The sequence below is a fragment of the Bos taurus genome, chromosome 2 (genome assembly GCF_002263795.3).
Source record: "Bos taurus isolate L1 Dominette 01449 registration number 42190680 breed Hereford chromosome 2, ARS-UCD2.0, whole genome shotgun sequence".
Lineage (NCBI taxonomy): Eukaryota > Metazoa > Chordata > Mammalia > Artiodactyla > Bovidae > Bos > Bos taurus.
In genome coordinates this window covers 25,511,803-25,583,891 of record NC_037329.1, presented here as the reverse complement: position 1 = coordinate 25,583,891, position 72,089 = coordinate 25,511,803, and the positions used below count along the sequence as shown (strand labels likewise).

The 72,089-nt window shown below is 41.5% G+C and overlaps 2 protein-coding genes across 3 annotated transcripts; both read left to right on the top strand.

The window, feature by feature from the left end:
• The first annotated feature begins 27,151 nt into the window (after nucleotides 1-27,151).
• On the top strand, nucleotides 27,152-60,132 carry GORASP2 (golgi reassembly stacking protein 2). Of its 2 annotated transcripts, none has more exon segments than NM_001038535.2 (10): nucleotides 27,152-27,379; nucleotides 41,134-41,214; nucleotides 42,694-42,897; nucleotides 43,584-43,670; nucleotides 44,334-44,464; nucleotides 48,850-48,982; nucleotides 50,655-50,778; nucleotides 54,127-54,213; nucleotides 57,307-57,417; nucleotides 58,982-60,043. In NM_001038535.2, coding segments are annotated over 10 exon segments (1,368 nt in total). In that variant the 5' UTR covers nucleotides 27,152-27,316; the 3' UTR covers nucleotides 59,329-60,043.
• LOC101905343 (small integral membrane protein 10-like protein 1) lies at nucleotides 54,900-56,864 on the top strand. Its single transcript, XM_005202386.5, has one exon. The coding sequence runs from the start codon at nucleotides 55,038-55,040 to the stop codon at nucleotides 55,242-55,244; it is 207 nt and encodes a 68-aa protein (XP_005202443.1). The 5' UTR covers nucleotides 54,900-55,037; the 3' UTR covers nucleotides 55,245-56,864.
• Nucleotides 60,133-72,089: the final 11,957 nt, after the last annotated feature.

Here is a 72,089-nt window from a genome sequence, read left to right as displayed (position 1 = left end):
TCTTTAGGGTCACCCACAGGTAAGGTGGCTTTTCGTCACAAGTAGTTGGTGGCTCAGATGGTAAAGAATCTGCCTGGTTCCATCCCTGGGTTGGGAAGATCCCCTGGAGAAGGAAATGGCAACCCACTCCAGTATTCTCACCTGGAGAATCCCATGGACAGAGGAGCCTGGCAGGCTACAGTTCATGGGGTCCCAAGAGTCGAACATGGCTGAGTGACTAGCACTTTCACTTTCAGCCAGGACATACAGCAGGGCCTAAGCCCGAGGAGGACACGGATGACCTCAAAAAGCGTGGCCGCTTCACGGGCAGACCCCATAGAGTATGCGGATGAATAGATAGCCACAGCTACCCCTCATCCTCTGTCTTTCTCTGCCCCTCACTTTCCCAAGACCACTGGTCTCATGCTCCCTCTGTCTCTCTTTTTCATTCTCAGCCAACTTCCTCTGTTTCCCTAAGTTCTACAAGGCTCAGCCTGTACCTCATTTCTACAGGAGCAAATACCACAGCACCCACAGCTCACTGACATTTCAGCTCTAGTTTTCCAGACAGTTTGTGTGAGAATTCAGATCATATTTTCAAGCCAAGTTATGCCAATCAGGGAGCAGTGGATCATCTCCACACGGAGGCATCTGGGGCCATCAGGGGCTGGGGGCAGGGTCCTCCGCAGGCTGTGGGCAAGTGTTCTTCCAGAAGGGTGAGGGGTGGGCAGGCCTCCTTTAATGTCATTTCTCCACCAAGACCTGCCTCTCAAGAGGGAAAGTGTGATTTGAGGGTCACCCAACAGCCTAAATATCTACCCCATCAATCTTTGGAATTCAGGGAATTTTCTCCAGAAAAAAAATCCTGATACTGGAGGATGTGTTACACAAGCACAGTTTAGTGTCTAGCAAAATGGGACTTTGGAGGCCAGGGATATCTAACCTCACTCATCTCGTCAGCTTGACAGCACTGTATTATGAAGAACTGTGCCCTCATCATTCTGTGAGGTTTAGTTGTGAGGATGTGCTGGCTATCTACCTGGATGTGTTGAGTCACTCAGCATCATTTCTTTGGGGAAACCTACCCTTTTCTAGTCAGTGCAGGACTGGGGTGTCCCTTCTGGTGACCTGTCCCTTCATCCTCAGAGGTGAATATACAGTTGTGACTGAATCTATTCTAGCCTGTCCTCAGTGATTGGTGCAGAGGTGGATAAGCGACCCCCGCAGGACCACTCAGAGTCCTTTCTCTGATAGATATGTCCTGTTAAACTAACAAACCCTGAGGCTGCCATATGCCCTCTTCCCCATGGCATGAGAAAGACTGCAGGGCTGAAGACAAGGGTGGTCCTGTAGAACAGGGGTCCCCAATATCTGGGATCTAATGTCTGATAATCTAAGGTGGAGCTGATGCAATAATAATAATAAAGTGTGCAATGAATGTAATGCACTTGAACCATTCCAAAACCACCCCCCTCCCCATCCATGGAAAAATTGTCTTCCAAGAAACTGATCCCTGGTGCCAAAAAGGTTGGGAACAGCTGCTGTAGAGCACAGAGATGGAAGAAGAAGGAGACAAGGAGGCAGAACCTTAATAATACAGTTTGACCTACTGGATCTAACTATGCCCAAAGAAGCCTTTTTTCCTTTTTTCCCCTCAAACTACCATACCCCCACCCCATTATCCACAGTTTCTCTGTCTGCAGTTTCAGTTACCCATGTTCAACCTCAGTCTGAAAATATTAAATGGAAAAGTCAAGAAATAAACAATTCATAAGGTTTAAGTTGTGTGCCTTTCTGAGTAGTATGATGAAGTCATGCTGTCTTGCTCCATCTGCCTGGGGTGGGAATTCTCCCTTTCTCCAGCGTATCCTGCTCAGTAGCCACTTAGCCATCTCTGTTTTCACTGTGTCTATGTTCAAGTCACTCTTATTTTACTTATAAGTTCCCAAGCACAAGGGTAGTAATACTAGCAGTTTGGATCTGCCAAAGAAAAGCCTGCAAAGTGCTTCAAGTGAAAAGGTGAAAATTATCCACTTCATAAGGAAAGAAGAAAAATTATTATATGCTAAGGCTGCTAAGATCTAGGTAAAAACCAACCTTTTCTCCATGAAATCATGACAAGGGAGAAAAAATGTAGGCGGTTTTGCTGTTATACCTCAGATTGCAAAAGTTATGGCCATCATGCATGATAAATGTTGTTAAAATGGGAAAGGCATTAAATTAGTACAGTAAGATATTTAGAGAGAGACCATATTTGCATAGCTTTTATTACAGTATATCATTGTAATTGCTCTATTTTTATTTAGTTATTAATCTCTCTACCTAATTTATAAATTAAACTTTATCACTGGTGTGTGTACATAGGGAAATACATAGTATTGTATATAGGATTGGGTACTATCTGTGGTTTCAGGCATGCACTGGGGTTCTTGGAATGTGTTAATATCCCTCAGAGATGAGAGACTACTGTAGTTTGAGCTGAATTTCCTGTCACATGCAACTTACAGAATTCAAACTAATAATCGCATTCATTTTACAGAGGAGACTGGGAGCCAAGAGAGTAAATGATTTGCCTACGATCACTTATCTAGTTAGTTATATGGCCAGTCAGAAAGTAGGTTCTAAAAGAATGTGATATGAGCCATCTCTCCTTGCTGGGTCAGAGAAAAAGACCCTGTTTAAAGCTATTTGGCTTCAGTCATTAGCTCTCTCATTTCATATCATTAGAAAATTTGATAAGCATCCTATAAATGTCTAAAAGTGAAGTTGCTCAGTCGTGTCCGACTCTTTGCGACCCCATGGACTGTACCCTACCAGGCTCCTCCATCCATGGGATTTTCCAGACAAGAATACTGGAGTGGGTTGCCATTTCCTTCTTCAGGGGATCTTCCTGACCCAGGGATCAAACCCAGGTCTCCTGCATTGTAGGCAGACGCTTTACCATCTGAGCCAAGTCTAAGCCACTGTTAGTATTCTTAAATAAAACAAGATCCTAACCACAGAAAACTCCCCCCATAATGACAATGACCCATTGGCCAATCTTCTTTTGAGACAGTTATTTAATTGCTTACTAACCCACAAAGTATACTATTTCGCAGTCTGCACCCTTGCTGCTTAAGAAGTAGAGTCAGGACTTGGACACCACAGTGGAGCCCGTGAAAATGCAGATTCTCAGGCCACTCCAGACCTTCAGAATCTGTGTTTTAGCAAGATCCTCAGGGAGTTCACTGCACAACAAAGCTTGAGAAACATGGATCTTCCATACCTGAGGATCCTTACCTTAACACACACACACACACTTTTGCCATATGCCTTTTAAAATTTAATGAACTTATACACACACACCCTTTGTCTGAAAATCAGGCAGCCCTTTTGCAATAAGGAATTAGTTTGGTGCATCATTTTCTTGCTGAACCTGTGTAAGCACATATTGGAGCCTTCCAATAAACCATAATTTTAATAGAAAGAAATATTGTTGAGGCTTAATGCCAAGATGCCAGGACTACAGATTAGAGCATCTTCTTTTTTTGACTTTTTGAAAAATGGAATCATATTTGCTCATCTCAGACCTTTCCAAAACCATCCCTAATATTCCTCCAAAACATTCTTCACAGTTCCTTAAAGATGGTCAGAGGGGTTCAGTGATTTCATTTGTGTTTTCAATACTCGTGCACTCCTCCAGGTCAGGTCATTCAGGCTCATTTAGAGTGTCTAGGTCAGTGGATTTCAACCGTGGCTGCACATAAGAGTCACCCAAGATAGCTTTAAAACTACCCATGCTTGAGCCCCTCCACAGGCCAATTGAATCAGCTCAGCAGGGCATTTCTTTTTTAAGCACCCCCAGGTAATTCTAATGTGTCACCAAGGTTAAAAGCAATTGAATATAGTGGGTTGTTTTTTTAAAAAAATCTAACACCCAGGGCCTGCAGAATCAGAATCTCTGTGGCTGAAGTTCAAGCATCAGTAGTTTTAAGCCCCCCAGATAACAGTCAGGTAGAGCCAGGATAGAGAACCACTGATGAGAAACTGTTCTCAATTTAAGCCAGATATTATGCATATTCTTCTGTATATGCAGCCTAATCTAATCCAAACTAATGCAAGTAGGGTTCACCATGTGGATAAATTCCCCAGGCATCCTTGAGCCCTCTTAGCCCAAGGTCCCTTGGCTAGCAAGGAAAAATGATCAATTCAAGGAAAAAGCACAGAAGACCAGTTCAGGAAAAATATATAGCTGCCAGATCAACTCAGTAGATTTTATTGTTATTGAGCTGAAATATTCCTCTAGCCAGTGCAAAGATGTTAAGATGGCCCTTTGCCTGACCAGAAGAAGATGATTTTAAATCTGACTGGATTCTGGTCCAAGTCCCTGGAAGAAGCTTAAGGGAGGCTGGGAGTAATAGAAAGAGGCTGGGTGGAGGGACAAGGGGAGGCTGCACCACCTAAGAGCTCTGCCACATGTAGGCTAATTACCCCCTATATAGATATAAAGATGTGAAGATGTAGGGATCAATTCAAAGTGTCACCCCGATCCCAAAGTTGAATTAGTGAGGCCTCTCGATGTCACCTCGAGAACTAACCTCCTGGCAAGGGCAACACACCTCATTGAGAATCTCTAATTACTTTTTTTCTTTTATTGATCTTGGCTGATCTATTCATTGGTTCCAACCTGCATTGAATGGAGACTGGTCCATTTAGTCTCCTCGTGGCTGAGGAGCTTGCTTAATTATTCTTGCTGTCTAGTTCATCACCTTTGAGCATTCTCTATGAAAGATGTCACTGACACCTCAGAGAAAGGAGTCCTTTATAGTACAGCATTTTTCTGGAGAGAATTTCATCTGCCGCATGGTGAAATACAGCTTGTCAGGCAGACTGGTGGAGCATTTTTTCATGCTCTGAGAGTTTTCTTTCAGCTGTTCGGTAGGCTGTGGTCTGGGTCATTTTCAAGATCTACTGAGCGCCAGTGAATGGCTGTGCCCACAGACCCGGCTGCATAAGCCACACAGCCCTCCTGTGGCCGTGGGCCCCCTTCAGAGGTCCTGTGTCGCTTTAAAAAGAGCAGTAAGCTGCCGCCCCGGGTTCAAATTCTGACTGACTCTGCCCCTGTGATATTGTGATGTATAGTAAGAAATATTTATGTTGGTCTCTGCCCCTGGTTCCTGACACAGTACTCCTGAAACCGTTATAATTTCCTGGGTAATAGGAGTGTCTTTTGTTCCAGTGAGTCAGCTCTGGATAGGCTCCTGGATGAATGCTGGTTATTAGACAGACCAAGCCATGATTAGAAGCCTGGAATTATCAGCCCCCACTCCCATTCTCTTGAGAAGCAAAAAGGGATGCCTATGTGATGATACTACCGAGTTCATAGAGTTTCCAGGTTGGTGAACATATCTGCATAAAGAGTTGATGCACTGCAGCTCCATGGGGATACAGACTCCTGTGTGTGGGAACCCCCCAGTCCCCACACTTATGTATCTCTTTATCCGGCTATTCTACTGTATCCTTTATCATCTCCTTTAAGAAAATGGTAAACATGTTTCCCTGAGTTCTATGAGGGCCTCTAGCAAATTAACCAAAGCTGAGGAGAGGGTTATGGGAACCACTTATTTGTAGGCAAACTGGACAGAAGTTGTGAATAACCGGGGACCTACTACTTGCAGTTGATAGGTGGGGTGGCAGCAGGCTCGCAGGACCACACCCTTAAAAACCGGTGGGAACTGATGCTGTTTCCAGCGGATAGTTTCAGAATTTGGTTAAGTTGCTGGACTCCTGGCTCACATTGCAGAGAATTGCTTGGTGTGGGGGAAAACTTCCGCAAATTTGGGGACCAGAAGTGAAGTGTTCTGTGTAAGAGTAAGAAAAAAAAGAAAGAAAGTGAAATCGCTCAGTCGTGTCCAACTCTTTGCAACCCCATGGACTGTAGCCTGCCAGGCTCGTCCGTCCATGGGATTTTTCCAGGCAAGAGTACTGGAGTGGGTTATCATTTCCTTCTCCAGGGGATATTCCTGACCCAGGGATTGAACCTGGGTCTACCTGCATTATAGCCAGACGCTTTACCACCTGAGCCACCAGGGAAAATTGGCAGGAGAGTAAAGAAAGACACAAGAGTAGGGGAGAACTGGGTTTTACCTGAGACAGAAAATTGGGTAGGTTTTTCCTTTTCAGCCCCTCACTCTGACTTGCCCCTCACTTTCGAGCAAGTCAGTTAACATCGCAGGGCCTTAGTCCACTTACTTGTAAAATAAGAAAAGAAAATTTAAGAAAGCTTTCAGCTTTAAAATACTGTTATTTACAGGGCAGCAGTGGAGAAACAGACATAGAGAATAGACTATGGACATGGGGAGAGGGGAGGAGAGGGTGAGATGCATGGAAAGAGTAACACGGAAATGTATATTACCATATGTAAAATAGATAGCCAACGGGAATTTTCTGTATGGCTCAGGAAATTCAAACAGGGGCTCTGTATCAACCTAGAGGGGCTTGGGTGGGGAGGGAGATGGGAGCAAGCTTTAAAAGGGAGGGGATATATGTATACTCATGGCTGATTTATGTCAAGGTTTGACAGAAAACAGCAAAATTCTGTAAAGCAATTATCCTTCAATAAAAAATTAATTTAAAAAACTAATTTTATAGTATTTTATAGTAGATTTTATTTTTATTTATGTTCATTTATTTTATAAATGAAAACATCTATTTTTTTTCACTGCACATGACCAATTATTTTTTCTTACTTAAATAGCACTCTTTCTTAATTAAATAGTATTTAAATACTAATTAATGTATATATTTTGCCAGAAAGAACACATACACATTAGCAGAAAGATTAAACTGTAAATCTTCCATATTCTCACCACTCTTAATATTTTGTATATATGCTAATAGACTTTTATCTAAGCATAAATATGTTAGAAATATTTTTGCAAAATCTGATCTGTGGTCTAGATCAGATAGATCACATCTGATCAGTGGTCTACTTTTTCACTGAAGACAATATTTAAAACATCTTTACTTCTCAAATATATACACATATATATTTATATGGTAATGATCACATAGTATTCTAAAAAAGTAGCAAATTTTAACCAAATTCCCATTTTTTGCTACTGTAAATATTGTTGTGTTGAACATCCATGGGTATACACTTTGTCTCATTTCTTTTTCCTTAGGAAATTTCCTAGGAGTGAAACCCCTGAGTTTAAGAGTAAACTTCTTTTTAGGGATTTTTATACATAAAATATATTATACATTTTATACATAAAATTATCCTCTAGTAAATTGTATAAATTTACATACCTCAAACAGTAAGAATTCACTTTCCCTCATTCTGTTTACTTTTTGTCTTTCATGCTGTGCTGTGCTGTGCTTAAGTTGCTTTACTCGTTCCAACTCTTTGCAATCCTATGGACTATAGCCCACCTGGCTCCTCTGTCCATGGGATTCTCCAGGAAAGAATACTGGAGTGGGTTGCCATTCCCTTCTCCAGGGGATCTTCCCCACCCAGGGTTCGAACCCACACCACTTATGTCTCCTGTGTAGGCAGGCGGGTTCTTTACCGCTAACGCCACCTGGGAAGCCCTTGTCTTTCATAGGTACATCCTATTACTGGTAATTTAGCATTCTTTGATAAACAATAGGATCTGTTCTCTTTGTGTATTTTTCTTGGACATTTGTGTGTTTTCCCTAGAAACCTGTCTGTGTCCTTTGTCCATTTTCCCCTTGAGACTGTCTCTGGACTCTCTTATGCGTAGGCATAACTGCTGCCCCCTTAACATGACAGATGGATAAGACATGACAGGTAAAGGGGTGAACAGGAGGGAGTCACCATGGGAGGTTTGGAGCTAATGGATAGGCCCCTGTGCTCCCCAAAACCTCATCCTGTGCTCTTACCCCCTGGGTAGCCCGCACCAGAACACAGAGAGGGCATACACAAATAATGCCCCTAAAAATGTGGGGGAAACTGAAGCAGTTTTCCAGGTGTCTAATGGAACCTGGGCTGTCACAGCAGGGTCAGGGCACTGGAAGACCCAGAGCAGTTCAGGAGCCATCTTTGCGAAAAAGTCATCAGAAGAAACAATGAGTGATGGCGTGGGGTTGGGTGTCTCCAAAGTATCCAGCTGCATCACTGAGATCCACCATACATTTCTGCTTTTGTCATCTGATAAATGTTTGTTGAGCATTTCCTTTGAGCCAGGGACTGCCCTTGCCAAAATAGATAAGTGTCCAGCAGAACTATCATTACTTATGTAACTGTTTGGTCTTTGTTTCTTCAAAAGCATTCCATTTTCAGCATTCAGCAAACTAGGAGTATTTTGTTTGAAATAGGACCCATAATCAGAACAGTAAATGAAATAGGGTCTGAAATGGATGGAGAGGGACCCCTTCTCCAAAGGGTATGTTGTTTGTATAAAACCAGGTGATTAGACAGGACCTGGAGATGCCAGGAGGATTTGCAACAATGCTTTCAATGGTTTCCTTGGAGCCAGAGGAAGTGATATTACCCTTAGTATAGTGTTGGTTGCTCAGTCGTGTCTGACTCTTTGCGACCCCATGGAAGGTAGCTCGCCAGGCTTCTCTGTCCATGGCATCCTCCAGGCAAGAATTACTGGAGTGGGTTGCCATTCCCAGCCAACTTGCCAGAGGGGAATATGTTTTCGCAAAAGGCAAACTTATCAAGAGTTTGTGCTGACTGGTGATAGAAATAGTATTAGCAGTGGTTGTGGAACATCTATTGGTTTTTACAGTGATGTGCATTATAACTTTTTAATGTGAAATCTCCAGACTACTGACATGAGAGAGATGGAAACTTGTGGATACTCCTTGTGGCAGCTGTTCAGTAATTCACTATGGCGGACTCAGATTTCAAAATCAGTACAGTTCAGTCCCTCTTTCTTGCCTGCCCCCAAATACCTGGTGCAAAAAAAAAAAAAAAAAACAATAATTCAGTTACATGGAGTATCTCAAAGGTATGGAGTAGTGGAGAAGGAAGTGGCAACCCACTCCAGTGTTCTTGCCTGGAGAATGCCAGGGACGGGGGAGCCTGGTGGGCTACCGTCTATGGGGTCGCACAGAGTCGGCCACGACTGAAGCGACTTAGCAGCAGCAGCAGTACAATAAATATGTCCCACATTTCATGTGTCCCTGTGTTTATAAGGCAGGTTTCACCTTTCACCCTGGGCTTGTCACTTGCCAGGCCAGTTCTTCCTTTCTGTGTGTTTTATTCTATACAGGGGTGTGTGTGTTGTCGGTTGTTTCTGACTGTTTGTGACTCTGTGGACTGTAACCCACCAGGCTCTTCTACCCATGGAGTTTTTTAAGTTGGTTGCCATTTGCTCCTCCATGGGGATCTTCCAGTCCCAGGGATTGAACCCACATCGCCTGCATTAGCAGGTGGATTTTTTTACCATTGAGCCACCAGGGCCAGTGGCTGAATGCCATAGCAAGCACCTTCCAGGCCAGGAGGTGGGGGTGGGGAACAGATTTTTCAGTATCTCTAGCCATCTTCCAAATAAATAATTGCCTTTCAGGAACATAGACCTTTGTTTCAGCAGTTCAGGAGAATTCATTCTCGGTAGAGAAAACTCATTTGCTGGTGACAGTGATTCAAGCTGCTAACTTCACAGAGAGTATTGCAGGAGCCAAAATCGTTCTCAGTTATGGAGGTCAGAGGTGAGGCAACTGTGCTTACAGGGCAAAGCTCTTTTATGGATTCCCTTGGCTTCCTGCTTTCTACTTTACAGCAGATTAACACCCAATGGCCATTTCTTAAAAAAAGAAAAAGTCAATTCCTCAGTTTAATTAACTTCCCTAACATAGTATTCACCACCGCCTGCCAGAATCCAGATGCCTAACTTGAGATTTCATAATACTTGATTTCAGTTCAAGGTAAATCACGGCTGTAGTTCTCTAAACATTGTCTCAGGGCTGTGGGGTCAGGATCAGGCTTGGACTTAACCCTTGGTGAGCTCATGTAAGCACTCCCTTGTCAGTGAATTTTGGAGAGCCTGAAACTTTTTGTTTTGGTTTGACATTTTGCCTCAATTTCATGGTCAAAGCTTTAGGATCAGTCTTCCTTCCCTCTCCAACACATTTGCTGCCAGCGTGGGTTTTGTTGTTGTTCATTTTAACACACTGTGGGGTACTTCTTCTTGCCTCACTCTTTGAATACCAATAAACAAATGTTTATTGAGAATCCAGGGAGCATGGTTTGCTTTGTACATTTACTGAGTAGCTGTGGATTTAGACAATCATATGCATTTTTATTCTTTTATTATAGCTCTTCTGTGTTATATGGTAGAGGTAATAAACTATAATGGCTTGGTGCATGAATGCTACATCAAATTGCCTGGGTTCAAATATAGCTCTGACATCTCACAGGTGTGTGATCCTGGGAAAGTTAATTGACTGCTCTGTGCCTCAGTTTCCCCATATATAAAATAGGAATAATGACAGGATCTACCTTGAGGTTGTTCGTAACTTAGCTGACAAACGTAAAGCAGTTAGAATAGTGCCCTGGCTTATAGTATACCTTCGTAGTACTCCTCATAGTGAGCATTTATTCAAGACTATCACTACTGAAAGATCAGTATTTCATTGAGAAAGGAGATTGTAAATTGTCTACAACTAATTGTCCTGTCAACTATGATTCATCTATTACTTGTTTTGTGCAAGGTACGATGTGAGTGATGAAGCCACAGAGGTGAATCTTACGTAAACTCTGCCCTCGAGGTGGCTGGGGATTTTGCACGTACATCAGAATTGTGTGATGCGTCGCTGTGTGAAATCCCGCTGCTGCGCCAGCTAGGCTGGGGGCCAGTCAGGACCTGGTGCATCTGTGAAGGGTCACAGGGCTCTGATAGCCAACTTGCTATTTCCTTTAAGACTTTCTAAATTACCTCACCTTTGTTGGTGATATCTGCTCTTGGGGGGAAAAAAAAAGGCCTGGGGCACAAGAAAAGAAACAATTCCTACTGACCTTTAAAAGGTGTTATTGTATGTCACAGATTCTAAGGCGAGCATTATTTTTTTAACCTTTTTGTGCTTCTGAAGTCGATGCAGCTAGAAAGCTTTGCCATTGCCTTTTTGTGAGCAAACGTGGTCAGAAGAGCTCAGCTGTCTCTTTAATTGACTTACGTACATTGTCAGTACCATAAGACATGAAATTTATCGTTGTTCAAATGCCTTCAAATAGATTACAGTATGATTTAGATTAAAAGTTACTGTATAAATGGAAAGGCACAGAAACAGAGTACTGTAATATATGATTTTTAAAATTGCACCTAGGGAGAATAAAAGAGAGCTTTCACTGAATACAAAACAAATTCTAAGTGCTAGGAAAGCAAGGGCCATAGTTTAGTTAGCAACATTCTCTGTTTGGCCTTAGAGTACAAAACGAAGCAGGTCAAAGGCTAACACAGTTTTGCAAAGAGAACACACTGGTCATAGCAAACACCTTCTTCCCACAACACAAGAGAAGACTCTGGTCAATACCAAAATCAGATTGATTATATTCTTTGCAGCCAAAGATGGAGAAACTCTATATAGTCAGCAATACCAAGACCAGGAGCTAACTGTGGCACAGACCATGAATTCCTTATTGCCAAATTCAGACTTAAATTGAAGAAAGTAGGGAAAACCACTAGACCATTCAGTTATTACCTAAATCAAATCCTTTACGATTATACAGTGAAAGTGATAAATAGATTCAAGGGATTAGATCTGATAGAATGCCTGAAGAACTATGGACGGATGTTCATGACATTGTACAGGAGGCAATGATCAAGACCATCCCCAAGAAAAAGAAATGCAAAAAGGCAAATGGTTGTCTGAGAAGGCCTTACAAATAGCTGAGAAAAGAAGAGAAGAGAAAGGCAAAGGAGAAAAGGAAAGATATACTCATTTCAATACAGAGTTCCAAAGAGTAGCAAGGAGAGATAAGAAAGTCTTCCTCAGTGATCAATGCAAAGAAATAGAGGAAAACAACAGAATGGGAAAGACTAGAGATCTCTTCAAGAAAATTAGAGATACCAAGGGAACATTTCCTGCAAAGATGGGCTCAATAAAGGACAGAAATGGTATGGACCTAACAGAAGCAGAAGATATTAAGAAGAGGTGGTAAGGATACACAGAACAACTATACAAAAAAGATCTTCATGACCCAGATAATCATGATGGTGTGATCACTCACCTAGAGCCAGACATCCTGGAATGCGAAGTCAAGCGGGCCTTAGGAAGCATCACTAGGAACAAAGTTAGTGGAGGTGATAGAATCCAGTTGAGCTATTTCAAATCCTGAAAGATGATGCTGTGAAAGTGCTGCACTCAATATGCCAGCAAATTTGGAAAACTCAGCAGTGGCCACAGAACTGGAAAGGGTCAGTTTTCATTCCAATCCCAAAGAAAGGCAATGCCAAAGAATGTTCAAACTACCGCACAATTGCACTCATCTCACACGCTAGCAAAGTAATGCTCAAAATTCTCCAAGCCAGCCTTCAACAGTATGTGAACTGAGAACTTCCAGATATCCAAGCTGGATTTAGAAAAGGCAGAGGAACCAAAGATCAAATTGCCAACATCCGTTGGATCACTGAAAAAGCAAGAGAGTTCCAGAAAAACATCTATTTCTGCTTTATTGACTATGCCAAAGCCTTTGACTGTGTGGATCACAATAAACTGTGGAAAATTCTGAAAGAGATGGGAATACCAGACCACCTGACCTGCCTCTTGAGAAACCTATATGCAGGTCAGGAAGCAACAGTTAGAACTGGACATGGAACAACAGACTGGTTCCAAATAGGAAAAGGAGTACGTCAAGGCTGTGTATTGTCACCCTGCTTATTTACCTTATATGCAGAGTACATCATGAGAAACGCTGGGCTGGAAGAAGCACAAGCTGGAATCAGGATTGCCAGGAGAATTATCAATAACCTCAGATATGCAGATGACACCACCCTTATGGCAGAAAGCGAAGAACTAAAGAGCCTCTTGATGAAATTGAAAGAGGAGAGTGAAAAAGTCGGCTTAAAATTCAACATTCAAAAAACTAAGATCATGGCATCCGGTCTCATCACTTCATGGCAAATAGATGGGGAAACAATTGAAACAGTGACATACTTTATTTTTTGGAGTTTCAAAATGACTGCAGATGGTGACTGCAGCCATGAAATAAAAAGATGCTTGCTCCTTGGAAGAAAAGCTATGACCAACCTAGACAGCATATTTAAAAACAGAGACATTACTTTGCCAACAAAAGTCCATCTAGTCAAGGCTATGGTTTTTCCAGTAGTCATGTATGGATCCTAGAGTTGGACTATAAAGAAAGCTGACTACTGAAGAATTGATGCTTTTGAACTGTGGTGTTGGAGAAGACTCTTGAGAGTCCCTTGGACTGCAAGGAGATCCAACTAGTCCATCCTAAAGGAAATCAGTCCTGAATATTCATTGGAAGGACTGATGCTGAAGCTGAAACTCCAATACTTTTGCCACCTGATGCAAAGAACTGACTCATTTGAAAAGACCCTGATGCTGGGAGGGATTGGGGGCAGGAGGAGAAGGGGACGACAGAGGATGAGATGGCTGGATGGCATCACCGACTCGATGGACGTGAGTCTGAGTGAACTCCGGGAGTTGGTGATGACAGGGAGGCCTGGAGTGCTGAGATTGATGGGGTCGCAAAGAGTCGGACTCGACTGAGAGACTGAACTGAACTGAACTGAAGATAGTTATGTTGAAAATTTCCCCAACGTTCCAAATTTTCAATTTGAGGCAGAACCACATTCCACCTAAATTCCTATTTCATTAATTTTCACACTCGGTCTCATTTTTTTTAAACCTAAAAGCATTATTTTGAAATAAAACATACACTATTGTTATAAATATAAAATGAAGGTTTTGATTGCTAGTCAAATGGTTAAATATGACTTACAATAAATTTATAAACATTAAAATGAAAAAAACACATTTGATTTTTTATCACTTAAATTCATCTTAAAATAGAATGAAGGTCCCTTGAGGGAAATCCCACATTTATATGTGATTTTACCTGCTCAGATTCGTTACTTCCTCACAGCCACTAAGCCATTTCCAGACTTCATTTGTATCTCCTTTAAGAAATCCATGCTGAAAAATCCTGCCCAATCTGAACTCAGAGAGAGTGGCTGCCAATTTAGTGTTTGACTCCCCATAATTCCTTTTTATTATCATTATCAAAGGATGGAAAGTCAGTGCCCTACTTTGGCTGTAATGACTGACTCTCTAAGGTTGCCTGACACTTTGCCATGAATCCTTACCAACGTTTTAACACAATGATTTTGGGACTTTTGAGCAGAGGTCTGATTTTAGCCTAGGGACATCATTTCCAAGATTGGTACTTGTTCTTCAATTTACTTCCATTTTGTAAACCTAGTCATACATCTTCTTTGACTCAATAGAGCATCACTTTCACATATGGGCAGGATTCTTGTGTCAACAAGATGAGGATATTCTGTTTATCAGCAATTGACACTTTCCCACTTTGTGTGTGCTACTAATTATGGCTGGGAGGCTGTGAAGTTTTCAGCATCCTGTCACAGAGAGCAGCTTGTTAACTAATTATTTTTGAAAATCACTGGCTCCAATACACCGAGGCTGGCAGGTGCCAGAGGGTTAGAGTAGCAGAAATTAATTAACAAAGAATGAAAGCTCTTATTAGCTGTAATTTTTTTTGCTATCTTCCTTTTTTCCCCCCATTTAACCAGTTTAGAGTGGGTCTAAGACCTTCAATCCGGACGGAGAGAAAAGTTAGAAACTGAATGTTCAAGACCCAGGAAACCCAAGTGTCAGCCCTCACCTAGGAATGGACTACTTGGCTTGTTTTCCAAGTAGTATATCACTATCAGTCACATTTAGTGGACCCGCAGGTCAGTGGGATCCCAAACCACCTTTAGCTTATGTCAATGTTTAGTTGTTTCCAAATAGAAGTTAACCCTTAAAAGCATCACTGGAATCCCTCTGCACAGCAGCCTGTTAGTGCCGGATTTCAGTGGCCTATGGAAGTTCTCTGCTCTGTGAAGATGTGGCTCTTTGCTGTTATTTTTTAAACAGCAAACTAGTTAGAATCAATTGTAGAAGATTCCTCTATTAAATCTATGCCTGGTCTAATTTCTCTCTTAAAGTAACTTCCCGATGTGGTAAAGTGGCACACTCCAACACTACTAAAGGCCGTATCAGTTGGCACAGACTTTCTTTCTTTTGTACAGTCTTTCTTGAAAGCGAGATAGCCAAAGGCAAAAGATGCCATCAAATGTACATGCAGTATGACCAGTTCAGTTCAGTTCAGTTCAGTCGCTCAGTCGTGTCCGACTCTTTGCGACCCCATGAATTGCAGCACGCCAGGCCTCCCTGTCCATCACCAACTCCCAGAGTTCACTCAAACTCATGTCCATCGAGTCGGTGATGCATCCAGCCATCTCATCCTGGGTCGTCCCGTTCTCCTCCTGCCCCCAATCCCTCCCAGCATCAGAGTCTTTTCCAATGAGTTAACTCTTCACATGAGGTGGCCGAAGTACTGGAGTTTCAGCTTTAGCATCATTCCTTCCAAGGAACACGCAAGACTGATCTCCTTTAGAATGGACTGGTTGGATCTCCTTGCAGTCCAAGGGACTCTCAAGAGTCTTCTCCAACACCACAGTTCAAAAGCATCAATTCTTCAGCGCTCAGCTTTCATCACACTTCAACTCTCGCATCCATACATGACCGCTGGAAAAACCATAGCCTTGACTAGATGGACCTTTGTTGGCAAAGTAATGTCTCTGCTTTTCAATATGCTATCTAGGTTGGTCATAACTTTCAAGATTCCCACAAATATTTTGTCCAAGGAAATAATAAGAAATGTGGGCAAAGACTTCTCAACAAAGAAGTTTATTACAGTGGTAATTTTAGTTGTGAAGTATTAGAAAAACCCAGCCATCCCAGCCACCTGAATATTATACAGCCAGCAGAAGTGATACCATAGAATATATGAGACTGGAAAATGTTTCCCTTGTGTTGTGAAGTTAAAGAACTGTCAGAGACCTATACAGTGTTGTTCTAATTTTTAAGCACTTAGGAGGGAAAGAACTACCATGGTATTTTAATTTTCATCTCTGTATGTTTCTATATTTTTCAAACTTTCTACACTGAACAGCTATCACTCTGTTTCTTCAGAGAAGAAACATTAAAGGGTTTTAAAAAGAAATAAAAGAAAGCAAGTCACCTCCTTGAGACACAGCACAGCTGTTGGAAGTTAAAGTTTATCACAGAGTCAAGTCCTTATTCTTCCTGAAGTTTCAGGAGGAAGGAAACTATGGCCATGTTCTTGGCACTATGCTGGGACATTTTGCATATTATGCCACTTAATCATCACAATAGTCTTGAAAGGTAAACACTATTATCTTTATTCTTTATTCTAGGGGTGAGGATGCCAAGTCTGAGAGCACTTAAGAAGCTTAACTTAGTTCAGATAACTGACAGAATTCAGAGTCAGGTCTCATTCGTTTTCATTCATTCATTTGTTCATACATACATATGTGTTTGGATATATATATAAACACATGTATAAAAGTATGTATATATAAATATATATAAACACTTTACCAGCTGAGCCACAAGGGAAGCCCAAGAATACTGGAGTGGGTAGCCTATCCCTTCTCCAGGGGATCTTCCCAACCCAGGAATCAAACCAGGGTCCCCTGCATTGCAGGCAGATTCTTTACCAACTGAGCTGTCAAAGAAGCCCATATAAGAACATATATATATATATATATAAACATATGTATAATTGTGAGGATGACTAAAATAGTCTGGCATATGAAAAAGTAGAGAATCATATAACAAACATAGAGAACAAAATATCCATATATTCACTTTCCAGCTTAAGAAGTTAAATATTTCAGATAAGGAAAATGATGCCTATGTACTTGTCCCCTGTTCCATTCTGTTCTCTTCCATCTGGAGGGAGCCATTATCTTGAACAAGGAGTTTATCATTCCCGTGCAAGTTATTGTTCCTTTGCTACATATCTGTATATCCATAAACTATACTCAATCAGTCATTGTGCACTCAGGAAAACAGAAACCACTCTATGTATTAGACACAAGGGAGATTTAATACTGCGAATTGGTTCAGGAAGGGCTGAAGATGTAAACAGGATGAGGAGGCTATGACCAGTTTCGTCCATTCGCCCTTCCAAGTCAATTCTGTACCTTTCTTTGAGCTCAGAAAGCTGAACTGTACAGACTGCCTCACTGGATTCTTTTCACCTCTGATTTCCGGTTGGTTTTGGCAGGTGGAAAGTGCTGGCAGGAAGTAGGGCAGAAGAGGAAAATGACCTCAGTGTATTTGCTTACTTGGCTTTCCCTGTAGGGATGCTACAAGTTGGCACTACTGCTGCTAGTACAGCCGCTGATGTGACTGAAATGCTTATTTTCAGTCACCTCTTATTACTGCTACTGCCACCAGGGCTGGAAGCACTGCCAGGAATGGAAAGGAAAACTGTGTTTCCCTTCAGTTTTCTAATCTCCTGCACAACCTAACTAGGAGCCAGTAGATAAGGGAACCTGCGACATGTATTAATAGTTCACAGGTTTCTAGCCCTTTGCAATACATAAGGGTGCATAGAAGAACTGGGATGGGGTTGAGACTCAATAGCATAAGCGCACAATATTGTTTCAGTCTTAAAACCTTTGTGTAGATAGTGACCTGCTGTACATATCCTTGCTTTTCTGTTTAACTTGATACTTTTGAGGTGCATCTATATCCATACGCATGGCTCTGGTTTATTCATTTTAACTGCAGTATTACATTCCCTAATGGTATTTCTGTAAGCAAATAATTGAAGATAGAAACATAGCATTGATAAAAAGAGATATAAAGATAATATATGGCTAACAACCATCATGTGCTAAGTCGCTTCAGTCACGTCCCACTCTTTGTGACCCCGTGGACTGTAGCCCACCAGGCTCCTCTGTCCATGGGGTTCTCCAGGCAAGAATACTGGAGTGGGTTGCCATGCCCTCCTCCAGGGCATCTTTCCAACCCAGGGATTGAATTTACATCTCCTGCAGCTCCTGCATTGCAGGCAGATTTTTTACTGTCTGAACCAATTAGATGAAAGGAAAATATTACCAAAAGCCGTTGCGTCCTTCATTCAACACAGATTCATTGCGACTCTACCATGTCCCAGGCATCATGCTTGACACAAAGAACAGAAAATCGAATATGACCTGGTCCCTGCTCTCTACTTGTTGACACATACACAATTAGATAAACAATTTGCATCAGGCTAATAAGCTCTATGATAGAATTATGACTCGTGTGCTATAGAGGCACAGGGCTTGATAAATAGAGAAAAAACTACAGAGCAATTTCAGTTATAGGAATAGATTTTAAATTTCTAAATAAATAAAATACAAATGGAATACAGTAGCATGGTGAAAAATAATACAATATCCAAAAACTACTTATTTCAGAAATGTAAAATGTTTCAACATTTAAAAAAAAAAACCTATAACCATAACAAGTTAAATGAGAAAAAACGTGGATTAAGTGGAATTATGTCCAAAGGCATTTGATATAAGCTGACATTCAGCAGTTTTTCCTAACAAAACCTTGAAGTAAAGCGGGCTTATGAAGATTCCATCTTAACATTAGAAAGATTAGTTAGCAAAAACTGAAAGCAAACATCATGTTAAGTAATAAATTATTAAATACATTTCTATTTAAACCAGGAGTAAGATACCGCTAGTAATCACTTCTTTTTTGGAAGTGTTAAATGGTACAGCAAGTTTGTTGGTTTTTTTAATAGTTTTTTATTGAAGTATGGTTAATTTACAACATTGTGTTAGGTCAAGTGTACAGTAAAGTGACTCTATCCTATATATATATATATATCTCTCTCTCTCTCTCTTCTATACACACACACACACATATATTCTTTTTCAGATTATTTTCCATTATAGTTTATTACAAGATATTGAATATAGTTTGCTATACAGTAGGTTCTTGTTTATCTATTTCAAATTTCTATGTCCATGAGTCTTACTATTTCATAAATAAGTTCACTTATATCATTTTTAGATTTCACATATAAGCAATAACATACAATGTTTGTCTTTCTCTGACTCACTTCACTCAGTGTGGTAATATCCAGGTCCATCCATGCTGCTGCAGGTGGCATTATTTCATGCCTTTTTATAGTTAAGTAGTAGTCTTTGCATGCTTCTTCATCCATTCTTCTATTGATGGCCATTTAGGTTGCTTCCATGTCTTAGCTATTGTGAAGAGGGATGCTATAAACACAGGGATGCATATATCTTTTTGAATTAGAGTTTCCTCCAGGAGTGGAATTTCTGGATCATATGGCAACTTTATTTTAATTTTTTTGAGGAATCTCCCTACTGTTCTCCATAGTAGCTGTACCAATTTACATTCCCACAAACGGTGTAGGAGTGTCCCCTTTTCTCCATCCCCTCTCTAGTGTTTATTGTTTGTAGACTTTTTAATGATGACCGTTCTGACTGGTGTGAGGTTATACCCCATTGTAGTTTGATTTCTATTTCTCTAATGATTAATGATGTTGAGTACCTTTTCATGTATATGTTGGCAAGAAAGGCAGATATCAGGAGGTCAATATTGTTCTTATTGAACTAATTACTGGCCCTACCAGCACCTTTCATCTTCAAAGAGCCCACAAGTAATAATTAACCAAAGGACTCATTCCCTAAAATTAGACACCCATAAAATTACTAGAAGGACTCAGATGGAGGAGACAGTTGAAAGAAGTAACCTGGGAAAGCTTTAAGCGAGTTCTTTTATCTGTTAAAACACACACACACACATACATATGCAGGTTATCTCAAGTAATAGAGGTATTAGTTTAAAATACTTGTGGTGATAAAAAGATGATGAAATGTGAAAGAAATACAAGAGCTTTAGTTCATTTGGGGCCTTATTATTGAAATTGTTTGCTGGGAAGATCAGATCCAGCTCTAAAGTTTCTTCTTTGACAAAGGTGCAAAGACAATTCGATGGAGAAAGGATTCTCTTTTTAACACATGGTTCTGGGACAATTGAACATTCCTAAGCAAAAGAAATAAGCCTCAACACACACCTTATACAAAAATTAACTTACAATGCATCATCAACCTAACTATAAGGTGGAAAACTATAAAACTTCAAGAAGAAAACAGGAGAAAGTCTGTGTGACCTTGCGTTTCCATGTTGAAAGCAAACTCTGTGGAAAAAAAGGATAAACTGGACTTTGTAAAATTAAAAATGTTTGCCTTTTTTTTTTTACAGACAACTGTTAAGAGAATGAAAAGACAAGTCAAATCTGGGTGTAAGTCACATATTTTGTAAGGTTTCAAATCCAAAAGACAAAAGAACACTTCAAGCTCAACGATAAGAAAATAAATAACCCAATGTAAACATGGATAAAATATCTGAACACTTTGACAAGAAAGAGATATGGGTGGCATGTAAGTATATGGAAAGATGTTCAGTTGCGTTTGTCATTAGAGAAATGCTAGTGAAAACCACAATCAGATACCACGATATACCTAAGAGAATGGTTAAAATCCCAAAGTGGACAATACCCAATGCTGGTATGAATGCAGAGCAATAGGAATGCACATTCACTGCTGGTGGGAATGCAGACATTTTGGAAAACAATATGGCAGTTTTTTATAAAGTTAAACAAAAATTTACCATGCAACCCAGTAAATCAATTCCTAGGTGTTTCCTCAAGTGAATTAAAAATTTGTATTCACAGAAAACCTACGTATGAATGTTCATAACAGCTTTTTGATACTCACCAAAATCTGAAACCAACCAAAATGTTTCTTGACAGGTAAATGGAAAAATGAATGATGGTACATCCATACAATGAAATACTATCATTAAAAGGAGTAGGCTACATGCATGAATATTAAATGAGTTTTTCTTTTTAAAAAAAAATTTTTTATGTGTTTATTTGGCTGCACCAAGTCTTTCTTATTTGTGGCATGTGGGATCTTTAGTTGCATCATACAAGCTCTCAGTTACGGCATGCAGACTCTTAATTACAGCATGCATATGTGCTAAGTTGCTTCAGTTGTGTCCACCTCTTTGCAAGACTGTAGACTGTAGCCTGCAAGGCTCCTCTGTCCAAGGGATTCTCCAGGCAAGAATACTGGAGTGGGTCGCCATGCCCTCCTCCAGGGAATCTGCCTGACCCAAGGATCGAACCCACTTCTCTTATGTTTCCTGCATTGGTAGGTGGGTTCTTTACCACTAGCCCCAGCTGGGAAGCCCAGCTGGGAAGCATGTGGGATCTAGTTCCCTGACTAGGGATCCAGTGCTCACCCCTTGCATTGGGAGCATGGAATCTTAGCCAGTGGACCACCAGGGAAGTCCCCTTAAATGCATTTTTCTAAATGAATGAAAATAGACCCAACATTCTAGATATTGTGTAATTCCATACATATGCCATTCTGGGAAGTGCAAAACTATAAGGATGGAAAACATATTAATGGTTGCCAAGGGGGAATGGCTTATCACAAAGGGGCCATGTAAGGGAAGTTTTAAAGTGATAGACGTGTTCTGTATGGTATTAGGGTGTTGGATATACGCATTTGTGAAAATCCATAGAAATACACATCACAAAAACAAATTATACTGTGTGCAAATGAAAAGAAAATCCTGATCGATCCAGGGTCCCAGCCTGGGACTAATGAATCTAACTGATTACCATATATCTTCACTTTGTTGAAGGGGGTCAGGGGGCAGAGGAGCTGACCTACTTTGGGAAATGGTGTTCTGACTGGAAACTGTAAAGCAAAAGATAAAAAACTGTATGTAAATACAATACTGTAGTCGATAAACAGTTTCTCACAGGAGTCCATGTTAACAGTTATGAACCTACCTTGTGTATGTACTCAAGTTGAAAAAGTGAGTAAAGAGTAAATAAATGATAGGTAATAGGAGATAGGCTTCTCGCTGTCAGGGACAGAAGTTACAAATAAACATAGGGCAGATGCCAGAATGAATCCTGTAGTGCTCAATTCGAGTTGGAGACAGTGTGAACTCATATTTAGTTTAATATGCACAGATAGAGAAATATAGAAATGTTATAATATGTGTATATACTTAGATCAGTATATAGTAACATGTTTTCTGGGTCTGTCTGCTGAGGAGATCAGAGTGGTGACACTTCAATAGCAAACAGCATACCCAGCACCAACATCTTAGTTTCTAAATGCCATTTTCCACTTAAAGGCATCAGAGCTCCTTGGAGGAATGGCTGAGACTAGGACTGAAACAGGAACAATACAAGATAAGCCTGGAGCATTTTGTAGCTATAAAGCCATAAAGCACTTTGAGCCATAAAGTACAGAAATGCTCAAATAACAAAAGAATGGCTGCACAACAATGTGACTGTACTTGATACCACTAAGCTTCACACTTAGAAATGCTGAAGATGGTAAATTTTAGGTTATTTGTATTTTAACACACACACAAAAGCCTGTCAAAGGGATACAGAGGCCAACCCAAAAGCAGTCCCAATTAGCAAAGCTGAAACAATTTGAACAACAAAATACACCATTTTGCTTTCCTACCAGCATTGAATAACGTGGTACTGGATTATAGTCAAATAATATAATAAATGTACATGAGCCTAATCATTTTATATAAGTAAAATGATTAAATAAAATAGGAGAGAAAAGGCAAAATTTCTTACAGAAGAATTCCAAATTATTTCTGTATATTCCCCCATCTAGGAGGTGGAACTGAAGGGTAAGCTAGACTTAGTAACTTGCTTCCAGGGGAAAGGGAAAAACAGTAACTTCACTCTTAAGGCAGATAGCATCTTAACAAAGGGATCAAAGTTAACATCACCAGTAATGTCATGCTATAGTGAATGATGCAATGACGTAATGATATGATGTAATTAAAAGGGCACTTCACCTCTTGGCCTTGCTCCCCAAATTCCATAAACCAAGTCTAATCATGAAAAAAACATTATTGTTGTTAAGTCGCTAAGCTGTGTGAGCCTCTTTGTGGCCCCATGGACTATAGCACTTCCGGTTCCATGTCTTCCACTGTCTCCTGGACATTGCTCAAGAAAACATTAGAGACACCCAAATGCATGTATATTTTGCGAAGTACCTGACTAATGCTCTTTTTTTTTTTTGCTCCACTGGGTCTTAGTTGTGGCATGTGGACTATCATCTTCACTTCAGCATGCAGAATCTTTAGTTGTGGCACTCGGAGTATTAGTTGCAGCACATGGGATATGGTTCCCTGAGCAGGGATCAAACTTAGGCCTCCTGCATTGAGAGTGTGGAGTCTCAGCCCCTGGACCACTGGGAGGTCCCTGACCAGTGTTCTTTGAAACTGTCAAAGGCAAAGACCTCATGGAGTTTACATTCTAATATGCAAATAAGCATACATTGAGAGAAGGTCTCTGCTTATATTTCTCAGCTCCCAGTGCCCAAAGAGAAAATCTATTGACCTAGCTAGTCACCATCAATTGTTGTTTGTTTTTTGGGGTAGGGTGTGTGGAGGCAGAGCTTTTCTTAATAGCCACCCCACAGGTTATTGGTTAGTGTAGGTATTGGTTGCTGAAAAGTCAGGGGGTCCCCTCTACTCCAGTTAGCTATGACTGGGGTTCTAAGGCATATAACATGACCCCTCCTGAACAAAACAATCCAGGTCAGGAAAGGGTTAGAGATGGAGGCCCTGCTATTTGACTATGCAGAGTGGTTGCCCTCCAAATGCCCTAGGAGCCAACCTTTCCCAGAATAGTCTGGAGGCAAAAATATTAGGCTGTACTAGCCAATATGTCACAAATAACCCTTGTATCATGAACTGCTTATTTATGGAAACTCAGAATTAATGAAACCCAGAATAGACATACAAATTGTATCTCAGATGCTTTTTCTTCCAGAAAAATAGATTTCATCGTATTTGATTTCTTTTAGTCTATAGATATTTGCTTTTGTTGGGCTTTATTTTTCTGTTGCCTGTGATGTTTCAAAATACCAACTTGCCTGCAGCAGATTCCTACTTCAATTGAGACTGATTTGGACAATAATCTCCCAAGTGTTCCCTTCCATCATGACATCAATTTATATTAGCTTTGGCAACATCCTTGGGATTTTATTCTCTGCCCTCTGAACATATTTCCCCAAGTAAAAGAGGAAAATGAATGGCACTAGGAAAATAGGAGCAACGGTTATCACATATTCTCAGGTCCAAATTGGGTGAGCCTTGCACTTCACCGTCTACCAGTTGCCACTAAAGAAATAACACAGGGTTTGATGAGGCACAAACAGGAAGAGCAGAGGTAACTTATTAATTGATCCTGAAAAGGAAAGGTTTGGAAACTCTTCATCACACACATTCAAATCAATGAACATTACTACCATGTTCCCAACGCTCAAACAAGAACTGGGAATCTAAAAGGGAAAAATATGATCTGCAGTCTGAGTGAATAGACTATAAATGGTGGAAGATAGCGGGGTCGTGTGATGATGCTACCAGAAATGAAGGGAGTAAGTACTCCAGGAACTCAGAGCACGGAGAGAGTCATACTGAATTCAAGGGTAAATAAGTGACATTTGAGATGGGTCTTAAGGATTAGTTAGAATTTTTTGAAATAGAAAATGTGGAAAACAGCATCTCAGATGTATGGATGAGCTTGAATAAAGTCAAGAAGGTAAAACACTAAATGGTCTGTATGGGAAATAGCAGGTAGTCACTCGTAGTGCTGAGACATATTACAGCTCTAAGGAAGGGTGGAATTTGCTCATGGGCTACCTTGGGTCTCCACGAACCATGGCTTCATGCTGGACATCTGGGAAACAAAAATTTTGACCGTTGAACATAGCAATAACTTACGACCTCACCACGAAGAGGATTATAATTGCCAAGCAGAACAAGAAAATAATCATCAAATATAGTTCTTATACTTACTCCTTTGCATTAGTTTCATTAATTTGCTGAATTAGCTGACAAACACTCTGCTGAATATTAGGAACACAGAGCTGACTTGACTAGCTTTCCTGTCCTTGAGGAGCCTAATAACTGGAGATTTCATTTCTTTGTGTATGTACTGGTTTCCTAAAAACCTGGTATTGGTCTATTGACAGCCAAGAAAGAAATATTTTGTTTTTCTATTTGAAATACTTTTGTTACAAAAGCAATCTACGAGCATTTTAGAATGTAGAACTGGCCAAAACAAAAAAGAAAACATCTCTGTCACTGCCCAGAGATCACCACTCTTACCCTTGGTTGGTATCATGCCACATTTTTATATGGATATTATATATTAACATGTATTTTATTTACAAAAATGTTTCATATTGTTTATAGGCATATTCTGTCTTATAACCTGTTTTTTTCAGTCAATAATTTCCACTTTTCCATGACAGTAAATGCTTTTCTTCAAACAGTATTCACATTTTCCCAATTAAGCCCAAAATGTCTTTTACAGCAGATTTCTCCAAATCAGCCCCCAACTCAGCACCTTTCACTGCATGTCCTGGTTATTTCCTTCATATCTCTTAACCCAGTATAAACCCTTTCTTTTTTTAAAAAAAATTTATTAATTTGTTTTGGCTGTGCTGGGTCTTCATTGCTGTGTGAAGGCTTTCTCTAGTTGCTGGAAACGGGCTACTCTCTAGCTGCAGTGCACAGGCTTATCATTACAGTGGCTTCTCTCTTTGCGGAGCATGGGCTGTAGGTCATGGGGCTTTGGTAGTTGTGGCACATGGGCTTAATTGCCCGAAGGCATGTGGAATCTTCCTGGACCAGGGATGGAACCCATGTCCTCTGCATTGGCAGGTGGATTCTTAACCAGTGGACCCTCAGGGAAGTCTAAACTCTTTCTTATTATTCTGACTTGATGAAAAGAACTGGCTAGCTGTTCTAGAGAATAGCCAGTTTCTTTTTTTCTTTCTTTCTTTCTTTTTTTTTTGCGTGCTTCCTTCCTTGTGAAGTCATTTTACTTGTTCTTCTATTCTTTATATTCCTGTAAACAGGAACAGGAAGATCTAACTAAAGGCGTGAGAGGAGCAAGTAAACCTTTTGAGCTGGAATACTTCATGGGTACTTAACGTTGCTTCATATTAGAATACATTTGTTCTGATACTTGGTTGATCTTTCGTCGCTGATGGTCAAATTGGCCCGTGGGCAGTAACTGGGGATTTGGGGCGGGGGGAAGGGATAAAAGGAGGAACAGAATAGGAAAAGTGTGACTACAACAACCTACAGGAAGTGGAATGGGGAACTCAGTCGGCAGTGCAACGCCAAGGTCATCCAACTGGATTTCCCACACTGGCATCGCTCAGGTTGTGACCAACTGATCTTATTTTCACAATGAGGGAAGGCAAAAAACAAAAAGAGAACTTTGACGGGTCCTCCATGACTCTCTAGGACAGGTGTTTTATAAAGGGAACATTCTCCTTTATAAAACTGAGCTGAGCTGAGCGGACGCGGTAGTCCACTCACGGAGAGCCACTACCAGGATCCTCTGTATAACCCGGAGACGTGACCTACATACAAGTTTAGAAACCCCGCGAATAGGGAGCTCCTTGTGTTTGCATCGGGCCTATTCTTTTCGGAGAAGGCAATAGCAACCCATTCCAGTACTCTTGCCTGGAAAATCCCATGGACGTAGGAGCCTGGTAGGCTGCAGTCCATGGGGTCGCTAAGAGTCGGATACGACTGAGCGACTTCACTTTCACTTTTCACTTTCATGCATTGGAGAAGGAAATGGCAACCCACTCCAGTATTCTTGCCTGGAGAATCCCAGGGACGGGGGAGCCTGGTGGGCTGCTGTCTATGGGGTCACACACAGTCGGACATGACTGAAGTGACTTAGCAGTAGCAGCAGCTATTCTTTTCAGCAGGAGCCCCTTTCCGGCCTCTGGCCACCAGGGGGAGCTACAGTCGAGCAACCGTTCTTCAGGAACAGCGGGAACGCGTCTAGATGAATCTTGTCAAGCCAAGGGACCCGTAGCAAGGTACCAAGGCCGGATGAACCGTATTTCTGCTCTCTCGCGAGCATAAGTAGGCCTCACCCCGCCCTCCGCTCCAGGCTTCCCTCCTTCCTGGCCCGCGTGGCGCCTCAGACCCCTCCCGGTGACTCGCGGCAGGTGGCGCTGTCTGCGGCGTCGCAGCGGCCCTGGCTGCCGCGGTGACCATCTCCCAGCGGGCAGTGCGGCCCGGCTCTCCGGAGGCAGTGAGTGCCACGTCCCAAGTGCTACGCGGAGGAGCGGAGCGGACGGCGCGCGGGGGGCGGGGAGCAGCGCGGAACCCAGCCCGATCACACTGATCGCCCGCCGCCATGGGCTCCTCGCAGAGCGTCGAGATCCCAGGCGGGGGCACAGAAGGCTACCACGTCCTGCGGGTAAGGGCTTCGACAGCGGCCCGGGGGCCGCGGGCGGGAGGCGGGGCCCGGCCGCGGGGAGGCGGAGGCCCCGACGGACTTCTTCCCGGGGCAGCCAGGCCCGACCCCGCGAAGGAGCGGCGGTCTAGGGCGCATCGTTGGACAAGGCCGGCCCGGGAGGCCGCTCGTATCCTGCCTCCCTGGAGCGCCCGGGGTCCGCCGCTTTGGGAGGACGGGCTAGAAACCGAGGAGGCAGCAGGCGACTTGGCCGGGGTGGCCCAGGCGAGAGGGCAACCCTGACTCCTTTTTCTCTTCGCGGCCTTCTCAGCCCCCTCCCCTTTATTTTAGCTCTCAAAGTTAGGGAAGGCTCGGGGAGGGGGTGGGAGGAGCAAAGTCTGCAAAAGAGGTGATGGTGAAGGTAGCATTTGAATTTTCCAAGAAAAGGAAACCTGGAACCCGCAGACTAGAGGCGGGGGCTGAGACGGCTCGAGTTAATTCACTTCGGCGCTGCCTGGATGTCCGGAAAAGCCAGTTAGGCAACGAAACGAATTGCCTAGAAGTAGGTTTAACGGACTTAAACCTACTTGAATTTCACTGGATTTCTCTGTCTCCTGTGCCGCTGTTGACCTTCCCAACCCTCCTTTTCCACATTTCCTGGCGGGGGCAACTTCCGTTCTCCTTTTTCCTAAGGCTGCTCAGTGGATTTTAAGATTTAGATCCACAGTGTAAAAGGTAATGGAAAGGAACTTAAAAAAATCCAGGTAAGTAAAGGAAAGCAAGTGCAGTCACCAGGATGCAGAGAAACAGTATTTCGAAAGGCGTTTGCTCAGGCCCAGCTATGAACAGCCTGGGTTGTACAGAGCTGATCCTTTCCTCAAGGAATTGGAAGTCCTTTCCTCAAGGAAGTGGCAGTGTTGGTTGTGTGCTGTGACACCTGCGTGAGTGATAACATGATGGACTGTTAACAAAGTGGCCCCGATCCATGGTGCTATTTCAGGACATAATAGAGTGTAAATAGATACTAGCTCCTCAGCTTCTCACAAGAGCGTTTTTACTGAAAGTGGGAAAGTGCACTTCCTATTGCTGCGCTCATCTTCTGCCTTGGGTCCCATGTTTCAGGTGAGAGAACATCTCTTAAACTAAATTACCAGACATCTGCTTAATGGGGCTGTGATCGGTCACCTCTCTGATCTTCAGGATTATCACAGCTAGTTGTCCCTCCATTCTGCTAAAAATTCCTCTTGAAGCCACACTCTGGGTGTGTGGAAAGGATAATTTTCCCAGAAAATAAGGGGAATCTATATATAAATCATAATACCTTCCTGTTCCCTTTAGCTAAGCCAATCCCCAGGTGCCACACTGATGGGGGAAATGGAAGGAGAATTGTCAGATCCCAGATGTGAAGTGAAAGTTAGTGGCAGTATTTTTCTTTGTATTCTCTGGTTTGATTCCCAGCTCTCTGCTGTGGGGTTTGTTATCCAGTATTACGAGCTGATTGTGGCCGTGAATCTTTGGGGATTCATGATATTTTTATGATAACGTGTTCTAGGTAAAGCACAGTATTAAGGAATCTAAAAGTCTGTATGAAAGCTGTACACATCAAAAGGATTCCAGTTCGGTGACTTCTGTTAATGACTGTGGGATGTTAAACAAGTTGGAGTATTTTTTTTTTCTTCTTTTTTTTTACATAGGTGCACCTCAGTAAATCAGCATTCGTATTCAGTACTGCAGATATTATTAATCTATAAATATGGTTTTTAGAATTAGTAAGGACAACCTTAGTTTCCAGTCCACATCTGGAGCATAAATGTTGCAAAAGATGAAGTAATTCTTCTTTCATTTGAGTTTTATTAGAGGGAGCTTTAAAAATAGTAATGGTCATCTACTTTAGAATTTTTTTAAATGTTTCAGAGTTCCTAACCCACTCTGCCCCATTCTGTAATTGGTTTCTTTATCTTTGTTTTTAGAGGAGGAAAGTACTATGTTAAATCTCAACATATAAAAATCTTATTTCCATTTGTTATTGCCTAAATTGTGGTTGTATATTCTGTCTCTGGATTAGTGAGCTTGTAAACCAGAGTAAATATGACAGGATAATCATGGAATAAAATCACCCATGTTTAATAAGTTCTAGAATGGTTTAATTAAAAGCTAGTTTTCTTTAGTAATTCTTTGGCTGTTTCCTTGCTAGTGATAAAAACTTGTGTAAGTGTTTTGAAATACCAGTTTATAGTGCACACATATCCATTGCTAGTTATTATGTTATTTTTAAATTGTATTCCTACAATTCATAGGTTGAACTTTCTGTTTTTTCCATTATTTTTCTAGATCTGTTGTTAGATTCTGCTTTAAAAAAGTACTTAGGAGACAACTTTGAAGTGATTCCAGATTTTCTGCTATGAATAATTTACTTTTTATCTTTTATGTATTAATGCACATTTTCATGTTGTGATCGTATTACATACCCAACTCTCCATACTTAACCTAGAAGTGACCGATACAGTTTATGTATCCTTTCAAAAGTGCTTTATGCATGTAAAACAATCAACACCCCATCCCCAACTTTTAACTCTGTTTTCTTTTATAACTGTTAGAATCACATGATACATACTGTTAAACATCCTGGTCTTCTTAATGTGGAAGAGCATCGTCTCTGTCTTTCTGTAGCAGCACACAGAGATTGGCTTCTCACTTTCTCTTAGCTCCTTAGTGAATCTGTTGTAATATAGTTTGGTTAAGCACCACCCCCTGGTGTTAGACACTTAGTTTTTCTAGTCTTTTGTTGTTACAGGTATTTATCTACAACCTTAAATGCTACCTTTTATCTTCACTGAATTGTATTTCCCCATATTAGTGAATTCTAATGTCTAGTTATATAAACATTGGTCTCCATTTTAGTAAATTGCTACATTGTTTTCTGATTATCAGCATGTGTATTAGAAATCATTTGGATAAGTTCAAAAAGTTTAACAAAGAACCTCAATTACCTGTAATCTTACCATCTAAAGGTAACTACTGTTAAAATTTTTTCCCATCCTTTTTTTTTTTCCTGTGACTAACATTGCCCCTTAGCCATGTTTCACAAAGATTTTGAGTAATTTAACATATTTAAGTATATTACAGTACGGCCAAAAGTTATCATAGGATGTTAGCTTTACAACTTATCCAACAGCTGAGGAACTGTTAAATAAATTCGGGCCTAACTGCAAATTGGAATGCTATGCATTCAGTGAAAACTATGTTTCAAAACACTGTGGGTTCATAGATGTGCCTTCATGTATGTGTATGTGCATATACATTCAAGTGCCCAGGAAAATGGAAAGCTAAAAAGCCAGGATATTAAAAGGATAATTGGTGGATGGCAACATTTTTATTCTTTTATTTTCCCAACATGTTCACAGTGACTGAAATATTTATATATTTTTTAAAAATATAGTTATAAAAATTATTTTTTAAAGTGGACTACCAGTATAAGATTTTAAAATTTGGTGAGAAGCTTCCTTTTAAAAACACCGTTATAGGAAATTTCCTGGCAGACTCCATAAGCCGCGTGGTAAGCCCAAAAGAAAAAGAAAAGAAAAATAACATTATATTTTGGATTTCCATATGGATTGGGTCTGATTCTGTGTTCACCATGCATACCACTTTTATTCCCATTCTCTAATCCTAACATAAAGCAGGAGAAATGTTAGCCAGGACTTCTCAGCCTTGTTAGAAGTTACTACAGTTGAAGTAACTGTATTTAATAGAGAATTCTTGCCTAGATTTTCTGTTATCAAGTGAAACCGTCAAGGCCATTTTCAGAATTTTTGGAGTTGCCTTATGGGTGCCCCTTGTAAGATGTTTCTAAATTAAAATATTCAAATTAATTCTACTCTGCACTTCATACTCTTTGAAATGGGGGATATCTGAGGACATTCTGGAGCCGATGTTCACAACAGTATGGGGACATGGAAAATGTCATGTTCACTATTCCTTATAATTTCCTCCGAGAGAGATTTTGAGATGATGGAAGTTTTGAAGGAAAGGCCATTGAGATGAATTGCGGCTCTAGTGTAATAACAGGCCTCTATCTTCTGAGCCATTTGCTGGATACTGGGCAGTATTAGGTATTCTCCTTAGAGGATAAAGGGACAGTAAGTGAAATTATTTCTATAGAAAACAATACCAAGACCATATCTACTGTTATATAGATGTGCTCTTTCTTAATGGTACCTAAGTAATCTACATTACATCCTGCAAGATTTCAACTTCATTCTTATTTTGAGAAAATGAAATCCCATTATTTCATAGTCATAATTTTTTTTATTCTAACACGGTATTTAACTTTTTTAACTCATACCCCCATTTGAAAAACATAAAAATCTCACTATTAGCCCCTTCTCTTTTCACTCACTCTGAAAACAATGGGTGCAAAAAGAAAACAGTGGGTTATTTGATATTTTCCAAATATGATCTTATAATGAAAAAAGTTTTATAAGCACCATTTAAAGATTTTAACCTGCTCCCAAAATTGACCTCTGCTAGTAAAAGGCTATGAATTGTTTCATAAACATATTTTGCTTTCAAATGTAGAATCAGAATACTTCATTTATTACGAATGTTTTACTTGACTTTTATATTTTTTCCTATCTCCTTTCGAAGAGTTGGGTTGCTTTTCTGGGTGCCTGATGTCCTCTGCCGGCATTCAGGAGTTGTTTTGTGGAATTTACTCGACGTTTAAATGCTCTTTTGATGAATTTGTGGGGGAGAAAGTGTTCTCCCCGTCCTACTCCTCTGCCATCTTGGCTCCTCCCTGAATGTTTTACTTAAGCTTTGGTGACGCTAGTGGTAAGGAACCTGACATAAGAGATGCTGGTTCGATCCCTGGGTCAGGAAGATCCTCTGAAGAAGGAAATGGCAGCCCACTCCAGTATTCCTGCCTGGGAAATTCCATGGCCAGAGGAGCCTGGCGGGCTGCAGTTTATGGGGCCACAGAGAGTCAGACACAACTGAGTGACTGAGCACAGGCACACAGGAGTGTTTTGTTCATTATAAGAAATACAGTGTAGGTGAACCTTAGGACACTTTTAGGAGTTGTCAGTATCATTGAACATAAACTTTTTCCAATATTAAAAAGCCTCAAACAAATTAATACCGTCATGTTGTTTGTATACCCTTATATATTTTTTATGATGAAGAGTATTCTTACATATGGACTTAAGGATCCTCGTTTGGAGAGACCTGTTCTTGGTGGGTGATTATGGTTTCTGGCTCTGGACATTAAGTAGTAAAGTACACAGAACTGGCTTTAGTGGCTTTCTGGGTCAAATATTGACAGGGCTTTTAAATAATTACCGTGAAGTTTTCATAAGAATTGAACTTAGAAAAACCACTAACATCAGTATATTCATTTTGTTGGCTTTAATATTCTACCAAAATGGTTAATTATATTGCTTGATAACACTAGTAAAATATCAGGTAGCAATCTAAGTAGAAAATATCCATAAAGATTTGACATGTGCTTTAGAATCTGACTGTAGCTTGCCTTGCGAGCTGTAGATTATCAAGTAAGATCATTTTTTTCTCCACAATATATGCAAAGCTAAAGGACTTACTTTGGGAGACTGTACTTCCTTTTGACATTGCATATAAATTTACTACAGCATGAAGAGAATGGTGCTGGGGTTCTTTGGGTTTTGCTTGTGTGTTTGTTTTTTTTAAGCACTAGTGAGAAGGCATTTAAGCACATTTTCGGCAACAAGGAACCTTGTGGACATGGATGGATACATTGAGAAACTATCCTAACCGACCATTGGAAACCACCCTCACGAATCACTAGATTCTAGTGTCATTCCACCAATTCATTGTTTTTCCTTGGACAAATCCTTGAACTTCTTTGAGCTTTGTTCTTTTTATCTGAAAAGTGGGGAGAGTAGGAATGCCTCCTCCAGTAGTAATGCCTTTTTTAAAAAACTAAAAACCACATCAAATAGTGTATATGAAAATACTTTGGAAAAACATTGAGCACATTGTTTATTAAAACTGTGCCATCCACCACCTCATTGGTTAATTTGAAGATTAAATGGCATATTCCATGTAAAGCACTTAACATAGGGTCTGGAATGTGATTAAAAACTCAATAAATGTTAGCTGGTGCCTTTATGAGCATTTACAGTATTTTGTCACCCATTGAGAACCACTACTGTAGTGACAATACTTTAAACTTGTAAACATTTTAAATAGTATTTCCACTTAGTCACTCAGCAGCTACTTTTGTCCGTGTACCTAACCATGTACTTTAATGCTGTTCTAAGTTTTGGATCAGATCTGACCCATTCTTTTATAAATGTGCTTAATTTTTGAAGATCCTCGTTCTAGAGGAAATTTTATATCTGTATGTTAAAAGACAGATGAGTGCCAGTGTTCTTTTCATTGCTTTGCCATTTTTGTTACTGAACACGTGAACTAAAATGACTAAAAGTCTATATGATTAAAACGATCTTGTTGAGTTTGATCTACACTATAGAATCAGTAGATAGCTTAGCAAGAGACTTCTTTCTTGCTGAGTCATTAGATCTTAAAAACTATCTAGTCAGCCTCCTCACTGTACAGCTAAAGAAAAGGAACAGGAGAGATTATTGCCTGAGGTCACAAAGCAAGTTTTCTTTCCCTAAGAAACAAGTACCTGAGTTGATATTTGAAGAGTATAAAAGGAGGTGGCATGTTGTCAGAGTTTTAGTTTCTTTTGCAGCAGACTGATTTCTTTTAATATCGTTTTTCTAACCTACAGATCTATTCTAGAAAGCTATTATATAGTGATGGGTTTTTACTTCATTTAGTTATCCGAATTTTATTTCTAATTGCTCTATATGTTACAAGTTATAGGGTCAGAATCAGGAGAGCAATATCTTTTGAGTTATTTTGGTAGAGCATGTGAGAAGAAATGTTTTAACAGGTGAGCCTTGAACTCTTCTAGTCTGTTTCAAAATTATTTACCACACAATTGTGAGCGCGTGCATGGGTGCTCAGTCACTTGAGTCGTGTCTGACTCCTTGCAACCCCATGGACTGCAGCCCACCAGGCTCCTTTGGCCGTGGAATTCTCCAGGCAAGAATACTGGAGTGGGGGTTGCCATGCCCTCTTCCAGGGTATCTTTCTGATGCAGGGATCGAACCCACATCTCCTGTATACCAGCCAGAAGCTTGGATATCTTTGCATATAAGCTTATAAAACAGCTCGTCTGGTGGTATCCTGTGTTCAGAAAGTAGTGTGTGGTTTCCTTTCCTTGCTTTAAGGTATTAGTTCTGTATCCTTTAGATGGAAGTGCAAAGTAAAGAGATGAATACCTCACTGGAAATCAACCCAGTGTGGAACGATTAGGTCTGTACACAAAGAAGTCAATCACAAAGATCACATGTTGAATGATTTTATATGAGATGTCCGGAATAGGCAAATCCATAGAAACAGGAACTAGGATAGTGGTTACCAGGGTCTGGGGTGACGAGGAGCGGCTGTTTAATGGGTACAGACTCTTCCTGGGGTGACCCTTACTAAGGCTGAGTTTTTGGTACTTCTCTATTTTGACATTTGTCAGTTCTGTCATGATTCACTAAATCGATCTCAGAATCCACTGAAACTGCCTGTAGTGATTGAGTGAATCCACATTAGGGATTATTTATGTATAGTTGGTGATTCAGAATCCAGCTTCCAATCACTGGTGCTAATTTATTTTTATGTAGTAGAGATGGCTGCCCCTTCACTATGCAGTTTCTGTCATAAACTCACCTTTTGCTTCTTGGAAGAGTATAAAATGTGTAGCAAATGCCATGTTGCGTATTGTAGCTGTTTTTTCTAGAGTGCTTATGGAGAAGTGTTTCTTTTTATGTCGTTAAAAAGAATGAGTGTTAGAGCAAGTTACTTTGTGGCCTTTACATTGGGCTCAGTCCTTTTAGACTTAATTGCTGGCTTTCAAACTGTGTCCCTTGTAGGTGAGGTGTTAGGTGTATGTTCTTAAGATTGTGATTTCATTTCTACTTTTTGGATAGAAGGACCATATCTTAAGACTTTTTATACGTAAGTGTACTGCCTGATGAATTTTTCAGAAACAACACACTCGTGTAACCAGCATTCTTTCCCTTTCTGGTCACACCCTTCAGTTCAGTTTAGTCGCTCAGTCACGTCCTACTCTTTGCGACCCCATGGACTGCAGCACGCCAGGCCTCCCTGTCCATCACCAACTCCCGGAGTTTACTCAAAGTCATGTCCATTGAGTCGGTGATGCCATCCAACCATCTCATCCTCTGTTGTCCCCTTCTCCTCCTGCCTGCAATCCCTCCCAGCATCAAGGTCTTTTCAAATTAGTCAGTTCTTCGCATTAGGTGGCCAAAGTATTGGAGTTTCAGCTTCAACATCAGTGCTTCCAATGAATACTCAGGACTGATTTCCTTTAAGATGGACTGGTTGGATCTCCTTGCAGTCCAAGGGACTCTTCATGAGTCTTCTCCAACACCACAGTTCATAAGCATCAATTCTTCGGCGCTCAGCTTTCTTTATAGTCCAACTCTCACATCCATACATGACTACCGGAAAAACCATAGCCTTGAGTCATCGGACCTTTGTTGGCAATGTAATGTCTCTGCTTTTTAATATGCTGTCTGGGTTGGCCATAGCTTTTCTTCCAAGGAGCAAGCGTCTTTTAATTTCATGGCTGCCGTCACCATCTGCGGTGATTTTGAGCCCAAGAAAATGAAATCTGACACTGTTTCCACATTCTCCCCACCTGTTTGCCATGAAGTGATAGGACCAGATGCTGTGATCTTCGTTTTTTGAATGTTGAGTTTTAAGCCAGCTTTTTCACTCTCTTTCACCTTCATAAAGAGGTGAGAGTTCCCTCTTCACTTTCTGCCATTAAAGTGGTATCATCTGCATATCTGAAGTTGTTACTTCTCCTGGCTGTCTTGATTCCAGGTTGTGATTAATCTGGCCGGGCATTTTGCATGATGTGCTTTGCATGTAAGTTAAATAAGCAGGGTAACAATATACAGCCTTGATGTACTCCTTTCCCAATTTTGAACCAGTCCATTGTTCTTTTGTTTAGTATCTGCTAAAACCTTTTCTCCATTTCTTTAAGTTGTCTGTCTTCTTTTTTAAACAGATTTATTGAGCTTATAATTTACATACCATTAAAATCATGTTTTAAACTTTACAGTACAGTGGTTGTTTAGTATATTCACAGAGTTGTGCAACCATCATTAGTATCTTCATTCAGGACCTTTTTATCACCCCAGAAAGAAACTACATACCCATTAGCAGCTGCTCTCTGTTCCCCCTGCTCCCATCCCCTGGTCACTAGTAATCTCCTTTCTGTGGATTTGCCTATCCTGGACATTTCTTATAAATGGAATTACATATTATATAATCTTTGTGACTAGCTTCTTTCACTTAGCGCAGTGTTTTCAGGGTTCACTCATGTCTTAGCATGTGTTAATACTTAATTTCTTTTTATTGCCAAATCATATTCCATTCTGTAAGTACCACATTTAGTTTATTCATTCATCAGTTGAAGGACATTTGGCTTATTGTCACTTTCTGGCTATTATGAATAGCACAGATATGAAATTTGTGTGCAGGTTTTTACACAGACATGTTTATTTCTCCTGGTTATATACGTAGAAATGAAAATGCTAGGTCACGCAATAAGTCTGTGTTTAACATTTTGAGGATCTGCAAAACTTTTCCACAGAGGCTGCACCATTTTACATTTCTACCATCAGTGTGTGAGGATTCTAGTTTCCCTACGTCCTTACCAATCCTTGTTACTGTCTTTTTACTTTAGCAGTTTTTGTGAACGTGATGTGGTGTCTTATTGTGGTTTCACTCTTCCTTTTTGATTTGTAGTAGTTTGGGATTTGTTCTAAATGCAATTCCTTTGTTGAATACGTAGCATATCTTTTCACTCTCTTAATTGTGTCTTTGATGAGCAGAAGTTCATAGTTTCAGTAAAGTTTGTCAAGTTTAAAAAAAAATTATGGTTAGCTTTTTGTGTTTGGTTTAAGAAGTCTTCATACTTGATGATCCAAAAGATGTTCTCTTGTTTTTCTCTAAAAGCTTCTTTGTTTTACCTTTTATGTTTAGATCTGCTATCCATACGGATTTGAGTTTTGAGAGACAACATTAAGAAAATGATTTGTCTCCTCTTAGCTAACTAATGTTCTGTGTCTTTTCCTCTTTTTATTTTTTTTTTAAGGAGTGAGAGAATTAGTACATAGCCAGAAAAATAATGCAGTGTCCAGGAATTAATAGCTTAAAAAAATTTGCCCTCAGGTGGTAGTTTGTGGAGATAGAAAGTTGAACTTAAGATTTGTATGACTCTTATCATATGTCAGAGACTTCACTAGGCATTTCATGAAGTTAAACTCATGCAATCTCTACATTATTCTTCCAAAGTAGATGTTGTTCTCTCTTCCTTGCAAATGAGGAAATTGAGACCCAGGATGGTAAACTTTTCCCAGCTCAAAAAGCTATTAAGTAGGCAAACCATGACTCAAAATCAAGAGGGTTTTTGTTCTAAAACTCTTTTATCTTTTCACTGTACATTTTTTCAAAGTCATGTAAAATCTTAATTATTAAACTTTCAGATTTAATTTATCCATCTTAAACTTGCATGATATTTGGCCCATGATATTTAGCCCATGGAGCCAGGTATATGTATTTTTTCTTTTTTTTTTTCTTTTGTAATTAAGATGGTTCAGGAAGCTGGCGATGAATCAACAGTCAAGAGATCTCTCACAGGGGACAAGGTAGTGGAGTGATAATCTAATGCTTGAGAGATTAGATGCCTGAAAGAGTCTCATCAGTGGATAATATTGCCAGAGAAACTTGCCTGTGTGGATGTTTAATTTGCGGTGTTGTAGAGTTTATTTTCCATGCTATAAAATGTAGGAAGTTCTGCTTTAAACAGGGTCAAAGAGAGCATTTTCTAGGGCTCCCTCTGCTGGCTTCCTAGCCATAGTTAAGTAAAATACCTCATTGCCAGAGTTGTACTAACAATGTAAATAAATTTAGGAAAGAAATTAATTTCAGGGTCCATTAGAAACAGATTGATGTTTGTCGTAGATGAAAATGAAAACTAGGGAAAGGATTATCTTGGTTTATTTATGTTAGAATCCAAATTTAGCTATTGAATCTTTTGAATTCTGGGGAAGAATAATCCTAATGGTATTGGAGACTTTCTGTTTCAAACAGATAGTGGTAAAACTTGATACTTAGAGGGTGGCACGATAAGAATCAGTGTGTGGGATCACCTTTCTAGGCTGATGACATTACAAAGGTATTGGTAAAGGTAAACTGTTGGCAGCCTCAGCGGAGAAGTCTGAAATTGATCAACGGACTACTTGGTTTCTTTAAAAAAAAAAAAAAAGTGGTAATTTGGAAACACTCTGAATCAGAGAATTATTTGATTAGATGTGGACCCTATTACATGAGAAATTCCTCTCTGAGGGGCCTTCTAGGGTCTACAGTAGCTATCTTCTTTTCACACCTCAGGCATTTCACACCTAAATGATAGGAACCTAACAGACAGGCATTTTACACCTAGAGGATCGTGACCTTTTGCCAGCTAGCTGTGACTCAACCTCTCGGTTCTTATAGCAGCTCTAGGCAGCCACCCTTTCCCTTTTTGAGTTGCCATTTAAGGAGAAATCTGTGTGCCATTTTGGGTTCTAGACATTTTGCTTGATAAAATATGGAATATAAAATAAGCCCCATTTAAGAAAAGGGTATAAAGAAAATTAGCAGGTATGTACTGATTATTAGAACCAACACCTTTAAATAATAAATCTTTTTGATATTTAACTTGTTTAATTTACAAAAATGGTTTTAGTCCCACATTTGCAGGAAATTTTACTTAAAGCAAGATCAGTTTTAGTAAGTTAAACATTGAGCCATTTTTATAACTATTCCTTACTATGACAAATGAAGAAAATCTAGTTTTTACTTCTTTGGAGGCAATAATAGTATAATTTGGCTTTAAATGAATAAAAGGTAGTATTAATTCAAAAATAATGAATGTATCATCAGTTCAAGATTAAGTCTCATTTGTGAAGTCTGGTATTAGAAGAACATATTCTGGGAACAACTTGGGTTCTGTTTTGAAAGTATTCATATGATTTGTTACTGTGTGAATAGCTGCAGATTTGTGTGTGGATGGATGTGAATCTTTTATTTGCATTAGCCTCAGAATTGATTATTAAAACTGGGCTATTACAGAGGATCAGCCTACAAATATCAATGCAAACTCTCTTCATGGGATAGTTTTGACAGTATTTAGTAACATCAAGCAGAATAAAAATTCTTAAAACATTTTGAAAATATTTTAGAGGAAATGCAAAATTGTTTCTATTAAGTTTTTGCTCTTTTGTCATATCACTGCCATTACTAGCTCCTGATATTTGTGTTATTGCGGATTTAGGAAGTTTAATAGTTTATTTTAATGCATTTCAAATTTGAGATGCTAAACATTTGAGTTGTTGAGAAGCTAGGTAAATCTTAATCTTCCAAGTAAAATCCTCTGTAAGTCTAGTTCCATTCTCTCTTTCCATCCTTCTTACTGGACTAATGGTTAATAAGATAAACTTTTGAATTTCATCCCTACCATTTCCCTACTTTGAGACCATGCTGCTGCTGCTGCTGCTAAGTCGCTTCAGTCATGTCCGACCCTGTGCGACCCCATAGACGGCAGCCCACCAGGCTCCCCCTGGGATTCTCCAGGCAAGAACACTGGAGTGGGTTGCCATTTCCTTCTCCAATGCATGAAAGTGAAAAGGGAAAGTGAAGTCGCTTAGTCGTGTCCGACTCTTTGCGACCGCATGGACTGCAACCTACCAGGCTCCTCCGTCCATAGGCAAGTCCTAAAATGATTTCTTCACCTGTAAAATAAAAGAATTGCAAAAATCCATTGTTTTAACACTTTATTTGGGTCATGGAGACACCCTTTAAGAATCTGATGAAAGCCTGAAAACTGCTGATTCGCACAGAATGTTGCACATAGTTCATTTCTGTCCCCTCCCACCTTGTTGTCTCCAGCTAGCTACAGTATCCTCATTTTTCATTCTTTTGGGTTTTTACTCATATTGTTCTTTCAGCTTTCAGGTGTTTTTTCTCATCCCCCTTATCCTTCCTTAGTTCTACCCTCCTTTTAAAGCACAATTCAAATGTCATTTTTTTCCCTAGGAAACTTCTTCACTCAGATTTAACCTCTCCCTTAGAACTTTGTGCGTGTGACTCTCAACCTGTTGGCTTTCGTATTACAGTTATTAGAGGTCCGTGTGTCCTCTGTCTCCCCTTCTTCTTGCCTGTTGCTCAGCAGATAAATGTTTTCCTAACAGTAGCTGTGTTCCTACATTAGTTTTGTAACCAAATGGTACCTTGCTAGTAGTAGTCATGCGATAAATAGAATAAATTAATTTGAATTTGCCACTTGGTTGTGATGATTAACTGTCTGCTATGTCGTGTGCTAAATGCTGGGAGCATTGTCTCCTCCCACCCCCTAAAAAGTGGAAAGTATGTGAAATAGAACCAGAGGGAAAACCTCATACATGAGATGAGTTTAAAGAATGAGTAGAATTTAGGGAGCTGCAGAGACATTATCTGGAAGATAAGAGAAATGAGAAAACTACTGAGTACCTATATTTTCTCTTAAATGAGATTAATCTGTTTTAACTGAAGTGATAGATATTAAACTTTAGCTTTTAATTCATAATTAAGCTTTGCATTTTTCATTTTTGTTTTCACAGGTACAAGAAAATTCCCCAGGACATAGAGCTGGACTGGAGCCATTCTTTGATTTTATTGTTTCTATTAATGGTTCAAGATTAGTAAGTTCAGCTTTTTGTAGTTTCACCTATGATATTTTGTCATCTTTTGAAAATAGAGTTTTTCAGATTATCTGAGATGGATATTTATTTATTCATTAGTTACAAACAGTACATAGAGTATGATATCAATAAAATAACCATGTGTTAGTAAAGGTGAGAATGTCAAATATATTGATAGAATACTACACCTCACACTCCAGTGATTAGTTTAGGGGGAGGAAGAAAGACACTGGAGACTTCTATTTATTTATTTTTTAAGCAGAAAGATGTGATTTTGTTGCTTTTTCAAAAATGTCAGACTTTTGTAGGTTATTGACAAATGATTTAGTAAAGACTCATTCTCAAATAACTTGCCAATTTTCTTGTCACTCAGTCCCCTCATATAGAAATAGTGTTATAAAACTAGACAGAGATGTGTTCCAAAAGTGCAGACTTAAAACCAGTTTTAAAAGTTGCTTTAGTTTACATGTAGGAAAGTCCAATAGGAAGGAAACTGTATTATAATTTCAGTAGATTCTTATGACAGTAGATTCTGTTTGGTAGGTTTTTCACAACAGTCTAAGTTTTTGTTCATTACTTACTGACATCTCTTACACAATGGCCTTTATTCATTTACATAGTGAAATATTTAACATACTATTTCCTACCAGTTTGTACTAAGTGTATATGTGAGGAGTAAAGTCCAAAATTAAACTTTAACTCCAGCAATGTTTTAGATTTTAAAATCAGTCACTCCAACTCTGTTAGTAATATGTCTTCTTGTGGAGTATTTAGAGTTTTTTATCGTTGAAGCCCTGGATCATTTCAAATAATGCTGGGCTGCAAATTCCATAATTCTATTAGAAAAAAGTCAGAAGCTGTTGCTAATGTTACTGAACACAAGTTTGTGTGCCTGACACACAGTGAGGCCAAACAACACCGAAATGTTAAGAGTGTACAGCAAAGAAAGGTTTATTCCAGGACCAAGCAAGGAAAACTGGTGGTTCCTGCTCAGAAAAACCCAGACTCCCTGAAGGGTTTCAGCAAAGCATTTTTGAAGTCAAGGTGAGGGAGGGGTATCCCAGGGTTGTGGTCAACTCATGCACAGTTCCCTGATTGGTTGGTGGTTGAAGGTCTGTGGCTACCTGCTTATAATCTTCAAGTCATTGTTTCTTGCTTTTGGTGGTAGTTTTTAGCATCTGAAAAACTTAGGAAATATGCATGAGATCCTATAATCTGGGTACTTGAGAGAGGAGCTACAGCAGAGGATATGGAGGAAGGCCTGTCCAGAGGCCCTGTAGAGTCCTACTCGGTTACACTAACATAAGTTCCTAATTTCTTGACATTCTTTTACTTTGAGGAATATTTGAGTGTTAATGAAACCTCTACTTATTGAATATTTTATTTACATTAGTTATTATTTCTCCAATAGGGCCATTGTATGCTTAAGCTAATTAGCATTAGATTTTTATTTATTAAGAAAAATTTCTATGTTTACAGAATAAAGACAATGATACTCTTAAAGATCTACTGAAAGCAAATGTTGAAAAACCTGTGAAGATGCTTATCTACAGTAGTAAAACACTGGAGCTGCGAGAGACCTCAGTTACACCAAGTAACATGTGGGGTGGCCAGGGCTTGTTGGGAGTCAGCATTCGTTTCTGCAGCTTTGATGGGGCAAATGAAAACGTTTGGCATGTGTTGGTATGTATCAACTGTGAGCTGTTAGCAGTTTAAGAAACAGTGTAGAAAGGTGTTTTAATAGTGGTTGTTTCCAATTTGGGAGACTGTAGGGCTATTATTATTATTAGGCTACTTTTAGTTTCTGAAAATCAAAATTGCTTTTAAAATATGTCTTAATAAAAAAGAAAAACAGCTTGAGAAAGAAAAGCAAATATAATGCCTAAAATTTTTTTCTAATGATTTATCCATTAGAAGAAGTTAAATTAAAGCAAATAGCTGCAGAAATATTTTAAATATTTATAAAAATATTGTTGGGTTTTTTTATGTTTGGGAGATTTAAATAGGTGTATCCTATAGCTTCTGATCTGACATTGTCTCTAATAAGACAAATATAGAGTTTAAATTACTCTAATGAAGGACTGAACTATACAGTTTGGAAGATTATTTTATATACAGTAATTTAATGGGGAAGTTTCGCTAGTGGCTCAGCAATAAAGAACCCTCCTGCCAATGCTGGGGACATGGGTTCGGTCCCTGGGTCAGGGAGATCCCCTGGAAGAGGAAATGGCAACCCACTCCAGTATTCATGCCTAGCAAATCTCATGGACAAAGGAGCCTGTCCGGCTACAGTCCATGGGGTCATAAAAGAGTTGAACAAGACCTAGTGACTAAACAATAACAACAGGTTTTATTCCACTTCATCCTAGGAAGTGGAATCAAATTCTCCTGCAGCACTGGCTGGTCTTAGACCTCACAGTGATTATATCATTGGAGCAGATACAGTCATGAATGAGGTAATTAATTTGTTTATTAATACTAAAAATAATTTAACATTTTCTCATTAATGTATAAATTCAAGTATATTTGCATATTTTACATTCAGAGTTGAAATTTAGGTCTTTGCTAATCAAGATAGCTTATGCTCCAGGGTGTTAAACAGAAATATGGAAGATGTCTCTTGTACCTCAAGATTAAATTAAATCCTCATTTTGATTATTGATTTCATTTTCTCTTTTTCTAAGGTAGCAAAATTGGCTTAGTTCTATTAGTTGGATCCTTTTCCTTGTCTGTTAGCTAATGGAAATATGTATTACTCAATTACAAATGACAGGAAAAAAAGGTGCCCAGATAACCAGCTCTTAATAATAGGAAGAAAGCAGAATATGTTGAATTTGGGTGTGGAAAACTTTTACTCAATTACTGACTAGGTCTTACAGAACTGAACATGAGGCCTTGCGTTGTATAGGTAGGCATTAATAATACTGATTTAAGAAATGCTTTTTATGCCTAGGGGCGGGGCCCAGGATCTGGTTTTTGTGTGTGTTTTGTTGTTGTTGTTCTTTTAAGTGTGTGTTTGTTTGTTTTAAATATTAACTAGGTTTGATATCTACTATTTGAGACCTACTTATTCAAAAATTCAGGAACAAAAACATTTTTCTTCTGTAATGCTTTTGCAGTCTGAAGATCTGTTCAGCCTTATTGAAACACATGAAGCAAAACCATTGAAACTTTATGTGTATAATACAGACACTGATAACTGTCGAGAAGTGATTATTACACCAAATTCTGCATGGGGTGGAGAAGGCAGGTAAGGTCACTTTTTTTAGACTAAGTTACAACTGCTTAAATTTACCAGTCAGATATGTTGTAAGCATTGTTTTTAGTTTGAAATAAGTTACTGGTTTATAGTAAAACTTCTCGAGAAAAGGAAAGAGCCAACCACAATTTAGTGAGCATGGTACACAAACTCTAGTCCTTTTTTTTTTTTTAACTCATAAGCACAGAATAGGAAAGACTAGAGATCTCTTCAAGAAAATTAGAGATGCCAAGGGGACATTTCATGCAAAGATGGGCTCCATAAAGGACAGAAATGGTATGGACCTAACAGAAGAAGAAGATATTAAGAAGAGGTGGCAATAATACACAGAAGAACTGTACAAAAAAGATCTCACAACCCAGATAATCATGATGGTGTGATCACTCACCTAGAGCCAGACATATTAGAATGTGAAGTCAAGTGGGCCTTAGAAAGCATCACTATGAACAAAGCTAGTGGAGGTGATGGAATCCAGTTGAGCTATTTCAAATCCTGAAAGATGATGCTGTGAAAGTACTACACTCAGCATGTGAGCAAATTTGGAAAACTCAGCAGTGGCCACAGGACTGGAAAAGGTCAGTGTTCACTCCAATCCCAAAGAAAGGCAATGCCAGAGAATGCTCAAACTACCGTACAATTGCACTCATCTCACACACTAGTAAAGTAATGCTCAAAATTCTCCAAGCCAGGCTTCAGCAATACATGAACCGTGAACTTCCAGATGCTCAAGCTGGTTTTAGAAAAGGCAGAGGAACCAGAGATCAAATTGCCAACATCCACTGGATCATGGAAAAAGCAACAGAATTCCAGAAAAAGATCTATTTCTGCTTTATTGACTATGCCAAAGCCTTTGACTGTGCGGATCACAATAAACTGTGGAAAATTCTGAAAGAGATGGGAATACCAGACCACCTGACCTGCCTCTTGAGAAACCTATATGCAGGTCAGGAAGCAACAGTTAGAACTGGACATGGAACAACAGACTGGCTCCAAATAGGAAAAGGAGTTCGTCAAGGCTGTGTATTGTCACCCTGCTTATTTACCTTATATGCAGAGTACATCATGAGAAATGCTGGACTGGAAGAAGCACAAGCTGGAATCAAGATTGCCGGGAGAAATATCAATAACCTCAGATATGCAGATGACACCACCCTTATGGAAGAAAGTGACAAAGAACTAAAGAGCCTCTTGATGAAAGCGAAAGCGGAGAGTGAAAAAGTTGGCTTAAAGCTCAACATTCAGAAAACGAAGATCATGGCATCTAATCCCATCATTTCATGGGAAACAGATGGGGAAACGGTGGAAACAGTGTCAGATTTTATTTTTTTGGGCTCCAAAATCACTGCAGATGGTGATTGCAGCCATGAAATTAAAAGATGCTTACTCCTTGAAAGGAAAGTTATGACCAACCTAGATAGCATCTTCAAAAGCAGAGACATTACTTTGCCAACAAAGGTCCATCTAGTCAAGGCTATGGTTTTCCCAGTGGACATGTATGGATGTGAGAGTTGGACTGTGAAGAAAGCTGAGCGCCGAAGAATTGATGCTTTTGAACTGTGGTGTTAGAGAAGACTCCTGAGAGTCCCTTGGACTGCAAGGCGATCCAACCAGTCCATCCTAAAGGAGATCAGTCCTGGGTGTTCTTTGGAAGGAATGATGCTGAAGCTGAAACTCCAGTACTTTGGCCACCTCATGCGAAGAGTTGACTCATTGGAAAAGACTGGGAGGGATTGGGGGCAGGAGGAGAAGGGGACGACAGAGGATGAGATGGCTGAATGGCATCACCGACTCGATGGACATGAGTTTAAGTAAACTCCAGGAGTTGGTGATGGACAGGGAGGCCTGGTGTGCTGCAATTCATGGGGTCGCAAAGAGTCGGACACGACTGAGCAACTGAACTGAACTGAAGCACAAACCAACTTTTTCATTTTGTTATTTTAGTAAAATAGTTTTCAGTTTTATTTTCCCAGGTCTCTCCTCAGCAGTGGGACAATACAGTGTAACTTTCTCTAGCTGCTGGGAAAATTTCTTAGCACTTGAAGGAAACTGTTGGCTTTCAGAAATGAACAGACCAATTTCCACTAAAATGTAGACAAAATTGAAACAGCAAAAAGCAGTTTAGAAGAGGGTCAAGCCAAACAGAAAAGCAAATTTTATAAAATCAGTTTTCTGGGACTTTTCTTCAAGTCAGTTTCCTAATTTCAAAAAGTCAAAGCACAGCATTCCTACTTAATATTATATCTGTAGGTCTTTTATTGTTTAAATTGTACAAATTTTTCATTATTTCGAAAGTTCTAAGAACCTTTTTAAATTTGAGGAGTTGTTGAGCATAAGCTAGATTTATAAGAAAGGCTAGGATTTGGCAACTTCTTCCAGTGTTTTGTAAAAGTTGTAGTACTTGCCAGGTAAAGGATGACCTTAGTTGATGCAGACAGAGAAGGCCTCCATTTGCTCACAGTACCCTAACCCACAAACCTGAGATTCTCCAGCTGAATGTATTCCGCCACCAGAATGCTGACTTACTGCAATTTAAGAAAATGGAACAGAGAATCTGGCCTGTCTGGGGCCCATACTTGATCAAGTTACGGTGTTCCAATGTCCAGGTTTGTCAAAAAGGTGGTCTTCTCAAGGTATTCCAAAATGATTTCATTCTAGAGGGACTGTATCATATAAACTAAATTTGCAAATAAACTTCTGTATTTATAAATGGTGGATTTTCAGTTTATGATAGAAAAATGCCTCCTCTCCAGTTAGAATTCTTAGATCCCATTACTACCTCCACCTTGCTTGGTGTGCATGAAATCGTGTCCTAAGCAAGAGATTCTAGATGAAGTTCAACAACAAAAAACATTACTAGTTTGTTTATTTTTAGTTATGCTGACTAAATACTGCTACATGCTTGTTCTTGGCACCCTTCTTTTCTAGACTAGCAGTTTCTCTTTTTCTGTAGAAGACATTTCTCCTTTTGACATGGTTTTGTGCTGTTGATCAGCTTTAGGACAGGCCCATATACACCTCCTTCCTCAGTCTGCCACCATTTGGTATATGTGTGTCTCTGGTTTTCATTCCTTCCTCAGAGGCTGACCATGTTGCATTCACTACAGCACAGAATTTTTCTTAGCTTCATTCTTCGGCTGTCTTTAAATTTTTGGAGGGCCTCCCTCTTGCCTCAAGTGCCTTCTCTACCACCACTTAGTTCTTTTGATTGATAAGTAAATTTTAAATGCATTTTAAATGTTTTTAAATGCATCTACCTCTGAAAGGCTTTTATTGATCGGTATATTTCATCTTTCTTTCTTCGAAATCAGTCTGAGATCCAGTTGAGTAAAAATTGCAGCTTGATGGTATAAGGGAGACAAAGTGAGGAAACAAGTAGTTTTGTAATGTGAAGCACTGTTATGGAATCAGATTCAGATAAGAAACTGCTTTCTCAGCTTTTGGTGGTGGTGGTAGTAGCCATGGAAATAATAGATGTCTTAATGGGATAGGCACAGAGGTATCTGTACATGTCCTACTCAGAACAAGTACTTGGGAAAGTATAAGCAACTGTGATGGAAACATAAGTTTAAACCTAGTTGTGAAAAGTCTTAAATAGGGCCTTAGAAAGGAAGAACTAGTTGGCAGTTTCATCCGTATTCTAGTGAAGGGATATAGCCATTTGTTTTTTCTGTCACTCCTAAGGTTTGCGGTCCTGAGCAAGATGGGTAGATTGGCCTGGCTCTGGTCATGAGACACGCCTAATTTGGGGCAGGACAGGCGCTGATTGACGACGGTCCCACCAGCATTGCACAGTGACTGGGGAGGAGTTCTCCAAAGGGAAAAGGGAAGCAAGAATTGGGGGAATCAGTGGATTGGAAAGAAGCACTGTGATTGTATCTAGTTAGAAAAATGTCACTGGCAGCCTTAGGGTGCTGAATTAGAAGAAATCTGGATTCATTTGGATTGATGTGTGTTGGTTCTAAAGTAGACCTATGGGATGTGTGAATGTCATTAGCATGCACGAGTGTTTGGAGCTCTTGAATAGAAAGACTATGTCATTCATTCAGCAAATAATCAGTAAGTGTCTGCCATGTTCCAGGAACCGTTAAGACAGTAAACATAACAAGGTCTCTGCCCCTTTAACATTTTACTGGGGGAGACAGAAAATAAATATACAGTGTGCTGGATAGAGATAAATACTTGAAGGGAAATAAAGGAGAGTAAAGTTAGTTTCTGTGGTAGAGGGAAGCGTGCTTTTCATAAAGGGTGGTCAGATGAGACCTCTGATAAGAGATAGTATTTAAAAGAATGGAGATGTGTTTTTTTGTTTCAAAACCTTAAAGAAACATAAGCTGTGATTGATAACAATAACTTCAAAGAAAAAATTATTTTCTCAGCCTAGGATGTGGCATTGGATATGGTTATTTGCATCGAATACCTACACGCCCATTTGAAGAAGGAAAGAAAATTTCTCTTCCAGGACAGATGACCGGTACACCAATTACTCCTCTTAAAGATGGGTTTACAGAGGTAAGGTAACTTTACTGCCTGGTTATGTCATAACTTTCCACCGAGATGAGTTGATGTGTGTGGTGATAGCACTTACTGAAACTGGGCAGATGAGTTAAATACTGACGTGTAGGATTTGAAGTTCTTGTAGGATACCTAGATGGGTATCCTCTGATTCTAGATTTCAGGAAAGAGAGCAGGGCTAGAGATACAGATTTGGGAATCATCAACATAGAGAGGGTAATTTACCCAATGGACATTGATTCAAAAAAAAAAAACAAACAAACAACGGACTGGGCTTGGGTGGGTTAGAGGAACAAGGCTGGAATCCTGACCGTTCCTAGTATTTAAATGGACAGGCAGAGACAGGAGATTTAGCAAAGGATGGTCAGGAGACGCCCAAAGGGAGAAAGCAGAGCGTCAGGAAAGCGGGCTCAGGCAGCTGTGTGAGGAACTGCGGAGAAGTCGGGTGAGGGGAGGAGTGAACAAACATGTCCTGGGCTGGGGCAGGGATGCAGATGCCGACCTGCTGGTGAGAGAGGGTGACTGTTGCGGGATACAGTGATGACAGGTGGTGCTTACGATTTCAAGAGACCTGATTGAGAACGCAAGGAGAGCTAGGGGTATGGGAGCAATTACATGATCAACGTGAGGCTATTTAAGGAGTACGAGAGGTATTTGTACAGGCTTAGGGGCTTTTAAAATGTTTCCTGTGCAGGCCTTACAGGACAGTTAACTCTTGCCTGCATGACTAAATAAAAACCAAACAATCAGAAAGAAGATGCTGTGGTTGTAAGGAAAGGGCTGCTGTCATTTTATGGTTTATGGTTGGGCCATCCCTAATTCTAGAGGAAGTGAAAAGGAGCCGTGGGAATGTGTAACCTCTCCTCACCCCACCCCTTGGCTCACGGCCAGAGCCAGTGTCGTTACATATTCAGACTCCTACCATCATACATGCCGCCCCAGTCAGTGCTCTCTGCCCCGTAAGGCTCCACAGGCAGTCAGGAAACCAGATGGTGAAATGGCAGCTGGGGAGAAGGACCGTAATACAGGTCGTGTTGAAAAGTGCCGGAGGACACTGGAGCTGGAGGAAGACGGAGGATTCAGGGGTGAAATCTGAAAATCACCCATCCACCCGTTTGTAGAGTCCATATAGATTCATTCATACCCCTACCCCATGCTCCCGAAGGTAGAGATCTAGTTCCCACATTCATTCATTGATGAGAAAAGATAAGGGGGACTCGTGACGTTAGACATCATACGAAATTTCTAAGGAATCATTCATGGTATTAAGACTTCAGCTGACTTCTTCCATGAACAATGAAAATTAAAAATCTGGCTGAGAAATCAGAGAAGAAGAAAAAAGTGGTGTTTTAAGGGTTGAGTGTAATCATTTTGGCTAGGAAGGAGAAGAAAGAATCTCCTGGTGTTGAAGTGGCTAAAACAGTGTGTGTGACGGGCTAGATGCCATGTGTTAAGAGACCAGAAGTGACAGGATGGGGAGATGTCTACAGCGTGACATCCTCGGCGCCTTTCAAAATTACGAAGGAGTATCTGAAAGCCAAAGTGCCAGGTGAAAACTTTTGACGGTTTGTACATGATCAAAAAAGTATCAGTAGGATCAGTGAGAGCCAATATGTATATTTTAAGTAAACTTGAGTAATTTTCCTTTTTTCTTTCTATTTTTTGGAAGGTCCAGCTGTCCTCAGTCAATCCCCCGTCTTTGTCACCACCAGGAACTACAGAAATTGAACAGAGTCTGTCTGGACTTTCTATTAGTTCAACTCCACCAGCTGTCAGTAATGTTCTCAGTACAGGTATGCAGAAAATAAGATTTCTGTTTTCAGTCTGCTTTGTTTTACATGATATTCTTTTCTGCCTCAAGCTGTAGAATTTTAAAAATTAATTCCAGTGTACTTTGAGAACTGTAACCGTGCTCTGCATTGACAGGCCCTGTCTGAAAGCTGGTGGGTACTAAATCATCACATGCGTTTAAACCTCTTCTCAGCCAGTTTTAGACCTTGGACTTCTCCGTGTTCTACCTTTAAATTCTGTTTAATTGCTCTATTTACTCAGCAGACGATTGCATATCCCCTAACTAGTGTACCCTGGGGATACAAAAGTGAGCAGTTTACCATTCCTTTCCTAGGGGCTCAGTCTTGCTCAGGGGACATGTTCCTGTCTCTTCTTTTTCTGTACTCCTTGTTCTACCTGCTATACTCCATTTTTGCATGTTTTAGGTTTTTTTCAACAACTTTATTGAGATGTAATTCACATAGCATATAGTTTACCCATTTCCAACTGTACAATTTAGTGGGGTTTTGAGTATATTTGCAGAGTTTTGCAACCATCACCTCAGCTTAGAACATTTCACTGCCCCAAAGGAAATCCTGTACGCAGTCACTCGTTTCCCCCAGTCCCCCAAGGCCTAGGCACTTGCTAATCTACTTTCTCCTTCTAGTCTAAATAGTTCATAAAATTTGTGTGGTCGTCTGTGACCTTTCTCTGTGGCTTCTTTTACCTTGAATAGTGTTCTGTTTTCCAAGTTCATTGATGTCACAGCATATGTTAATACTTTATCTTTTTATGTTTAAATAATCCATTGCATGGGTATGCCACATTTTGTTGATGGACATTTGGGTGGTTTCTGCTTTTTGGCTATTATTGAATAATGCAGCTATGAACATTTGTGTACAAGTTTTTGCATAGACATATGTTTTCATTTTTCTTGATTATATACCCAGAAATTAGAATTGCTTGGTCACATGATACAGTTCTTAACTTGGTATGTTGACATAGTTTATTTTTCCCTTTCCTTTTTTTAAATATCTTCATCATACCAAGAGTATATTGTATACTCAATCAGTGTTGAATAAGTGGATAAAACACTGCCATGGTTTCATTTTATTTTATAGTATCCGTTTATTCTTGAGCTCTTTTGTTTAATATTTGTCTCCAGATCTGCTCATATTCCACTCTGTTCTGGAATGGACGTAAAACCACCCATCAAGATGCAGTTAAGGTCAACAATGGTCCCTAGAGCTTGTCCCCTCGGTTGAAATCCCAAATCTTTTCAGAGTCTTTGTTTTCCAAGATAAGTTTGAAATTTTTATTTTTTATAAAAAATTAAAAAGTTGAAACATACTCAAAAATAGATGAATGTTAATAAATACAGATATTCATTTGTGTAAAGAGAAGTACAACAGACCCCCACCACCCACCTTCACCAATTATCAGTATGATGACATTCATCCCTACCCCCTACTCTTTGCTGAATTTTTTCCCAGCTTTATCAAGGTATAATTTGTGTACTATAAAATTTACTTACTGAAAGTATAGAACTCAATGATTTTTAGTAAATTTATGGAGTTGTGCAGGTATCACCACAGTCTAGTTTTAGAATATTTCCTAAATGAAATTAAATATTAATGTCATCAGTATCATGTCATAGATATATCTGGAAGAGATTTTAAAGTTTATTTCATCAAGTAATGTTTGAGTCCTTTTTGTGAGATTGAGTTTTTTCACTTATATCCCATCAGATATAAGAAATGGTCCTTTAGTTTATTCTTGAATAGACTTCCCAAGGCGGCAACCAAGTCTGTGTCTGATGGCTCTCACCTGGCTTTACAGTGAGGTTCCAGTGCGTATGAGAGCGCTTCTGGCTTCAGGAGATAGCTGATGTGTCTTCAAGTTGCAGTTTCTATTTTAAATCTGCCCTCATACATGACAGTTACACTTGTGTTGTCTTATAAGCACATGTACTGAGATTCCTGGTCTTATTACATTGTAGAGAAATGGGTTATTGAATAGTAAAAGAGGTATCAATAAATCAGAAATTCCTAAAGGAGATTGAAAGAAATCAGCATTTTCACTTTGAGTAAGTAAATTTAGCATTGTGACATGAGAAACCACTTTTTGTTAGGTATTTATTTTTCAATCTTTGCTTTGATTATATTGCTGAAAAGTAGCCCAAACAGTAACTGTAGAAACATAAAAAGTATGTGTTTTTTAAAAAAAACTTCACTGTGGATTTGAAAAATTTGGATTTTCAGAAAATGAATATATCATTTTGAAATGGCATTAATCGATATGACCTCCTCACACTTCCTGTCTCCCTTTCTTTTTCTGCACTTCATCAGAATGTAAATTTACTGGGGGTAGTGATTTTTTTATTTTCTTTATTCTGTAAGTTCCTTGGTGCCTAGAACAATGTCTTGACATATAACAGGTGCCCACCCTGCCCCCAAACTTGAAAGACTTAAACATACCAACCAACCATCCAACACCTTTGAGAATCAAATAAAACAAAGAACTCCCTTCGGATTTTTCATGCCTCCAGTTTCCGCAGAAAAGTAAATATGTGACTAACTAAATTTATAAAACTGTCTGAAAATAGTTGCTTCATACTTTTAGGCACAGTTCATTCTGGCTTTAAGCAGATCTCTGTAAGACAAAATCAAGATCCATGTGCAGTATTACTGTTGTTTGGATATCAGTGAAACTTCGCACTTGAGTAGCTGGTAAGCGTTAATAGATAGCCTTTATTAGGTGGTATCCTAAGAGGTACTTGAATATAAAGAACATAAACTCCTCAAGCTAACATCAGTAGAAATGGAAATGTACTAGGCTTCAAAGGCATGTCACAGAACCAAGGCCAGAAGGAAACGGAGGTTCAGGAAGGTCATTCTCCCCATCTCTGGAGCTCCACATGCTCTTGTCTCTTTCAGGCTATCTACATCATTCTCTCTCACAGACCAGCATTCACTGTTTCACGGGGCATATAGGGTTACATGACCTTTTAGGTCAGGATCCCAGTAAAGATTGACTGGAATCTTTGTATCTCATTTCCAAAATTCCAAAAGTTTTCCAATCCAGCCCTTCTCAGGGGTGAAACTCATACCTGGTGTTACTTAGCTGGGGTGGGCTCTGTAAAGAGCCCCCCGCCCCCTTGGCCCATGCTCTACTAACAGCCCTTGCAAAGAGCAGAGGGCAGAACAGGTGGATGAGCTGTGGAGTGACACAGCTAGAGACCAGCTGACTGAATGAAGTCTCACTGAGGGAAGACCTGACCGTGGTGGGAGGGAAGGGACTGAAGACTGTCCACGATGGTCTGCTCGTTCTTTATCAACTGAAATGTTTCAAAGGCTGTGCTTTTATTTTAGGTGTACCAACGGTACCATTATTGCCACCACAAGTAAACCAGTCCCTCACATCTATGCCGCCAATGAACCCAACTACTACATTACCAGGTAAGCCGCAGGAGACATACATGTAACATAATAATAGCTTTACTGGTATTTTACATCTTAGAAACAATGAAAAAAATTTATCCCTATGTGGTGACTTTTTACTTGTTTCATTCTCATTTTATCTCTACTGTAAGTTCATGATAAGTGAGAGCAATTGGCAATGAGCTGCAGTCACCAGCTAGTCAGCTGCTGAGCCCTGGGCTCCTTAAACCTAGCCCACCATCCTCTTTGCGTCCAAGCAGCCTGAGGCCAGAATAAGGAGTGTGTAGATGTTCCATTCATCAGCACTTCCTTACTTAGGGCATTCTGGTCAGTGCTTAATGAATACGACATTGTATCTTAGAGACGAGCACTCCTTGCTTGGGTCCTCAGTAACTCTAATGTTAGGTGAGATTTTTGTTTATTTCGCTTATTGTTCCCAGTGAAGACCAAGTCCTTTTATCTCTCAGGTAGGGATCAGATATTATTTCAGTAATCAAGTATAGTTGGCTTGTGATAGCCTTTAATTGTATGGCTAAAGATGCTGTTACACAGACATACTAAGCCATTAACCAAATGTGAGCACACACAGAATGATAAAGCAAGTGTGATAAAATGTTAATATTTGAGAAATTTGAGTGACAAACATACATAGGGATTCTCTATTAGCAACTGTGAGTCCGAAATTAAAAAGGGAAAAGGGGTCTGCGTGAGGCGGGAGTGCTAGCCCGGAGGCCGCTAAGCCCCCGGCCCCTCCAGGTCATCGCCATCAGTTGGGGGTCCGCGGGGTCTGCGGTCACCCTCGGTTCCAGGCACCGCACCGGGCTAGCGGCAACATCGCGTCCATGGCCACCACAGCGGCTCCGTCATCTTTGGCCCTCAGGGCCTCGAGCCCGGCCGTGACCCCCAGCCCGTACGGGGTCTTCTGCAAGGGGCTTTCCCGCACCCTGCTCGCCTTCTTCGAGCTGGCCTGGCAGCTGCGCATGAACTTCCCGTATTTCTACATTGCGGGCTCCGTCGTTCTCAACATCCGCTTGCAGGTACATTTTTAGAGCCCTGGGGATGCCGCCTGCATTATGGCCGACTCCCAGGAGGCGCCGCGGCACCATGGAGCTTGGGGTGAGCAGTCCCGCTGTCTCGCGAGAGTGCTTGGTCTCCCTCCACCGCTGCGCTCTCGCCTCTCCGCCGTCTGCTCTCCTCCGATCCCCTGAACTGGCACCGACACCTCCTGAGTGTAGGAAGAGGAAATACGCGATTCCGGGAACCGAGAACTTCAGTTAAAACCCACTACAATATTTAAGAAGCTGTGCATCCTTAAAAACGGGACGAACAGGATGTATTATAACAAGGGAAGGCTGTCAAAACTTTCAGGACAGAAATGTACAAGCTCATGGTCCGTGTTCATAAATAGTAAATTTCGGGAAGATGATACTGGATTATAAACAGGATCAGTCAGAAGCTGAAGATCTTAAGGATATGCAGTGGAAGGCAAACATCTCTTCATTCCACAACAGAAAACTATGACGATCAGAAACTTTAAGTGAAAAAAAAAAAAAAAAAAAACAACGTTGTAAGAGGAACACATCCTTCAGATAACCAAACAATGTAAAATACTGCAGGGTTTTGACCGAGGGTTGGAGTGTAAGAAGGTGGACTCAATTTCAGTGTCGCTCTAATTCGCATTGTGGTTCAGAATCTTGGAGCCAAAAAAAAGGAAATCCAATCATAGCACAAAGCTTGGTGGTTTATTGAATAACATTTAAATAATCATAATGGAAATGCTGTTTATGGTTTTCATCTTTTTAAGAGAATGCTTAATTACGGTTACAGAGTTGAGTGTCAATATTATCAGCCTTGATGGCATAAAAGTGCAATTTACAAGGTAGGATGGCAGGGCGGGTGCCTGGAAAAGTAATGGTGTCTTTTAAAGTGGGAAGTCGACAGGTAGAGTCTGTTGTCGATGGGGGAAGAGGTCATTTTATTTTACTTAAAGAGTGATGATAAAGTTCTAAAATATAACCGTATAACAGAGAAGAAGGGAGAACAGCATGAGGTCAACAAGAAATGCCTAAAGATGATAGTTCAGGTGGAATGTCTTAGAAAGGAAAATGGATACATTGTCATGTATTTATAAATATAGGGTCAAGAGGTTTTTAGGTGTTAGAGAGTCTGGAGACGAATTAGTGGTCTGCATATTTTTTTTCTAATTAAGGAAGCAAAATTGAGGCAATTATGAGCCTCCGGAAAAAGAAAAGTTTTCAGAAGTTACACTGCATTAAGTCAACTGTGAATAATGTTAGTCATCATATAAAGTCAGTCATATTTATGTAAACACTGAATACAAATAATAACAAATTATTAGGTAACCCTAGCAGAATTGGAAAGGAGTATATATGTAATGGAGAATACATCAAGATCTGATACAGAAATGTTGGTTTAAAAAAAAAGCAGTATAACTTGTCACTTAGAAAGAAGTACAGTAACAAATAGCTGAAGAGTTAAAATTGGTAGTCTCTGGTGAAGGAAAATCAGGGATGGGCAGAGAAAAAGTGGAGAATTGCTGTGTTTTACTACTGGTCTAACAGTAACAGTGTTTTTTTCTTAGCCCTGTGTGTATGTGTATATCAGACACACCTCTGTTAAAATACAAACTAATTTTGTGGTCCAGATGAGCCCAACAGTCTGCCTAAATCCCTGTTTTCTCAAACCTATTAAATGAGAATAAACATACCCAATGGATAAAAAAAAATAAAAAGGGAAAAGGAAAAAAAAAAGGCTGAGAGAGTGTAAACCTCAACCATCAAAGAAAATCAGTCCCATATTTGCTGAGATAAATCAGCTTCTTCTCTAAGACACTTAGGCCGGCATCATTCTTGCCCTTGGGTTCAGAGGTTTGTTTTAACCCTTACTCGCTTAGCCATGTAATCACTTAGGTACAGAAAGATGCTTCACTGGGGAGAGGTTTTTGTTATTGTTGTTACTGTAGTTATGGTACAAAACTGCCACAGGGTAAGTGGACTTCTGGTATTTTCACTTCGAAGTGGGTGGTATTTTTTTCAATATGCAAGGGTTTATCATTGGCACTTTATCTTTTGTTCTCTGCCTTCTCTTCAGGTCTGATGCCTTTACCAGCCGGTCTCCCGAGCCTGCCTGTCCTCCCCAATCTCAACCTACCCACCCCGCCTGTCGTGCCAGGCGTCAGCTTACCAGAACTCGTGAACCCGGGTATGTTGCCCATCTTGCCATAGGACTCTGTCTAATAAAAAGTTTTATCCAGGAAAGGCAGTCCTCTATTTCAGTCTTTTTCTTGCAAGGGCAGATTCTTTAACAAACTTCAGCTGCTTCAGATATAAATTAATCTTTTTTATTTAAAAGGGTTGAAAAAGAAGAGGAGAAATGTCTTTGTGATGCTCCTCTGCCTGGCTGCCTGTCCCTCCCTTCCTCTCCCTCCTGCCCCTGACAGCTCAGGCTCTATAAAGGCCAGTTGTAGAAATAAAGAGCAGCGGTATGGCCTCGCTGAGCTGAGTGGGATGGGAGGTGTGCAGTTCGCCCGGTGGCAGTGAATGAACTCCCTGTGATTCTCCCTGTATTTTGGGCAGCTGCCATCCAGGGACTGGTGGTTCCTGTGTTTTGCGTGGCTCAGGCTGGCTGGGCTTGCTGCGCTTGCTACTTGATAAATATTCTTCATTTTTTAAATTGAAGGATAATTGCTTTATAGAAATATTCATTATTAATGTTTTTATAATAAAAACTGCAAGGTTTTAGCTACAAGTAGTTAAGTTCACAGATATTCAAAGTATTTACAGTCAGATTTTATGCACTGATGAAACTGAAGCGGCAGAGTGTCCCCACGAGTCTGCTTTTCTGGTTAATGATTACCCAGAGTAGTTTTAGCTTTGAGATGGCCACACATCAGGGTTGACTTTTCATTGCTGTTCTCAAGAATTGGGCCCATCAGTGATGTCAGTGAATGATCTTATTACATCATGGTATACATTGTCATGTTTCTGTTTAGATCGTAACAGCCCCTGTTGTAACACTTACCATCTGTATTTATTCATTACTTGTCCTCATTAACCTGTTTTTTGCTTTTTGGCACAATGGGTTAAAAAACAAATGAAGTCAGTAAATTCAGGCTAATGTTACTGTCTTAGCATTCCCTTTGTCTTTTTGGGGGGGTAGCCCTGTATTCTTAGACTTTCGGCTTTGCCCTTTCCCCAGGTTGACAGACTGGGCCACAGGTTGCCCAAAACCTGTTTTACAACCTGCCTTCCTTTTGTTTCTTGAAGATATAATAGTCTCCCTTCATTCTGCATTTTAAAATTCTTAACTCTACCAAGTATACTATAAATAGTTATCAATCAGAGGGCTTGAAAAAAGGCCGAGTACTTCAGGCTTCAGGCCTGGCCCCGGTGTCTCCTGTTCCTCTTGTCTGTCCAGAGTGCAGCTGAGAGTCAACCTACCGTTTGCTTGAAGAGCAGAGTTCTGCTCAGCACTCCGTGTGTTGCCTTGCAGGCAGATGGGTTCCTGCCCATCCTGGCTGGGAGAATCATTTCTTCCCTGAGCTGGGCTGAGTCACATGAAGGAACCTTTCCTCTGGCCAGCTGGTCCTGTGGTGAATATTTAACTCTGTCCGAGCCTCCAGCCAAGGATAATCAGAGGTGGTGATTTGTGTTGTTGCTCCTCAGCTTCCATTTCCTTAGTGAAAGGCAAATGCAGATGATTGTGTGACTGTGGCTGTTGCCCTTCTGTGCCGGGAGGATGTGTGATCTCTGCCTTTTTGTCCTAGGTTTGCCACCTCTTCCTTCCCTGCCTCCCCGAAATTTACCAGGCCTTGCACCTCTCCCCATGCCGTCCGAGTTCCTCCCGTCATTCCCTCTGGTTCCAGAGGTCTCTCCCGCGGCAGGCTCCGCAGACCTGCTGTCCTCCGTCCCACCTGCCAGCAGCCCACCCTCCGACCCCGTCCCGACCACTGCACGGGCAGACACCGCCTCCGCACTCACTGTGGACGTGACACCCCCCCCTCCCAAGGCCCCGGCCACGGTGGAGGACAGAGTCAGCGACTCCGCCACAGCCAGCGAGAAGCCCATCTCAGCGGTTACGGTTACAGATGCATCTGCTCCTGAGTCACCTTAGCTTTGGACCGGTCTTCAGAATTGGCGTGGTGTGCTTGTTTCACCACAGGAGCGTGTCTGGAAATGCAAACTCTCTTTAATTTCTTACTAGTTTGTACCGTTTCTGTAGGCATCCTGTAAATAATTCTAAGGGAAAACTCAGCAAGAGGATGTGGGCTTGTATTCTGCCAAGTGGGAGTGCGGCTCACGGGCCGGGGAGGGAAACGTCAGGAAGTGCTTGTATTTTAAAACAACCAAAAAGAATTGTAAGGGTGGCTTGCTGCCAGGTTTCCACTGCCATTCTTGGGGGTGTAGCTCTTTGGGAAAGGTGGTGACAGGGTGTTCTCTAGGCTCCCTGTCTTCCTGCTGCTCCTTCTGTAAGGAAATGTAATATTTTATGCCTAATACCCACTCGCAACATTTCTTGTATTTTGAAATCATTTGCAAGAATGCAGACCACCTCACTAAGCCGTGAAACGAAAAGATATTTTACTTTTGGTCTCTGTGAGTCACATCTCTATTAAGGTTTACACGAAAATTCCAACAGAAGATGTTAATTAAAGTTAACACAATGTGCACTATTAATTGAACATCTTTTTATTCAGCCTATACACAGATCTTTGTTTTGAGCTCTCAGAAGTACTCAGACAACATTTTATAACTGCTGCTGTTGCTTTATACATCCACTAAAAAATGGCATTTAAAAAGAAATAAAGGAGATGTTACACAGTTTTAAACCAGAAGGTGGCACTTTGTAGCTGCTTACAATATTACAGCTGTACTGGGAAGCATAGACACAGCAATAAATTACAGTACTTTTGCTTTTCTTCTTGTGGTACATTTAAATTACAACTCCTGATTGCCATGGCGCAGTCATTAATCTCCAGTGCATCACAATGCATTCATGTAATTCCATGTCTGACCTTTGCTTTCTCCTAAATTTTCTAAGAGATGGTTAAGTTATGTGGCATTGATTTATTGAATGAAATTAAATGCATATTATGTCTCTACTTCTTAAATAAGATGAAAGCGATCCGTCAGTTATTGACCTGGCACTGGCATGAATGTTGCCAAGGAGCAGCGAGTAGAACAGGGCTGCTAAAACCCACCTGGAAACTAGAGTTATCAGTGACCACTGGTTTTTAGGATAGATCCATCTCCAGGGCCAGGTTTATATTTCAAGTAAATGACAAAAGAAGGCTCCAGCTCAGGTAAAGTTGAGCAAGTTGTTTTTTTTAAAAGATATTCCTGTGTTTTAAAAATGTTAAGGAGCTACCTTAATGGGAAGCAAGTAAGTAATTTTTGAGCTTTAAAGACAAATTTTTTAACTGTAGTTTTTCCAGAGCAGCGATTCTGAACTCTTGTGAGGTCATCTGAGGATGGCAGCAGCCCTGGACCATCTTCCCAGGACAGGGTCTCTAAGCACAGGAAGCACACTGAGCTTTGGGGAGAGGGGGACTCTCAGTGTTCACCTGGAAGATGGGCACAGACTTGGCCCAGACAGGCTCATCGGGCCTTCCTGAGATGGAAAACACTTATTTTAGATATTCTCTTCTTCCTTCAGCTGTGGGTGTTTTTTTTACACCGCGTATTCTATTTCAGGGGCCAGAAACACAGATGTGAAAGAGAGTCGCTACCATGAGACCACTCACCGTGACCTTTTAGAGGGGATGGTGTCTCGGTCAGTCCTCTGGGCACTTGAGATGAGCCCTCAGTGAGGATGACAGTCGAATCATCTTTGAACCCCTGGGTCACTCAGGGTGTGAGGCATGAGGCAGAAATGGGGAGAACAGAGAATGCTGGTTTGAATAGGCTCGGTTATCAGAACAACTCTCAAAATACAGTGGCTTAAGCACAGTCTGTCTTCTCTTCCATGGTTGGTTTTGTTGGTGTTTTTTTTGTTGTTCTTTGTTAGGGTGCATGGTCTTTCTCTAGTTGCAGGGGGGTGAGCGGGGTGCTTCTCTCCAGTTGCAGCATGGAAGCGTCTCCTGTTGAGGCACAGAGGCTTAGCTGCCCTGTGGGATTTTAATTCCCCAACCAGGGATCAAATCCATGTCCCCTGCATTGGAAGGCAGATTCTTAACCACTGGACCACCAGGACCATTGCTCTCGTTCAGAGTTGGAGATGGTCAGGCTGAGGCAGGACCGACCTTTGGTAACGTCAGAGACTGCAGCTCCAGTCCTGTAGTGCTGCTTAGCGTGGTTTTCATTTCCACGGTCATCACATGGGCCCAGATGGCAGCCAGAACCCCTGCCATCCCCTCCTCCTTCTAGCCAGAAGAAAAGGGCCAGCCCCCTTCTTTGGGGGACAGTTCAGAGATTTCACGCAGCACCTTGGCTTACATTCTTCAGGCTATTGTGGAGTAACATGGCTGAAAGGCTGAAGCGTGAAGGCTGTGCTGCAGGAACTGAGGAGGAAGCAGTGACTAGTGAGGCCCCATGCGCATCCCCCACACAGTGCCACCGTTTGCTGAAGATTCGATGGAGGCACTCTGCCAGGGTGCTGGGCAGGAGCAGGGAGATTTCTGAGCGAGGACGTGACTTGAAGAACTGTGCAGGCAAAGGAGGGGCAGAGAGCATTTGAGGCTAGAAGAACGGTGAGGAGTGGAGCACACGGGGGCTGGGTCCTGAGTGCCAGCCTAGGGGGTTGGGGCTTTGTCTTAAAAACAGGAGTCACTGGGGGATTTCCTTGAGGACAAGCTCATCTGCATTTGAGGAAGCCTCTCTAGTAGTGGAGGATGGAGGAGCGGCCAGCCCTGAAATGAGCGGACAGAGGAGACTGAGGAGGCAGTGTCATCTGAAGGCCGTGTTGGTAGCTGGCAGTAAGGCTGTGATGATGACTGTATCTTTCTTGTGTTCCTGTTTTATGCTTAGTCCCTTACTAAATTTGCTTGCTTTAGAACAGTCAGCTTTAGATCATTTCCTAAAAACTGAAAAAGACCTTCCCCATTTGTGAGGCTGAAGTAAAATGGCTCTGCCTGGGCCTGAGGGTAAAGGCCTCCTGTTTAATTATCTGACCACCCAGCAAGGGGGTCAAATTAGAACCACCTCTCAGAGTATGGATTCCTGGGCCCCTGAGTTCTGAAAAGCTTTCCAGGGGATGAGAATCACTACACACTGACATTTGTCTCCTTCACTGTACCTGCCCCTGCCCAGCTCCAGTTAGCAGCAGGCCCTGAACCATATCCTAGGTGATCATTGAGACAGGCTGGTCTGTAACCTGAAGTAATAAGGCAATCAGTTCAGTTCAGTCGCTCAGTTGTGTCAGATTCTGCGACCCCATGAACCACAGCACACCAGGCCTCCCTGTCCATTACCAACTCCTGGAGTCCACCCAAACCCATGTCCATCAAGTTGGTGATGCCATCCAACCATCTCACCCTCTGTCGTTCCCTTCTGCCTTCAATCTTTCCCAGCATCAGGGTTTTTTCAAATGAGTCAGCTCTTCGCATCAGGTGGCCAAAGTATTGGAGTTTCAGCTTCAGCATCAGTCCTTCCAGTGAACACACAGGACCAATCTCCTTTAAGATGGACTGGTTGGATTTCCTCGCAGTCCAAGGGAAATAAGGCAATAGAAAGTCCGTTGTCTACTGAGACATTTTCACCACCTAGCAAAGTGCACACGTTGGAAAAGGGGTCTTTTATCAATGATACCGTTTGCAGTGGATCTTGGAAGAACAGTTTCTGGTCTTGCTAACCAAGTGTGTTCCTTTATAAGCTCCTTGCATATAAGCCAATAACTACAAGAATGGGGAAATAACACCAAAGCCACAGGCCAGCGGAATGGTAGGTGAAACTGCTTCCTGGCTTGCAGCGCTCTGGGAGCTGGAGAGGGACGGAGAGATGTTCTCAGGGATGGGGCTGGGGACAGAGTTCTTATCCATTAAAGAGCAGTTCAGGACTGACCAGTGTAGGAAAAGCTGCCTGGTCGGGGAGTTACACAAGCACAGTGCCCTCTGGCCAGCCATCTTTGCCAGCGCAAACAACAAGAGCACATGCCGTCATGTGGGCCCGGGGACTTCGTGTTATCAGAGTTAAGGTTGCACCATGTTTCCTGGCACTCCTGGATGGGAACAGGCCCCGGCGTGTGGGGTGAATACTGTAACGGGGAGCTGAGCCAGCCCTGTCCCAAGCCCTCTGTAGGGTAGTCTACCCAGGGAACAAGAGGTAGCAAACTGAGTTCCCGCAGACACCCTTGAGCCACCCTGTACCTTTTTAAATGTGAATTAATTGCCAACATTCCCAAACCAGAAAATTTCACAGAAGTCCAGATGTCTGGTTTCTCTTTCCCATTATCTGGCAACACTAGGTCCTCAGCCCCACAAGGAAGCAAGCCCCCTTGAGCCGACACCACCAGGTTGCCACCTGGCCTGCTGGTTTCTGCCACTTGCCTGGTCCACAGGCATCTGAAGTCACAATGTATCAAGTATTGTCCTGGTGGAGATGGGTGGGAAGCCTGGGCTTCAAAAAGCTGGAGGGTCCAGAACGTAGGGAACCCAGGATCAGAAAACAAGAATTTTCATGGACTTCATTATTTTCGACCCATGAATCATGGTGAAATGGTTGCTAAGGTTGACAGAAGTTGAAGCAGTCACTTAAACTCTAAACCTTGGGGAGAAATAGGTCTCTGGACCGTGACCAAGATGATGACAGGGATTTGGGTTTCCCCAGCCTCTCCCGGAAGCCAAGTCTGGGACAAAAACCCATTAGTTGAATTTACCTTGACAACCAAATCTATTGAATTATGTCATCAGTTCTCTTTTTTTAGGGACCAAGGAGTATGTAAAGAGAGGCCCTGCCTGAATTCCCAAGTGGCTTCCTTGCCCTCCATGCCGTGGCCTCGAATCCCGGTGAGAGGGAAGCCGCTTAGAGTCCAGCTCTGGCCACTCTGGCCCGGTGTGAGACTGGAACAAGTAATGTTCACCTGAGGTTGGGTGAGTGGGGGAAGCATCTTCAGGGAACGCCTGCATTAGAGTGGCTCGGGTGAGGGGACTTCTCATTTCTTATGCACTTTTATATCAGCATAATTTTTAAAAATGTATTTGAATTACTTTTCAGTCAACAAAAACAACGGTTATTTTTCATGTAAAGGACAAATGGGACTTAAAAGAGCCAGGACTGCCTAGCCTGGGGGAGGGGAAGGTGCTGGCCTTGTCCAGTGGCATTTAAAAGCTCCCTGCTAAGAAATCCCTAACACTGGCCCTAGGTGAGAATTATTAGTGATGTTTGCTTTAGTAGACCTGTACTTTGATGATCTGCAACATTATTTTGTGTTTGTAAATCAGTTTGGCCAGAAATGTCCCTGTGTGGTTCAGACAGCTCTACTGAGCACAGACACGATGGCAAGAGTTCACATCATCTCTAGGGCTCCCTTCTGGCATTTAGATCTCCGGAAATCACGTTAGCGGTCAGGTACATGAACTATTCGCAGTTCTAACATTGTTTAATTTGAGATCAGCAACTGAACAACCTGTGTGCTTTGGGGTGGTGGAGAACATAAATGTGAGAGCAAATTCCATCTGTCTTTAGTTGCGGAGCTGAATAAAAATGAGAAACGGGTTCCTATTGCCTAAATTGAGGGGCTTGGAGCTCAGTCTGATTTTAATAAACAAAGCCAAACTTGCTCTCTGCAAAGTTTTTGTTTTTCTTTTCCTGGAATGACCAGAAATAAAAAGGGCATGTAGCCTCAGAGATAGTGAAATATATTTTTCCAAATTCAGATCTCTACTAGGCAAATGGGGTCACCTGAGGTGAAAACCCCACCAGCTGGGGGTCTTCTGGAGAGGACAGATGAGGGGTGACAGTAGACATGGAGGAGGCAGAAGAGAGAGAGAAGAGGGGCCCTGGGCAGCACAGGTTCTGGGCTTGATCCCATGGACTGGTGTTGCCAAATGTACATGGAAGACATTTTTGTTTTCTAATTTTATTACCTATATATTTATTTTAACATGTGTTGAAAAAATAGATCTGCTTTGTAGGATGAGGCTAAAGTAGCTTCCTTTATCAACTTTATTGACAAAAAGGAATCAACTTAAAGAGAAGTACTGAGTTGACAGCAGGTGTCAAGCAGGGCAATTTTTTCTTCAACCTTCCCTGGCCTCCCAGTAGGTGGTACTGATATCTCCATTTGCCAAATAAGTAACTTCCAGTTCACACAGTGGAAGCTTTAGGATAGGAGCTGACTGCTGTAGGTCTGTCTCCTCCCACGTCTCAGTTCTGTTACCACACACCGATTAGGAGCCGTAGAACCCAAAACTGACTTTCGTCCAGCAACTTCTGTTGTCTCCAAGGCCACGTGGAGCCGGAGCCCGGCCGGCAGCGCGCGCCGCGGCCACCAGGTGGCGCAGCGAGCCTGGGAAAGCCGCGCCCCGTCGGAGGCCGCGGGGTCTCCGGGCCAACCTCGCAGGGCCCTTGGGCGGGGCTGGGACGTCGCAGGAGCGGCCGCGAGGGTGGGGACGTGTTTTTTTTTCCTTTGGAAAAGGGCTAGCTGGGACTTAGTCCCTTACTTCCCTTCCACCGCACAGGTAGCTAGGTAGGGATGCAGAAAAGCCTGGGTGCATTCACCAAAAGGAGTCCCTTTGCAACACAATTTTAAAGTAAATACATCAGCCTGAGGCTTGTTAAGATAGAAATGAAAAGCCCTGCAGGTGACTGTGAACCCCTCATACTTCCAAAAACATCATAAAGTCGAGATCCTGATTGGGGGGTGGGGGCGGGTCTTGCTTCCATCATTCCCAGACACATCCTCCCTTACCCTCGACCCCCAACCCCAGGCTCCCCGCCCTGAGGTTAGAGCCTGGCTCTCTGGTAGTGAGTGAACCCCTTGTCCAACAAGCCTCCGCTCATCCGTCCCAGAACTCTGTGAAGGCACACGTTCCTGCCTCACAGGCCCCGGGCACACCTCGTGGAGCAGCCAGGTTGGGCCCAGGTGGTCTGAATTCAAAGGCCTCCCCCTCCCCACGCTGCTGACAACGAGCAATGAGATGCGTGTATAAGGCACAACGAGCACGCACAGGCGGGAGCTCCGCAGACCGAGGCCTGAGCTGGCTTCTGGGGAGGTGCTTCTGCGCCTTGGAGGAAGGAGAGAAGCTCCGGGCCAAGTGGAAGCCTGCTGTCGTCAGAGGCAGCAGCACCCGCAGTGACGTGAAGGTAGGTGGCACTCAGGATGTTCTGGAACCGCACGTCGCGCCGGGTGGCTGGAATGGGAAGGGCGATGTCTGGAGTGGCGGCAGGTGCGGGTGGGGCTGCAGAAAGGGCCTGGGAAACCCAGGAGTTCAGGCTACATTACTGGGGAGTCGATAAAAGCTGTTTTGTTTTTGCAAGGAAGTAAACAGTTTGCCCCTTAACAAGGATCAGAGGTTTAAAAATCTTACCTTTTAGCAAGCTTTTTAAAAATGAAATATGCGGAACATAGAGTTAAAAACGAAAAATTGGGATGGAACTGCTGGTTGCTGCCCTCTGAGCAGGAGAGAAAGGTGTGGGTGGCATCTCTGAGGAAAGGGTCCCCAACTCCCCCAGAGCTGCACCGCCTAGGGGAAAACTAAGACTTCGTCTTATCCACAAAGAGACTCAAGCCCAGAGAAGTGCTGTGCTGCCCGGGCCTCCTGCCTCCCAGTCCACCCCATTCCCACCCCCAGCGCCTGCTCTCTAGCGGCTGGGGCGTCCCCTCACTGTCTCCTGGTTTGTGGAGGTCTGGTGAAAGCCCAGCGGGGTGAGGCATCTTCATCTTCTGTAGTCCCTCTCCAGGCAAGGCAACCCTCTACACCTGGGCGCAGAAAAGCAGTTCCCCACCAGTGCTTTTCAGCCCTGCGTGCCTAAAAAACAAAATACCAGTATGCCTATGGCCCAGAGCCTGGGCAGGGAGGCTCAGAGATCGTCTTCCTCAGTTCCTCATGTTACAGATAAAGCCTGAAATCCGGAGAGGTTAATGACTCTCCCTCAGGCTCACAGTTGTAGAGATGGTAGAAAGCTGGGCCTGGTACCCAGGTAGAAATAATCTTGTGTTGTCTTGGCCTGTAGTGGCTAAAGGCAAGGCTTCAGTTCCGTGCCAGAGACTGAGGTTGAGTCGTGGCAGTGAGAGCCGACTCCTAACCGCTAGACCGCTGGTCAGTGATAAGGTCCTAGCCCCTTTGCTTTGCAGAAAACAATTCCTACAAAGACAGTATTTATTAAAAGGAAAAAGAGTACAGTATGTGTGGATAGATGCACAGGTGGACTCAGAGCTGCTCCCTCTGGTGGTTTGATTCACTTTTGTGGGGCATTTCTTCTGGGTTTCCTTTGGCCAGTCATCCGGATTTGCCTGGTTCTGAGCCGGTATTTGGTGTATCTCAGGATCCTCCCATGGGTGCCTGGGTGTGCATCTCAAGGCCTACGGGTAGACTTCGCACCATTCCCCTTCTGACCTCCAAGGAGCTTTCTAGTTGGGAAGGTTTCCTGGACTTCAAGAATGAAAAATATGTGGTTTCTTATCTGGGCAAGGCCCAACATCCTCTCTTGATTGTCATGCTACTGATATTTTGGAGTTTGTCCACAGATGAACTCCAGTTGCTTATTCTGGAGTCGGGGCAGGGGGCATCTACCTCCTGCCTCAAAAATAGGAATCTTTCATTTGTTCTTCCAGCCGGGCCACAATCTGTGCGGTGAGGGGATGGAGTGGGTGGGGCAGCTCCCAGCCTTTTGAGGCAGCAGGGGAGCTGGGGTAGAGGGGGCAAACTCAAGGTCCCTGCTGGCACAGAGGGGATGCTCTTAGCTCACACCAGAGCTAACGGTACCCTCATTTTTATCCAAATTTAAAATGCCAGTGATTTTGTCAACAATGAGACAGTGTAGTCATCAGGGCTCTTAGTTGAGATAAGAACCCAGTTAGAAGCAGCCTAGTCAATCGGTGGCCATTTAACCCCGGGCTCCTGGAGGAGCTTCTGGGACTAGAGGGGAGCCACATGCCTGGGCAGCTGCTCTCTCTGGGTCCTGGCATCTTTCCACCCCTGCAGACTGGAGGGTGAATGCACGTGGAGGGGATGATTCCTGTGAGAAAGTGCTGCAGCAGTGTGACATTTGAGGCGGGGAGGCCGCCTCTGAGGTTGTACCATCTGTTGTCGCACACTGGTGGCAGGGTTTAATCGCCCTATCTGGTTCAATCACCTCTGGAACACCTAGCACATCACTGGCTCACAGCAGGCACCTGACCTCTGCTGAATGAGCTACCATCAAGATGTGTCCTCATGTAGCTCAGAGTCTGGCTGCGGGTCCCAGATGAGAGCGAGTCCATGCGGTGAACATTAGAGCAGGACGAGCAGCAGAGGGCACCCACCCCAGGCCGGTACCCTCAACAGGAATGTGAGGTGAGGGCACGCCTTCCTGGAGGAATAACAGAATGGGGGTTACAGTGAAGACCACAGTCCTCCCTGCTTCCGGGGGGAGAGCTGCCAGTGGGGACAAGCGGAGGGTCTGGTGGAGGTGTGCTATTCTAGTGGCCGAGGGCGACAGAAGGGCGAAGCTGCTCTCCACTGCCCTGACACCCAGGTCACAGGTTCTGTGGTCTCTCATTTCCTGTCTAATGGGGGGCGGGGTGCAGAGTTCAAAACAGTGGGTTGGTTTTGATTTATGATTGGGGCTTCCCAGGTGGCTCAGTTGTAAAGAGTCCACCTGCCCATGCAGGAGCTGCAGGAGACACAGGTTTGATTCCTGGGTCAGGAAGATCCCCTGGAGAAGGAAATGGCAACCCACTCCAGTATTCTTGTCTGAAAAATAGGGGACTTCGCTCTTTGCTCAAGAGGAAACAGTAAGTTATGGGAAGGAATTAAATCTAAAGAAAGTCTGATGGGATTCTCACTTTCAGAAGGTGATACTCAGAGGTTTATTCTTTTGCTTATAACAGGTTGGGAGAATTCATAAAACGTCTTAACACTGAGAAAAATAAAAACCTTGAAGTATCTGTACATGTGAGAAACTGGTAGCTCTTTGTTAGCTTAGGAGAATGGAGTGGTGTCTGGAAAGAAATGCATTAGATGGCAATGGCACCCCACTCCAGTACTCTTGCCTGGAAAATCCCATGGACGGAGGAGCCTGGTAGGCTGCAGTCCATGGGGTCACTAAGAGTCGGACGTGACTGAGCGACTTCACTTTCACTTTTCACTTTCATGCATTGGAGAAGGAAATGGCAACCCACTCCAGTGTTCTTGCCTGGAGAATCCCAGGGATGGGGGAGCCTGATGGGCTGCCATCTATGGGGTCACACAGAGTCGGACACGACTGAAGCAACTTAGCAGCAGCAGCAGCAGATGAATATTGGCAAAAGTATCAATAACATAATCATGGAGGGATTTAAGTTCATACTTGTAATAAAAATGACTCAAATTATTTGAGTACCTTTTTGGAGAATTACCAGGAAAGATTTTTGTCTTAAGTGATTTCCAATTTTTCACAACTAAGATTTGTTTAGAAGTTTCTCTTGTGAAGAGTCAGGGAGAATGGATATCATTATATCTATGAGCTGCTTCAGATTAGAATTCCCTAAACACCCAGAGTATTGTCAGCTATTATTGTCAATATTCTCAGCTTTCAGCTCAAAGTATGCTTTGGTACATTTGATAATTTGGGGGGTATGACTCTGTCACAGTATTTCATCTCCAAAGTGAAGAGTTTTTAAAGTGTTATTTTAGTTATTTTATACTAGAGTAGCATAGACTTTGACTTTTTTACATACTTCTTTTTATTCTTTTCAGTAGCATTTATCACATTATCTTACCACAATGGAGTTGCACTTTTGTGTGTGTGATCTAGTGTGTTTCCTCTGTTGGATTCTGTGCTCCAGAAGGACACTTTGCTTTCTTCCGTATTGTCAGACTCCAGAGTGTCTGACATGCACTGTATGCTCTGTAAATTCTTATTGAATGAATTAGAAAGGTCTTTGAGGAATTTCTAGACTAGGCTAGATAAGAACCCATTTTGCAGCATCCCTGATGCTTCTGAACTGTGGTGTTGGAGAAGACTCCTGAGAGTACCTTGGACTGCAAGGAGATCCAACCAGTCCATCCTAAAGGAGATCAGTCCTGGGATTTCTTTGGAAGGAATGATGCTAAAGCTGAAACTCCAGTACTTTGGCCACCTCATGCGAAGAGTTGACTCACTGGAAAAGACTCTGATGCTGGGAGGGATTGGGGGCAGGAGGAGAAGGGGACAACAGAGGATGAGATGGCTGGATGGCATCACCGACTTGATGGACGTGAGTCTGAGTAAACTCCGGGAGTTGATGATGGACAGGGAGGCCTGGCATGCTGCGATTCATGGGGTCGCAAAGAGTCAGACACAACTGATCAACTGAACTGAATTGTGTTATTTTCTAAATACTCAAAAAGCATTTGTAAAGGATGGGATTCTCATGTAGTGGTTTATATCATTTGAGAGATATCTTTTCATGGTATAAAATTTTTATGGTCTAAAGGTTTTGAAATCATACAGAGTCTGTTCTCTTATCACTGTGGAATTATGTTCTTAATCAATATAAAAAGATATTTGAAAATAATCCACATATTTTCAAGTGCAATGTGACTTTTAGCAAGACAGATCTTTGGCTTAGCCATTGAAAGCCTCACCAATGTTAAGACTGAAAAAACAAAGGGTAATTGCAGAGAAGAAAGCATTTAAATGAGAAATTAATATCAAACATATTTTTTAAATGTTTCACTTTATTTTATGTTTACAGTGTCACCTTGCTTAAGTCTGTGGGAACTTGAATTTGTATCCTGCTGTTATGTAAAGATTGTATAAATCTTAATTGTGTTAAATTGGTTCATTGTGCCTTTTAGGTCTTCTGCTGTATCCACTGTATCTTCCTGTTTTTCTATCATTCTATTAATTTTTGAGAGTTGGATAATGAAAGTCCAACTAAACTTCATTAAAATAATTGTAGTGGAACTATATGTAACTTTGTTCTGTATTTTCCAAGTCTCCTGTAAATGTGTTACCATACTTCCACAATTTAACAAATAAAAGAGAAAAATAACTTATTTAAAATACCTTGTAAATGATACAAGCTGCAAATCCTTGTTTGACTTACTTGAATTCACTCATGACTGAAACCAACTAGATATGTTAACTTGTCTGATTTTTCCAAGCAACATTTTTGCCTTAAAGAAAAGAATATATGACACTTTGACTTTATATGAAGATGAAAATTGGGGCAAGGTAATATTTAAGATTCAGTTGATATATTAGTTACAAATGTACAATACAATGATTCCATATTTGTACATATTGCAGAGTGACCACCAGTGTCTAGCTAACATCTGACACCATAGTTAGAAATTTTTTTCTTCTGATGAGAACTTTCAAGAGGTACTCTCTTAGCAGCTTTCAGATATGCAATAGTATCAGCTGTAATCATCATGCTGTGGTGTCACCTCCCCTTATTTTTTTTAAAAACTGAAACTTATACCTTTCGACCCTCTTCACACCTTCATTCACTCCTTACCCAGACACCTTTGGCAACCACCAGTTCTCAGTATCTATGAGCATGGTTTTTTCTTCATTGGTTTAGATTCTGTGCATAAATGAAGTCATACAGTGTTTGTCTTTCTCTGTCTGCCTTATTAATAGTTCTGCTGATGCTGCTGCTAAGTCGCTTCAGTCGTGTCCGACTCTGTGTGACTCCATGGACGGCAGCCCACCAGGCTCCCCTGTCCCTGGGATTCTCCAGGCAAGAACATTGGAGTGGGTTGCCATTTCCGTCTCCAATGCATGAAAGTGAAAAGTCAAAGTGAAGTCACTCAGTCGTGTCCAACT

Bases quoted from the DNA above. Each gene is read 5' to 3' on its own strand.
- LOC101905343 (XM_005202386.5), top strand. From the start codon at position 55,038: ATGGCCACCACAGCGGCTCCGTCATCTTTGGCCCTCAGGGCCTCGAGC.
- GORASP2 (XM_005202326.5), top strand. From the start codon at position 27,768: ATGGTGAAGGTAGCATTTGAATTTTCCAAGAAAAGGAAACCTGGAACC. The intron at 27,918-41,133 runs GTAGGTTTAACG...TTGTTTTCACAG, and splicing joins ACGAAACGAATTGCCTAGAA to GTACAAGAAAATTCCCCAGG. The intron at 50,779-54,126 runs GTATGCAGAAAA...CTTTTATTTTAG, and splicing joins CAGTAATGTTCTCAGTACAG to GTGTACCAACGGTACCATTA.